The sequence below is a fragment of the Momordica charantia genome, assembly GCF_013281855.1.
Source record: "Momordica charantia cultivar OHB3-1 chromosome 3 unlocalized genomic scaffold, Mcharantia_2.0 BLBB01000003.1, whole genome shotgun sequence".
Taxonomy (NCBI): Eukaryota; Viridiplantae; Streptophyta; class Magnoliopsida; order Cucurbitales; family Cucurbitaceae; genus Momordica; species Momordica charantia.
Genome location: NW_028275161.1, coordinates 11,522,171 through 11,594,259, shown reverse-complemented (window position 1 = coordinate 11,594,259; position 72,089 = coordinate 11,522,171). Strand labels below are relative to the sequence as shown.

The window sequence follows — 72,089 nt, the reverse complement described above, 5'->3', positions numbered from 1 at the left end:
TGAGTTCGACAGTACTCACGACCGGCAGTTACCTTTATCTTTTTCATGTCGAACCTGTCGGGTTTGAGCAGATCGAACCCGTCCAGGTCGAACCAGGGCTTTTTACACTTAGCCTTGTTTACGGACAAGTCCGGTCTTCTCGGCAGGTTCGAGGTGGACTTGGAATACTTCTTTTAATTCTAAGCACCAATGAGCATCCTCCACGTGTCCACGGTATTTTTATCCCCAAACAAGCATGTGTTTTGTACTTTCCACTCTAGTTTCATTTTGATTTTCATATTTTAATTTTAATTTTTGTAAACACTGTAATTTGCAAACGTATACTTTGGTCTTTACATGTTTTATGTTATTTTTCTTACTGATAAATCTATTCAAGTTATTTTCTTTTGATAATTTTATAAGACAATTATTTTTTTGTTTCGAATTAGAGATTTGTTAAACATAAATTTGTATCTTTTTAAATTATTAGATGGTAAGACCGAGAAAGAAGAAAAAGAAGGCTTTATTATTTTTCTCGACAAAAGGTAGCAAGTTTTTCTTCCGCTTTGATTTTCTTTTCTTTCCAAATTAGTTGAAATTTTTGAAAAAAATTATTGGTCTTGATTATTATTTGTTTCCTTCCTCTTTGGAGAAGATTTTGAAAATTTTTGCAACATTCTCAGACTCTTGATTTATTTCAAGTTTAATCAAAGATTTTACTATTAGCGCTTTTGATTTCAATTAAAAGTGACTTTTCAAAATAAAATTTTACATAATTTATCAAAACGATTTTACTATTAGCGCTTTTGATTTCAATTAAAAGTGACTTTTCAAAATAAAATTTTACATAATTTTTCAGTTTTGATTTCTTTTTAATTTATGAACAGATATGAGAGATTGAACCTCAAACTTTGAGGTAAGGAATACATGTCAATTACCGTTGAGCTATGCTCACATTGACAATTATGAACTGTTTTTGTGTTTGTTTAGATCTATTTTTTATAAGATTTACCAATTTTTATATCCATAAACTGTGGCATGTTGATTGATTTTTATATGATAATTATACGTTAGCCGTTATTGGGTACAATTGAGGTGCCACGTTTTGTAAGCCGATGGAAATATGTGAGCTAGGTCAAAGAAAAGCCATTACAGTCTGAGCACACCGAGCCCAATCCCGAGAGCACTGGCTTTAGGGGTGACCAAAAATGGACCTCTCATAGGAAGGATAGGCAGCTGGCAGGGTGCTGACAAGTTATACCGAAATGACGATATGCCTCAGAGGATCACCGAGGTTACTGACATGCCCCCCATCCACGACACATAGAGGAAAAAAGATTTCAGTGGTCCCCACGGACTCTGGGCGTGACATACCACCTTTATGTATCCGCCTCACAAAAAAAAAACCTCTCTCTTTCCCTTCATATATAAGAAGAAAGAGAAATCCAAATCAAGGTAAGTCGTCTTCCCTTACACAACTCCTTATGGGAATTCAGCATAGGCCCTCAAGGTAAATCGCACCCTCAAGAAAATTGCCTTTCTACTCTATCTGCTCCATGTCCATTTGTTCTCAACTTGAGTTATAACTTAAGCATCATAGTGCATTCGACGGAACACCACACCAATATTAGATTTCTCTGTACAAGGAACAGAGACCTTGGAAATGAAGGCATTTGTGGAACCTATGTGACACTAACGCGACACCTTGCCTAGAAATCGACATCAACAATTAGCACTGTTTGTGAGGACAAGTTGACAGCCAACCGAATCTACCCTCTCCATCTCTCATGATTAGGAATGACGAACGAGCAAACACCAACTCTGTCAAAGAAACGGCTCCAGAAAAGCACACACCTATAGAGGGACTGCCCTAGAAAAGCCCCTAGCTCAAAGGGAGGAAGACTGGAGAGGCTCCCCTGTCGAAGAACTAGAGTTTGTTCCCCTCATGAATAAAGGCATAAAAGTAAGCATCGAGATCAAGCTAGGGCATGACCAGAAAGAAAGCCTCATGAATTTATTGAGGAGCAATGTAGATGTTGTCGCATGGTCACATGAGGACAAGCTATAAATCGATCCAAAAGTCATGGTACAAAGACTTAATGTCGATTTCGATTTCAAGCTTGTAAAATAGAAGCAATGCTCCGTGGATGCTGAGCGAAGTGCAACCATCACGACAGAATTTGAGAAACTATTAAAAGCCGACATAATACGTGAAGAACACTACCTTTGTAGCTTTCCAACGTTGTCCTTGTGAAAAAAGCTAACGGCAAATGATAGGTGTGCATCGAATTCACTAATCTGAATAAGACCTGCCTCAAAGACATCTTCCACAACTCTAGAATAGACTAGATGATTGATTCAATGACTGGCCACGAAATGTGGACCTTCATGAATGCATAGTTTTGCTACAACCAAATCAGAATGCATGTTTCAGATCAAGAGCAACCGCCTCCTTCATAACAGACGAAAGACTTTATTGTTACATGTAATGCCCTTAAATCCGAGGAACGTCGATGCCACCTATCAAAGGATGATGAATAGAATGTTTACCAAACGAATAGGCCTGAATATGGAGGTGTACGTACATGACATGCTCGTGAAAAGTAAAGAATCCGCCCACCACAAAACATACCTGAACGAGACCTTTGATGTGCTGAGAAGGTTCAACATGAAGTTGAAGCCCAATAACTGTGCCTTTGGCGTCACTTTGAGGAGGTTTTTTGGCTTCATTGTTCGTCAGTGCAGGATATAACTGAACATAGAAATGTGGAGAAATGTGAGTGGGGGTATCAGATCATTTGGTCCAAATTGTTCATAGGATGATCATATATGACTTGATCTTAATCCTGAGGGATTTATGAACTCTTGCCTGTGAAGGTATGTCCTTTGATTTACATGGTTGAGAATGATTTTCGTAACCAATTCAATAAGCTTACTATTTAGAGGACGTGACCAAAAGAGAGCTGGGAACATAATCTGATACACGACAACCCAAGCGTATTGGACTACTCGAGCAATAAGCCACTTGAATCCAATCGTATAGATGATTCAACTCGAAAGGCTAAAGGTTAGATGTATTACCTTTGCAGTGGTTACCTTGAGCAGATAGAATACTCACTATGCTCAAAGTCGGAAACACTCCACGAGTTTGATGACCAATCAAATAAGCATGCTAAACCTAAGTTCTACCACACAAAGGGATTCGGTATTTTGAGCGGGGGGGCGGGGGGGTCACACACGACAAAGGGTGAGAAAACTCTCAAGTTCTATTTCAATCAATATTCAAAAGTTTTTCTATACAAGAGGGGTGCAAGTCTATTTATAGGCTAAGGCCCATGGCCTTTACAAGAAAAATAACAAATTTAAAAACAAAAATTAAAAATGATAAATTCCTAAAGAATGGAAAGCTTGCCTAAAATTAAGAAAAGTTGCTAAAACTAAAAGGCAATAATCAAAATAAAATCCCTCAAAATATCTCAAAACAAAAAAGGAAAACAATTCCTAAATTATTATGGAGTCGGCGGTAAGGCAAATGGGTGTTTTGCGCCAAGGGTGGGCGCCCAAAGGGGTGGCAGCAACATCAAGCATGTGGGGCGCCCATGGGGGTTGTGGCGCACGCGATGGGGTGGCGTCAGGAGTGTTGGCACAAGTGTGCGTGCGGGTAGGGCGATGACATGTGTGTGAGGTAGGGCGCATGGGTAGCAGGCAGCGCGTGGCAGAGGGATACGCGGCTATAGGGCATGCGGCAGGGGGCGTGGGAGCGTGACATGGGCGTACGACATAGGCGACAGGCAGCGCAAGGGCGTTGGCGACGTGGACGACAGGCAACACGCGCATGGGCACTGACGGCAGACAAAGGCGTGCAGGCGCGCGGGCAGGCGATCATGTGCTGTGAGGTTAGCACAGCAGGGATGTGCATACGGCAGGGGCGCACACGCATTGGTGTGGCGCGAGCATGTGTATGGCAAGACATGTCCTTGCAATAGGTTTCTCAAGTGTTGCAATCTTGATGAGGCACTTGTGTTGGACCTTTGTACCTTCCTTTTCTTCCTTATGTATGGAGCTAATTTTGTGATGCACATATTTTCCCATGGCTCCTTGAAGCTTTTTGGTTGGAGTTCTCGTGATTGGTCCTGAAGGTATGGTTGGTGGCTTTATGATCGCATCATAATCTCACGAGATGGAATCCACTCCTTACCATTATATGGTAAGTACATGAGTGGTTCCCTTAATTGCTTATTTCCATACTTGAAAAATGGGGCTCCTGTTGGGTGTGTTGCCCTAAACTCGTAGTTTGTATTTATGTTAAAATAAATTTATATTCAATAAAGTTTTATTTAGTCAATTTGTTGTTGAATTCATAGCAATGCATTGTCTAAATCCAATAAACTAAACATCCAAGGTTATTGTCATGTAACCGAGACAGTATATATATCAGGTATATATGTGACATACCCTCGATATACAAGTGGATAATGTCTCGAGAATAACTTAAAGGGTCTATAGTATATGGATAAGGCTGGGTATCTTATACAATGAGTTTATATTAGACCGGACCACGAAATAGCCAATGTTTATATGTAACGCTGTTGACTAATAGATTGCTATTTCATAAGATGACCAAGCAACTCATTCTCAATCCTGAGTGAGTTATGGACTCTTGCCCATGAGAGCTCGTTCTTTGATCTGTATGGGTGAGAGTGGCGTGAATCGCCAACTCAACATTCCTACCATTTTGGGGACGAGACCGGGTGGGGAGCTGAGAACGTAACTTCATAAGATGGAATTCACTCCTCCTTGCCTTTAGGGGAGTAGATGAGTGTTATCTTAAATGCTGACTCTAGACTTGAACAAGGGGCCTCACTCTCTCATTGGCCCGAGAGGGACTTCCAGTTATTGGTCGGACTATAACCAGGTTGTTCATTAGAGGAGCAGTGATATTTAAGGAGTAAGATGTAACTCAGGGGTAAAATGGTAATTTGATCTAGCTTGAGTTATGAGCACTCGTGAATGATTGACTTGCCATTAATGATTGTATATCCGTGGACACAAAAATATTCTTTAATGAGAAGAGTACAATTGCGAGTCTTTAGTAGAGTGACCCATAGTTAACGAATGTTGATTAACTCAGTAAATGAGTTTGACCGATTAATCTCGCATCGTTGGAACTTCTGATCTGTAGGTCCATTAGGTCTCCTTACTAGCTCACAATGGGTAAAATGAGGATAAAAAATTATGATATAATTTGAAATGTTCAAATTACATAAGAGAATGTATATAATGTATATTGATACGCTATATGTAAATATATATTAATTCTGGATAAAGATTCAAAATTAATTATGAGAGAAATTATTTGAATGAGATTCAAATAAAAATTAATATGAGTAGGATTCATATTAAAACTATATGTAGGGTTAAAAATAATGTGCATAAGATGTACATTACAACCATAGGTTATATCAGAGAAATGCTTTAGAATATGATTCTATTTTGGTAATAAATAATTAAATGTTAATTATTTATTATTATATATATATATAATTAATTGTTAATTAGATTAATAATTAATTAATTAATAGTATCAATTAATTAATTATATATATTATTAATTATTAATATTAATTTAATTATATAATTAAAATAAAAACTACCCTGCAAAATTGAGGGAGGTGGGGCAGTTACATGACGTGGGGTATGTCAGTTTTGTTTTGGGCAGAAGTGTTATGGGAAAACAAAACGGTGATCCTAAGGAAAAAGCTTTCCCCAGCATTTTTCTGGAAAAAAAATCTCTCTCTCTCTCAATCAATTTCTTTTGCTCCCAAATTGTTGCTCGCACAAGCACATCCTCGCCGGAGGCATAGCGAGGAAGATCGGTGGTAGTGAACGAATTCATTGGAGAATATTTGAAGAAAGATTCTTCAAAAGTAAGTTATTTTCCCTTGTATTTCAATTTTTATGTTGTCGAATTTTGTTCTTCAAAAATTAAAGAACGCGTTCATCGTTTCCGCTGTGGGATTTACATATCATCAGTTCCACTCTTGCGTGTCCACAACGAATGTGAAAGCAAATGCAAATGTACAGTATACCTGCTGATTATAGTATAACAAGGTCGAAATCCACAAGGACTAAGTGTTAAATCTCAAGTTCGTGCTTCAGAATACCAATAATACAAAAATAAAATATTATCAAGTAGTATTTTACTAACTCTAAACAATTAAACATACAAGTGCATAAAATGGCTCCAAGAGAATAGGACACTGCCTAACAGATGCTGGAGCAAGAAAAAGCTTTAGCACAAGTAGTGAAATATGGGGAACAAAAATGAGATTAAGATGAGGGAGACTCCTTTAAGCTTTTGCTCATTCACAGAAGACGCTCTGACATAAAATCGATGCTGATGTTCAAACCGACGTGGTTCTCTTCCAAGACACCCAGTAATTAACATTTAATTACAACTCCCATTGCTAAATAACCAAGCATAAAATACAGTTTCTAAGCATGATTAGAGGACCTTATTCATAAGTATCAACAAATCTACTAAAGAAAAGTAGATAATCCACAAATAGAGCTAACCGTGCTACCTATACACCCTTTCGAGTAGTACAAGAGCAAGAAACTGATAAATGTGGCCAGCAAAAATCAGTAAGATGATAATATAATAGCAGTTCAATTTATCAGCAATTAAAATCAAGCTAGAGATCTTTGTTTGTGAACTACAACATAGAATCTCCCCAAAAAATTGGGTTTGGTTCACGAGAAAGGGGAGAAATACAATGGGTAAAAGAGACAAACAACCCATTTGGTGAAAAGCTTTGGGGAATCCTTTGAAACCTCCAACTCAGTGCGAAACTAGCGACTCAAGCTTCTTTCTGTCGCCTTTATCTTGAATGGGGCCAGCTTTCCTTGTCTTCAGCATGTTTTAGGAATAATTTCTCTTATTGGGATCTATTCCCCTAGGGGATTGATGATGAGACAACCCCCATCTTGTTGCTTTTATAGCTCCACCGATAATTAAGGCAAAACTCAGTGAAATGCGCGTAGTACGGACAAAAGTAAAAATCCCACGTAAAACTTGTTACTGCGCTGCCCAGGAATTTATGCAGAAAGTGATGCTCCAGCACGATATGCTCTAACCTTGTGACGCTCTGACATTTCTCCCCTAATTCTACTGCTCCTCAACAACTTCTCCAGATTCTACACAATTAATCCAAAATAGGAAAAAATAAGCAGGATTTGCATCAATTCTTCAACCCAAGGAATTAAAACATGGTAATTAACTTTTCCGCTCAATTCCTCACTTCTATAATCAATTTAGACACACAACCTCACAATTACACACAAAATTACCGAAATAATTACCAGAATTGAAGGGATGTAAATCCCGGAGCGGAAGCAGTAGAACGCGTTCTTGAATTTATTTTGAAATTTAAAATACAGAAAAATATAAAATAGGGAAGAATGTTGGATTTTACCTTTAAAGACTCTTCTTCGTGTAAACCCAATGAGGCGACACCACTTGATCTTCCTCGCTAAATCTCTCGGTCGAAAATCTAGATTGTGGGATCTAATTGCAAGGGATCGAGAGAGTAAGAGAGTTGAGAGATTTTTTTTTTTTTAGCATTCCCTTAGGGTTCAATTCTTTTAAATATAGGATATCTTCTACTGAATCTAGGGGAAATCCCAAAACCATCGGGACATCTTCTTCTTTTGAATTCTTAAAGGGAGTTCAAAATATAGAAAATAGGGATTTTCCCCATCCATAACATTAATCCCACCCTCAAAATACATAATATTAATTTTGAATCTTTATCCAAAATTAACATATATTTATATAATGTATCAATATACATTATATACATTTCCTTATATAATTTGAACATTTCAAATTATTTCATAATTCTTGATCCTTGTTTTACCTGTTGTGAGCTAGTAAAGGGACCTAATACAACAGATAAGAAGCTCTAACGATGTGAGATTAATTAGTCAAATTTATTAATCGAGTTAATCAACATTCGTTAACTACGAGTCACTCCACTAAAGACCCGCATCTGCACTCTTCTTACTGCAGAATATTTTCGTGTCCACGGATGTACGACCATTAACAGCAAGTCAATCCTTCACGAGTGCTCGTAATTCTAGCTGGGTTAAATTACCGTTTTACCCCCAAGTTATATCTTGCTCCTTAAATACTACTGCTTTTCTAATGAACAACCCGGTTATGGGCCGACCAATAACCGGAAGCCCCTCTCAGATCAGTGAGAGGGTGGTGTCCTTTGTTCAAGTCTTGGAGTCAGTATGTAAGAGAACACTCATCTAATTTTCTAAAGTTGGGAAGAAGTGAATTTCATCTTGCGTAGTTATGTTCCCAGCTCCCCACTTGTTTTCGTCCCCAAAATGGTAGGATTATTGAGTCGGAAACCCGGACCACTCTCACCCATGCAAAATAAAGGACGATCCCTTGTAGACAGTAATCCACAACTAGCTAGGATTAAGATCGAGTTACCTGGTCATCCTGTGAGATAACAATCTATTAGTCAACGGTGTTACATTTAAAGATTGACTATTTTGCAGTCTAGTTTCTTACACAAACTCATTATATAGGATACCCCCACTCCCATGTATTTACATGAACGACTTGGATCGAGTCGTCTGTAACATCTACAAAGCAAGCCGTATCCATAGTGTTGCCAGCATAAGGTACTCAACCTTATCTATATACTATAGACCCTTTATGTTATTCCGGGACATTATCCACATGTATATCGATGGTATATCAAATATATACCTAATATATATACTATTTCGATTACATGATAATAAATTTGGATGTTTAGTTTATTGGATTTGGACAATGCAATGATGTAAATTCAACAACAATTTGATTGAATATGAAAACATCGTTTTATTGAATATAAATTTGTTTTTACATAAATACAAACTAAAAGTTTAGGGTAACACACCCAATACCTAAGAGACAAAATACGTCTCCAAAAAGGCTTGTCCTTACCAAAATCCTCCAGCCTATGGAAAAAGAAAAAGCCACTGATAAAAGGCACCCATCTTTGGCAAATGCCCTAAAACAACCTCGAGGCAAATAACAGAAGGATATGTCCCTTAGCAGGCCTAGGGCAACCACTTCCGCCGAGTGCTTCGAGGACAACCTTGGGGCCCTCAGGCTAGAAAATTGAACCCTCTATTGACAGACGGGTAATCACAAAGCTAAAAGCTTGAGTGGAAAGTCTCTTTGGTATTGGGAAAGAAAACCCTGACTACTTTTGCTGAAGCACTAAGCCGAGCACAAAGATACATGCGTGTATGGAAACTGCTCCACTCAAATCGAGACTCCCATGGGGAAGGCAGACATAGTAAAAGAGAGGAAGAGAGGGGCTAGTGAAATCTACCATACTCGTATAGTGGAACAGACGTCCAAAATCAAGTTCTCAGAGAACGATGCCGTAAATCTACACGATCCATATAATGATATCTTGGTAGTCGCCTTAAAAATAGCGAATGTAAAGGTTCATCTAATCCTGGTAGATGGAGGAAGCTCAACAGACGTTCTCTCCTTAAATGAATATAATGCTATGGGACTGGGTGAAGGAAAGCTAAAAAGGAGTCCAACACTACTCGCTGGTTTTAGTGAAGAATATGTCATTTTCGAAGGAAGTCTAGAACTCCTTGTAACATTCGGGGAAGGATAAAAAAACATTACAAGGATTGTCGAATTCCTTATTCTGAACTATGCTTCATCCTACAACTCAATATTGGGTAAACCGACTATACACAAATTAAAGGCAATACCCTCTATATTCCATCAGGCTATGAAATTCCAATGCTCTGTGGGGTAAGAGAAGTCAAAGGAGAGCAACGAGTTTCACAGGAATGCTACTACACCACTCTAAAAGCATAAAGACTGAATTATTTCATACTTACACATGCATGACTTAATCTTTGAGACAAGCATATGACTACTAGAAGGACCAACCAGGTGGCATTCCTACACGACGTCGTGACCTGCCTGCCACCACAACGGCACGCTTCCCCTTCCTAAATAGCCAATGCTAGCAAATAAAAGGGGCGACGTGATGGGGGGCGACAGTGAGGTGCGAGCGTTATTCGTTCGGGCTTTTAACGAGCGGGTGGGCAACAACAACATGTGCGTCTGGGGTTTGACCCGCCAAGCACACGATGCCATGCCATAATCGAATGCTCTGCATCCGAGAGAGTGAGTAACCAACGCCATGGGCCGCCATGAGCCAAGTGCATTGCACGGTCGAAGTGGAACGCGACGCGGGCTTTGAGGTTCGTTGCGCACCCCGCAAAGGGTGCCAACAGAAAGGGATCGACCGACTAGACTCGACGCTTCCATTGCGCCAGGTAGACAATGCAAGAACCGATCCACATTGCAACCGCTCGAAGTATTACTACTTCAAGGCACGTTGAATCAATAAGGAGGAGCCGTGCTGACAGATCGATGCCCGAGCACCCAGCCTGCCGACCCAACCTACTGAATCACTATTCACGCACCGTACGTCAAACAATAGACCCGAGCGACGCTACACTCTTGGCGCCCCTCCGTCGAGCCGAGGCAAGTGGAGGGTGCGAAATCGTCGGGCAAAGCCGACCTGCAACGTTGTGTGCGGTCTTTCACTTCCTTCTGCGAGACGAACCCTTCTATTGACTGGGGAAATAAATGCTGGCGATCTTGTCTCACTCAAAGGAAGCGTGTCGCAACTATGCAAGCTATGTTATTTCTTATCATCAAAAGGCAACCAAGGAAACAGCCACATGCAATCATCGTCAAAGCAGCCCATCTCAAGTTCGACTCAACAGCCTGCGAGCGTCACCTCCACTCAATTGGAGGGCTCGAGTCTCCGTTCGATCCGACTGAAAGCGGTTGGGGCATGGACGACATCGACAACTGGCATCACGCATTCCAACGTCCATCTTGCAAGGGCTCTGCCAATTGTGCATCCCACCAACGATAGATGTTGACGCCCGAGACCCAAGCATCCACCACCCCGAACGGGATGGAAAGACTCACTTGGAGCTCAAAAACCGACCTCAGAGTGGATGCCCTTGGAATGGAGCGCAACATTGCAACATCCCACGCCCAATGAGGCTCATACCGAGCGCGCATGGCACCCAAGCCCACCCTATCGAGCACGGTCTGACGCTGCGCCGCCCACCATTCCGGGCCTTTGATCGTCGTGCCTACACCCCAAGCAAATGCGCATGACATCATGCATGTTGCTTGGGGCCAATGATAGCACTAAGTCGAGCACAAAGGTACATGCGTGTATGGAAACTGCTCCACTCAAATCGAGACTCCAATGGGGAACGCAGTCGGACATAGTACAAGAGAGGAAGAGAGGGGCTAGTGAAATCTACCATACTTGTATGGTGGAACAAACGTCCAAAATCAAGTTCTTAGAGAATGATGTCATAAATCTACACGATCCATATAATGATGTCTTGGTAATTGCCTTAAAAATAGTGAATGTAAAGGTTCATCGAATCTTGGTAGATGGAGGAAGCTCAGCAGACGTGCTCTCCTTAAATGTATATAATGCTATGGGACTAGGTGAAGGACCAAGTCCTAGGCTCACCAGTTATATAAGAAAGGAGAATGGAAGCTCGGATATAAAAGCCCACAAGACCAATGATAACACAGGGCTCGACCAACCAAGGCCCTAGCCCGAAGGACCAGGTGTCGGTGCCGACCTGCTATCAGCATCGACTAGGTTTCACCTCGCGAACAGTTGTCGGTCGCGGTCCAACAGATGGACCCTGTGCCCACTGAGCTGTTGTCGGTCGACGGTGCAGCAGATGGGCCCTACACCCGCTCATTGAAGATCAGTAATGGACCCACGTGTCTTTCTCCCAACATCTATCCATGATGATGCTACATTCGAAGTCCAGATAATTAGGTTTTTTAGAAGGGTTAGGATTCGACTTCTATAAAATAGAGGGTGAACCTCAAATTTAGAGGTTTGCAAAAAGCCTATTCTAAAACTACATCATTCTTCAACCTTCGATTCTAACTTAAGCATCATAGGATGTGAGGCTAACACCACACCGGTGTTCAGTTTTCTCTGTTTTTCAAGTAAATGCCGAGTCCCTTTCCTGTAATATTTGGTCAATCAACCCAACCAAATTTACACATCAACACATACACAATTTTTTTCAAAACGCTACAATTTTTTTTAAAATGCCCGTATAAGTTGTTGAACTAGGTTCAAATTAGTAATTTTAACTATATTTAATATCACTTGTTAATAATAAAATTATTGAGATTAATAAATTAAAGTACCAATGATGGATTTAAAAGTTTCAAAGTAAACAATATGTTTTATTAAAGAGATCTGTGATTTGCTTCTTTTTTGATGTCGATTATTTGCTTTGCGTTAAAACGGTGGAGGGACAAACCTCCGGTTATATCATTACTGTTATTTTTGCAAAGGGAAAAATGTTTCATTTATAGCAATAGCTTGAAATTCACGAGTTTAAAAGAGATTTCAAATAAAATATATGTAAATAGAAATAGTATTTTAAATATATGTTTTAGAGATTTTTCAATTTAATCCCTTATGCTTTAATATTTTTATATAAATGTTTAAATTATGTTATGTTTAACCTATCTGACGTAATATTTAGTAAATCAATAAATATTTAGAAGAGAAAAAATGTTATTACTTGAAACGTCTATCAATTTCTTAGAAATTTGAAGGAGAAATTACAAACTCTTCTCTCTTAAATGACCTTTTCCTCTTCTTCACTAACTATGATATACATAAGTTTACTATCAACCCATTGTAATATTTACCAACAATAAAAGATTAAATGGAAAAATGAAAACAAGTGAGAGACTAAGTTAAAACTTTGTAAACAATATGGAATAAATGGAAAAAATGCTCAAACATGAAATCTAAAACATGTATTTAACCATTTAAATATTGACGTGCGTTTGATCTTAATCCTCCTTTCTTTGTACTTTTAATATATTTACCTTTGCGAAATTAAAATAGCGTGCGTTAGGTAGCGTGAAATATCTTTGTTAAGGATCCCAGATTGAAAATAAAATAGACCTTACAAAGATTTATAATAGACATGAACTACTCCTCTCATTGCTAATTAATTTTGAGATGGTAATAACCTCTACATAGAAGAGAAAAGAGAGGTGGTATGAAGACTGAGAAATAATACCTCGAACCAAGACTGAGAAATAATACCTCGAACCTTGAGGAAACCTTGCTTTGAAATCTTACATAGACCCCGATCTTAACTAAAACCGAGCTATAGATATATTTTACTGACTTGAGCGTTAAAATATAATTTTTCATTTTTTCTCTATACAGGTGTTATGCACGTTCCATAATTCAATTCTTCCGTTCTCCCAGCATTCAATTTTTGTACATAAACATCGTGTTTTGCTTTGGTCAGAGGCAAAACTGCCGATGAATTTGACTTTCTGTCAGTCAGAAAGCATTGACTTTTTAAATTTTGACTGTTGAACCAATTTGTAATTGGCATTAACGTTTCGACTGCATGAACAACCGGACGGACGGGCCCCCTCCACCCAACAATAATTTTGAAAATTACAAATAAAAAACGAGAAAATTACAAAAATAGCAAAAATGAATATGTAATTTTATATATGGTATGAGTTTTAAAATTTTATAAAAGTGATATAAATTTAAAACTTATATAATTACATGAAAGCACCTAAAAGCAGAGCAAGCATAGTTCAACCATAATTGACGTATATCTCCAACTAAAAGGTTGTGAATTCGAATTCCGTTCCAACCAAAAGATCTTTTAAGTAATTGATATAGACTTTTTAAATTAAAGGTTCTGTTCCCTTCTTTTCTCCGCCTCTGTCAATCTCCATCCCATATACATGTTGTTGGACTAAAAAAAGAAACAAAAAATAATCGTTTGGACAATATATTATATTTGAGTAATTGTAACTAAGAAAATTGTAACAAGTTTTAATTACACTAATTTCATAGGTTTAAGAGATAATTAATTTTTCAAATTTTAAATTTGAGAATAGGATTATTTATAACCGATCTTGTAATTAATGATGGTTTTATTGTCCTTTTTCTTATCATTCCATTTATTACTTGTACTTACTTAGGTGTTAGTCGGGAATTTGAGGAGTTTAGAATTTTATTTTCATTATACTTCTTGCAATCACTAGAAAACTTTATTATTTCTACTTATTTTCTATTTTTTTAGTATACTATGTGAAAGAATTCGAACTCACGACTTTTTTGGTCGGAGATAGGTATCTTAATTACAAGTTGAGTTATGTTCAAATTGGCAATAGAAAATTTGGGCAGGTACGTTGAAACATGTTTTAATATATATTTTTTAAAATTTTAAGACTATTTGATTGAGATTTTATATTCTATTTTAAAAATTACTTTTGAAATATTAGTCAACTTAAAAAAACAGAACATAGACTGCTAAAACTAATTTTATAAAAAAAAAATTTAATTTGTATTTTCAATGTAATTCATTTTAATTCTAGAATGCAAAATTTTTTTAATTCTAATAAAATTAATGAAATAAATAAAGTGTATAAACTATTATTATAAGGGGATAAAGATTTCAAAAGTCAAAAAATTATTCTTAATTATCTCACATTTTAATTTAATAAATATATGATGTAAATTAATTAAATGGTTTGGTAGGAGTGTGATGAATTTGTTTCTTTATTTGTTTTTTAATTTTATTTAGTATAATAAAAGTAGGGTGGACCGGTCTTTAGAGAAGTTATTTGTGCTTTAAACAAATTGATTTATTTATGTTCAAGCTACATGATCTCTGGCATACAAGATCGAATCCAATAACAAAGTCACACAAGATAGCAACTAATCCGTCACGTCAGTACGTCAACAACATAGTACGATCAATTGTGTGTACATATTTAGAATCACGTGGTGTGCGATCTATAAGGATTTATGACAAACCAATTGGCCAAAGAGATGCAAAATTATAATTAATGTATACATTAGAGACAAACACACATTTAAATTTCAAGTAGTATAATTTTCCAACGTGACAGTAATCCACACCCAAAAAAAATAAAATAACTTCATCACATTAAAAGCATTATTTTTTTTAGAATTAAAGTGATGTGAAGGTGGCTGGATCTTGGTTCTGAATCCAGCCGAACTTTTCAATGAAAGGGTTCGCCAAGGACACCGGCGGGTAGCCATTAATGCAATCTTCCCACACGTTGCCGGCGCCGCCGCCGGAGTCTGCCACCACCTCCCACACGCAGCTGTTGCATTTAAACCCCGCGCCGAAGCTTATCATCAGAATTCTATCCCCCTTCTTCAGCCTCTTCTTGGCCTCCATGTACCCCAGCACGTACCACAGGCTGCTCGCGGACGTGTTCCCGAACCGGTGGAGCGTCATTCGAGCAGGTTCAAGGTCGTACTCCGTCAGGCTCAGGCTCTTTCCCACCCCATCTATCACTGCCTTCCCCCCGGTGTGCAGGCAGAAATGCTCTGCCCCGGCCCGGAAGTTCGCTGCTGGCTTTGGCCGACGCAGCTTCGACGACCCGGCTGAGGTGATTTTGTGTAGTATTGTGAGGAGTGCTAGCCGGAATATCTCCGTTATTGGAAGGATGTTGGGTGATATTTCTCTTAGGTTGTCTGTGAATGCTCGAGTTGCTGCCTTTGGGAGGTTCTTTCCTAGATAGATACCTTGGAGAAATAGAGGAGAATTAACGAAGAATTAGAGCAATAATTAGAGAAGGGAATATTTGAGATGGATATAATTATGATGTAAAGCTTAGTCTAGTTTAAAATTTTTAATGATTCTACTTCCCTTTAGTATATAAACATTTATAGTTTAACATTTGCATTGATTTAGTCCCCTATATATTTTTGGGGGTAAAATCTCATTAACGTCAAAAAAAAAAAAAAAAACTAAAATATATATATATATATATAAAACTATTTATTCTCATCACATTTTAACAAGATTTTTCAAGGAAGTACTAAATTGCTACGTATATACTCTAACGGGGATGACACAGTGGCAAGGACCTTCGATCTTATGGTATCACCTACTAAAAGATAGTGAATTTAAACCTTGCCCTTTATCGAGCAAAAAATTACTACGTAATGAAGTATTAAGCAATAAATCATTTCTTTGGTAAAGGTATAAGAAACAATGTAATTGTTCACCAACTGGGAATTATTGAGAAGAAAGTTATCAAATCCATAAAAGGTGTCAAATGAAGTAAGATTTCTACACGTAGAAATTTAAAACAAAAATTATTTAGCCACCCATTTTGGCAGCTCATGTGATGTCTCTCTATGAGTATTCAATCTATAAACAATTAATATTTCAAAAGAAAATTGTTAGAGACTTTATTAATTACTGGTTTTTCTTTCTTACCTAGGTTGCCTTGGTCATCTTCCTTCTGAACGCAACAACCAAAAGACTCGTCGAGAGCTCCATGGTGGGTTCTCACCAGACACTTGAGCTTGAACATGGCTTTGTTTTTCAAACTCCTTTTGTTTGTCAAAAGTACGGCGGCGCCGCCCGTTCGGAACAAACAGTTGGCCAGAATCATCGACCGCTCGTTACCCGAATACCAGTTCGGAGTTAACGACTCGGACGTCACAACAATGGCGTATGAATCCTTGTATGACTTGAACATTCGCCTCACCAAGTCCACGGAAATCAGGCTCGCACTGCACCCCATCCCGGTCAGATTGAACACTTTAACGTCTTCTCTCATCTTGTACCTATTATTTTCCAAGTTCGTTAAACCGATAAGATTCACCGTTCTGAGTAAAGAGCAAGTTTCGTAAGTTTAAAAACTATATTTAGAATCTGCCTCAAACAGTTATTAGGAGGCAGACAGATTTTGAACTTACATCCAACGATGGTTAAGAAACAACTGCGTTGAATAATTTTTGATGAGTCTTAATGAAGTACGAAATAACGTAAAACCTGTTAATGATCCTGGAGGCGAAAGAAGGAGAAGTGGTCATCAAAGAGATGTTGACAACAAGGATGTCTATTTCGGAGGGGGAAACGCCGGACTTGTCGAAGAGCTTTTGGAGGGAATCTTGGAAAAACTCTTCCATTTCAGAGATGGCGTCGAGTAGAGAAGGGCGGTGTTCCGTGGCAGAGAAGACGACGCCGGGCCCGTAGGTTTGCTCGCCGATGCCGGAGTTGACGACAGCTTTGAGGAGGAATTTGAACTCTTCAAGGCCAAGATTTTTGGAGCGCATCATAAGGTCTCTGCAGAGCTCAGTGCCCAGCATTCTGTCGTCGGTTGGTTTGAAGCATTGGTAGTCTAAAATATAGCATTGTTGGTCCCTCTTTGCATCAAAATGCTTCCATATTTTCACAAGCAAATAGAGTAATGGAAGAGCAAATAGTAAGACCAGAGGCTCCATGAGAGAAATGGAGAGAGGGAGAGAGTTTTTTGGAGCTGCAAAAATGGAGCAATAATGTTGAGAGGAAAACAGAGCGGCTCTTAATTTATAAGAACAGAGCACAGTAGGTTTGAAGGAGTAGAAAGTAGGAGTTTTGTTTGTGTACTTTTGGCTGGTTAAAAAACATTTTTTTAGTATACTTTAAAGTATACTAAAATTTTAGGGGTTCTTTATTTTGGAAGTTGGGCAATAAGTTCTATCTCATTGAAAACAATTTTCAAAATTTTGGTACAAGGTTTAGGACATGTTTGGAAGTAGTTTTCGATTCGGCTAGAATCACGTTACTCATACTAAAATTATTTTCGTTTTAAAATAAAACATGTTTGATAGTGATTCATTACTGAACTTTGAGTAATTTTCCGAGTGATTTTTGGTTAAAAAAAATAATAGGAACTATTTTAAAATGATTATTGTTTTAAATTTAACATAGTTTTCATTTTTTGAGATTCTTCTTTCTAAAATTATTGTCTCTCTAACTTTATTTATTACTAAATAATTTACCCTCTAATTGTTTCTCTCTAAAATTTTTATAATCTCTGAATTCTTAGTCTCTATCACTTTTTAAAATTTTTAGGTTATTTTTATCTATGGCTCTCTAAAATGTTTCTCTCTAAAATTATTGAGATTGGTTATTTAGTTGTATATATCATGTTTTTTCATCATAATTACTTTCAATAAATGGCATTAAATGATTTTCACATATATGTTATTAATTTGGTGATTCTAGATCACTTTTGAAACCAAATATTAATCCTTCCAAATCAATTTTTCTTTTTAATCAACACAGAAGATGGAAATAAAACAAGATGCAAAAAGGAGAAAACAACTAATAGACACCATAGAGCAGCTTTGGATACAAATTATCCACGATAGATGGATGGCGACGCCACCGCCAGAAGCGCCAAGATATGGGCTGCTGAATTTTCCTTGCGGTTCATGAAACTAAAGACGCTCATAATATTCTTTTAGTAAAGAGATACTTTCAGGGAAGAAATCAAAGCCACAACGTTCCATTCATCCACCGCATCGTTATTCAAGAGATTGAAAAACCCCAAACGAATCAGTTTTCAGTTTGAATGGATTCTCAAAGTGAGCTCTGATCTTTTCGCAATCCCAGCTGCAAGTTGGGGTTCAAAGGTCACACGCCTAATTATCAAATTGCATCGTCGGAGGGGATAGTAGGAAAGACCCTCCATTTTGGTACCCATGGATCAGAATAAATCCGGATGTGGTCTCTAGAGCCCACTCGCCAACGGAGCCCCGAGCCTAGCGAGTCACACCCTCACAGTAGGCTACGCCAAATGAAGGAGGCATTCGAACCTAGCTTGGCATCAAGAAAACCACTGGTCGGAAAATATTTATGCTTCAACACACGTGCAAGAAGAGAGGAGGGGTGATAGAGGAGATGGTAGCCCTGCTTGGCCAACAAAGCCCGGTTAAATGCACCAGATCTCAGAAATCCAAGCCCCCGAAACATTTAGGCAAGCACTTTCGTTTCTAACTTACCTAGTGTATTTTACGATCTGCCTCAATCTCGCCCCACCAGAAGCGGACCATTAGCATATGTATCTCATGGAGGAGGCTCGTTGGTAGCATAAAATAATTCATCGTGTAGCAGTATAGCCTCAATAACATATTTAATAAAGATATCATTACCTCCCACTGAGAACAACTTTCCTCTCCAACATTGAAGCTGCTTCCATATCCAATATCCTTAACAAAACGTAAATGGGTTCGCCTATTTTGCAATATAAAGGTCGATAGCTCGAGATATTGATGATGGCATTCTAGCCATCATATCCATAGTAGCAAACTGAAGGTGCGCACCTCTTCTGAAGTATTCTTACTAAAAGTCACTATAGACTTATAAAATTAATTGTCCGCCCCGAAGCCTATTCATAAAGTGACAATAAATCCATAACTGTCTAGCTTTCTGATCGAGACATCTTAAAAAATTAAAGGTTATCATCCGCAAAAAACAAATGGGAGATCGGAGGCCTCGTCCTGTACGAAGAGAGACTTGACAGCATGCCTCTAAACCCGACAATGACCACCATGCTAGAAAGACACTGTGTATATAACAAGAATAAATATTGGGAGAGTGGATCACCTTGTCGTAACTCGCGACTCTGGTGCACCAAGACCAAACGCTCCACATTTATTTAAAAAGAAAACGAAACCAACAAAATACACCGTGCGATCAAGTTTACCCACTCACCAACAAACCCCAACTTCAACATAATTTGCTCCAGAAACGCCCACTTGACCCGATCATATACTTTACTCATATCAAGCTTGAGCGTTGCCCAACCTGTTCGCTTAGAGGATTTCTTACGAAGTGAGTGAATTCACTCAGAGCAAGACTAACATTATCCACTACACACTGACCATAAATAAAAGCACTATTGTTCACTCAGAGCCAAGAAACAATAGAAATTTCATCTAATTCACCAAAGCTTTAAAAATTATTTTATAACTCACATTATAGAGGGACAGAGGCTGATAATCTGACACACGCTGAGGCTGTTTTATCTTCGGCAAGAGCAATGAGTGTCTCATTTAAGGGCTGTTGTACGGTCTAGAACTCTTGTGTGCAAGTGTACACAACCGTTGTAGCAAGTGATAAAAAGATCGTATCCACAGAGATTGATAACTAAACACTTCAACAATTACTAAAATCAAACAAATTAACAAAAATGTTTTAGATAAGGAAAATTGAAGGAACTCAACAAAATAGTGCAACGTGATTTGCTGAGTAAAAACAAGACGGAACCAAGCACAACCAAATCGATTAAAGAAAAGTGTGCAAACAAGAGGTTAACTACTAATATTTAAAAAAGTAAGGGGGAAGAGTTTATGTGACTTCTTATGGGCTCATGTAAACAATGCTACAACATTAATGATGTAATATACTGGCCAAACAGACATGGAATCTTCCCAAATTTCTCAGATTTTCTGTTATTATGTTTTAGGGCAAACATGACAGCATATCAGTACAGTTTATAGCCTTACTAGGTGAGTCTTATTCCTAAGTACCCATGTTCTAAATTCAAGTAGATCTAGCACAAGTTGAAGCCAAAAACTCCTTATTACAATTTCCCAAAAGCTAATAAAGAGGTATTCCAATATGTTGGCCAAACACATTGAAAAACAAACGTTAAAAACAACTTCAACTCAATATATATATTATCACCAATGCCAAAGCAAAGTTTACAGCCCAAGAATAAGTTCGCAACATCCTCCCCCTTACAATAAACTTAGCTACGCAATGTCATACAAGAAAATGGAAGAAGAAAATACAAAACCCGTGCAAAGAAGAAGAAAAGGAAGAAAAACTCAGCCCTTCACTCCCTTTGTTGTCTTATTCGGGTTCCTCTCCAAGTGTCTTCCTTCTTCTCTTATCCTGTTATCTCTAGGGTTTAATGAAGAATGAGAATTAATGGAGGCAACCTTGAAATGAAAGCATTTATACCATTTCTCAATTTTAAGGCAACCAAAATGGATAAAACGGGGCCTAGCTCAATTTAATGGTGAATCTACGTTTTACTATAGTAAATTTTCGGGTAAAAATTTGTAACTGTTAGCTCTGTTTTTTTCTATATTTTTTATTCCAATGCTGCAGCATCAACAATGCTGCATCAAAACATTCAAAATTAGGTCATTGTTCATAACTCTCAGCATTGTCTAATGAGCTAAAGATGTTAATAAATATAAAGCATTATTTGTACAAAATCAGTCTAGATTGGGTGTTAGTGTGGCTATTCTTAGCTAATTTATATGAAATACTTGCACAAATAACTCTCTTTTGGAGAGTTATCAGGGGCTACCGTGACACTTGGTCGTTCAACACTTTCAAACAACATTGAACCACATCAGGACGCACAATATCCCTTTTGACGGCGAATTCTGGTCAAAGGCCACATGTCCTTCGGACGGACATTTCGGCCGAAGAATAAGGGAACCTGAAACCAAAGAACTTGATGCTGGTGCGCTGTCCAGCCTAAAACACTCCGATGATCAAGTTAGTAATCGGAATAAGAAATAGGAAAAAGACACATTAAGTCTGAGTAACAGTTTTTTCACTTACCTAGTGAGGATGAGGGTCCTTCCTTTTATAGCCTCGGACGACCGACTAGGAAGGACGACGGTAAGAGGTGGTAGGGACGCGACGCACTGTACAAAGAGCATCGTGGAGCATGATCTACACAGTCGTAGGGTGGCACCACCTCTTGTAGCTCAGAGCTTGTCTCCTGTAGCTACGGGGCATGCCCGTTGTACCAGTGACGTGCGCCTCTTGCTACAGTTACATATGGTGTCTAGCTGTTTGTGGTCCATCATTCCCTCAAGAGTAGACATGTGTCCTACTTTGCAATACCAGCTTGCTGGAGCAACTGTATGTGGTACCGCGCTTCCAAGTCGGACACGCATCCTGCTTGGGTCTTTAACCCCCAACAGTCAGTCCTCTTTCGGGGCCAGGCCGTTTGTCAGCTAGTGGGCTGGGCCCAAAAGTGTTGAAGAGAGGCAGGGCACGTGTATCTTTATGAATTGGCAGATGGGACCCACGGAACCGACAGTTGCGACGATTAGCCATCAGTACGTATGGCTGCCTTTATGAGAGTACACGTGTCTGCTGCTGTTTTGCGGGCGATCACGCCCTTCAGACTATGCGTTAAGCGGTGGGGTCGGCGATCGCGATTCCCAACACCATTGGGATTCAAAGCGATGCTTTAGAGATCTTTAAATTCGTGATGATTACTCTTTTCCTGCATTCTTAACATTCTCTACGGTTGACCGTCCGAGTGAGAGCCTTATTTGGATCCTGCTGATTGAGGTTATGCTGAACGCACGCACTAAGCGTGGTAACAATTCTATAGATGCAAGCGCACACACCTGTCAGAGTAATATAAAATGGATAGAGTATCCAAGTATCGATCCTCAAGGACTTCTAAATAATTTCCAAACTCTAAAGTTTTAATGAATAGTGAACGTTGAAATGAGTGATTCTTGTAAAATGGGAAGTGGTCACAAATAATGGTTTTGGATTTGGGATTTGGTCTTATAATGGTAAAACCTAGCTCGAATTACTTCAAGTTAGCCAACAAAGAATCAAGGATACGCTAAGGACGATATGCATTTTACTTTAGGAACCAACGACTACGCTTTTCACTTGACTTAAGTCTAAGCAAGTTCAAAGTCCTAAGACATTCCCTAATATGTCTATTATGAGAGATATCTTAGTTTTAGGATGAAAATAGTCGCAACCTCGGGTTAAGGACCTATATCTAGGCTACTTAACCGGAACCCTTATGTCTAAAACGCTCATCTCCTCGGTTTAACCACTCAACAATGTAAATAAGCAACCTTTTCAGTATTGACTTGTTAAGACTTACAGTGGCCTTCTCTAAATCCTAACTTTTTGGGAAAACATGTTGAGCAATGAGTGGAAAGCAAAAACACTACTTCTTAGCAACCCTTTTTAGAAATAAAAGGCTAACTATCCATAACTGGGCTAGAGACGGGAATTTAGAAAGACATATTGAAGAAAATACAACAAGTAAAATGGTTGAAATTGAAATGCATGTGTGAAAAACAAAAGTTAACTAACGGAGAGTTTTGCTTGAGATTGAGAGCTTCGCCCTTCTCTTTCAAGCAAGGGGGAGTGTCACGTGCTCTTTCCTCCAAAAACACAATTCTCTTAACTAAAAATAAAGTAAAGGCAAAGTAAAGATAAGCTAAGTGCTGGATTTTTATAAATTTGAATAGGTAGAAAATAACTAAGTAACGACGGAAACAAAACAAAGCTCAATAAAGGAATGTAAAGTGCTCGAGATTTAAAAACTGAAAGCAACTAATGAAAGCAACTCAAAAGTACTTAGAAAGCAACAAAGAAACACTAAGAATGATCAAGAGAAGGAAGCAAGGCTTGATGAATTTGGTGGAGAAGCTGCTGGAATTTATAGCTGTGCAGAATTGGTTAGGTAGGTCCTAAAACGCTGGTGGATCACCCATTTCTAACTCCTTTGACTGACTAAATCGTGCTCAAACTGATAGTGGAACACTTCTTCTACACGTATGAATCGGTTGGAACCACCAAAACGCATTGGAAGACGCGTTTCATTAAGGGCAAAGTTGGAAGAAGACCAGGATTTCTGCAGCCTACCAGGCGCCTGGCGCCTCCAATGATAGTTTTTCCGTCTTTTTGCTTCTTTTGATTAATTTGCACTCCCAAATGGTCCTAAAATGTCATAAATACAATATAAGCCAACCACAAACCATTCATATATGAATTTGGCATGATTGGAACTCAAACGACTGAGAAAAAGTCTGGAACAAAGTTAAAACATAGTAAAAACAACATCTAAAACCTTCTTTTTACGCATGTAAACAAGCGTAATCACACCCCCAAACTTAACTTTTTGCTTGTCTTCAAGTAAAACTTAGCAACTTTAATCAGCTTTCTAACACATGGACAAGGTAAAGCAAAAGCAACCGAGATGTTCAATCATAAATTGTCTAAGGGAAAAGATGTCAAAGCCTACCATTCTATTGCCTTTGTAAGCTTAGTCACTATAAACCAAGTTTGAAATGATAAAAACTTTCTCTTTCAAAATCCTTTTTCCTTTCAAAAACAGAAAACATTTTCAAATACCCCTAAGTAATCTGCACACTCCCTTTTTACATTGTTTTACATCTGAAAGACCGGCTACTAGCCCCTGAGGTTTCCACACACTAACATCGGTTTCAACCACAGCTACTCGTAGAAAGACTTTGAAACTAACAGCTAGGTCATAAGACGACGACAATGAAAAACACGAAGTCACTTATCACCATCCTTACTGCTATTTTCAAAGTCAACACCCAACCTAAAACTAAATGGGTGTCTACAGTAGGACTCGGAAATCATAAATACATTTTCTTTAACTCTCATTGTTTTTACCACTCTTTTCTTTCTAACACAAGTATTTTCCCCACTCTTATTTTCTCTCAACAAGACTCTTTTTACTCTTTTGCAACTTTTGTCTTTTGTTTTTTAAGCTAACTGCTTTTCAACACTTTCTTTCTTTCCAACTGACTCTTTTTCAAAATAGCATGATTTTTCAAATATAAATAAGACTTTATCTTTCTGTAACAATGACTGACACAACGACTGTCCCCCCAAACTTAAGAGAGACAGTGTCCTCACTGGGAAAAGACTTTTGCATCTGATGAAAAAGGTTTAACAGTAAAAAGGACAAGAACTTCCTATATAGGGGCAAAGAAAAAGCTTAAAGTCTGTAAAGATCAAAAAGACATAAAAGAAAATGAGTTTATCACATAAACGAAGGAAATAGCTCAAAGCTTAGTCAGGCATAGAACAAAAAACTCAACAATCTCTTAGAATCATCATTGACATGAAATCACATGCACAACACAGATGATTCAAGTAGGCATGTGAAAAGCTAAACTAAGGTTAAGTAAAGGCATACTTTAAGTGAACAGAAGATAAACGATACTAATTTATACATGCTTCAACTGAGCACGAAACATAATCAATACAAAAAAACATGCGTAGTAAGGCTAGAATATGCAAACGACGTCATTAACCAAAAGAATAAAACACAAAAAATAGCAAAGAAGGAACCTCCCCTTCATGAAGTTGGAGGTTGTGGACTAGGATCAGTGTCGGTACTGGAAGATGGATGACCAAGGATAGCAGCTAGCGCTGGAGGCCATGAAGGTAAAACCGCAAAATCCAATGAAGCCCTCAAGTTGTAGATATGTTGCACGACTTCGCGAACCTGATCTCGCAGCTGTTGGTTCTCCTCTCGGAGACGACGGATCTCCGATGTAGGAGACATCCCAGTACCTTCCCTTCTTTGTAGCGCATGGGCGATAATTCTCCGAATATTCTTCTCTTCCACAACTGGGGCATCTCTCTTAATTTGATCCGCAGGGAGCTGCACACCTTGTCGCAAGCATAAAGAAGTGACCAAGCGTGGGTGATAAAACTTACCACGTGTCCGGTGGGCACACTCATAGATATTGGTATTTATCAATTCTCCATAATTCACATCTATGCCCTTTAGCATGGCATAAACCAGCAGTGCCCTATCCTGAGTGACATGCTCATCATGCTCCGTTGGCAGAATTCTGTTTTTGACTATATATAACCATCCTGCAGCAGCTAGTGAAACATCCTCGGGTTTTAGTCGTACCTTGCCATGAGTAGTCAAATCCCAAGTGGCAGAGGGCTTCCCAACACATTCTAGAGTCGGAGTCACTAACATCTTATTTCCCACAGCATCTCTGATATTCTCAATGTTGAAGGTGTAGTTGATTTGAGTGGCATCAAACCTTATTTCCTTCCCACGCACTATGGCTATATGTGACTGGGGATGGACAGCAGCGTAGAACTCTCTGACTAACTCCAAAGCCTCACATTGTATGGGCTGAATGAGTGGTCTCCATTCTTTATCTCTAGCGGTCTCCCTCCAATCGTCAGGCACATCTCCTAGATTGAGGTCGAATCCCAATTCTGTCATAATCTTACGGGATTTCATTAATGAAGTTCGAGTGGCTAAATTCGCCGCGTTCCATTGCGTCTCGACCTCCTCTCGCTCAGACAAGTCTAGTTCGATTGTATCAACTGGCCCAGGTGCCACTACCTTTCTCTTAGCTTCAGCTGCTTTAGCTTTCGCAGATCTCGTTTTAGGTTCATTCATGGGCACTGTCGGCTTCTTAGTCTGAACTGCACGACGTTTTGAACTCTTTTTCTCCCACCTCTTGTATTGGAACATTTCCCTTAACGTCTGGGTGTCCTCAGGATCTTCGTCTCTGGTAGGTTCTTGAGTACTATTCTCCCCAACCTTGGATTTACCTGTATCACACCCAAGCGGGGTAACTACATTAGAAGAAATAGCGTGAGCATCCCTTACCCCTGGTAGAGTGGCCATCGGTGTGACATACTCATCCGTTGCCAACGGAGTAGATCCAGTTGCCCCAGTAGGCAACGCTTGGTGACTAAAAAATGCTCCTTCTGTAGGTGTATCCAATGGGGAAGGTTCCTGAGTATCTTTTCTTACCACTTCGTTTTCGGTATCCTCCGTTTCTGGCATATTTGAACAATTGCCTCGTGAAACCAGTAGAAAATCATCATTACCATCTCCAAGTGTAATAATCAACGGAGATGAATAAAACTGCTCCTCATCCCTGTTCTCCATAGATGAACCCTTAGGCGTCAGACGCCTACTACTCCCATCTTCCTCAATTTCTGGGTCCGTCAGCACCTCCTTGCCCTTTTTCTTTTGCCCTATCGAGACCTCGGGCTCTAGCCTCTGGCTATAGCTCTTCTCTTGCTCTCCTCCATGCTCAACTCCTGTATCCGTTGGCATATTGGTTAGGATTGGCATCCTAGGAGGCTCTAAGGGTTTTAGTTGTCCCATGTTGAAGGTACTCAATATGTTAGGGTTCAATTGGGGTGCTTGAAGTCCTCTTTCTAGGAATGGAAGTTGAGGTGGTGGGGGAACCCTAGGTGAAATCATCCCATAATTTTGTGGAGGTACCCAATGACCCATTCCATAATAAGGTGGAAGGCTAGGAAATAGAGTAGATGGGTTGGGCATTCCATAAAGATGAACACTAGCTGGAATTTGCATTTGGGACAAGGGAAAATGATAGGAAGGAACCGGGTTAAACATAAAAGGTTGGTACATACCCAGATTGATCATTGGAGGAAGTTGTTGAGGATTTGCAGCCCTAAACTCACTGTTTTGAGGTATATTAAGGGTGGGTAGCTGCTGAAAATTTACATAACCATGTGGTCCCATCATAGGAGGTTGTGTAGGAGCGTGGGAACGAGAAGTAGGGAGTGAAGTGTGTTGAGAAGAAGAAGCCATAGAAATAAACAAAGGCTGGAAATGTCTTCTTCTTCTTGGTTGTGGCTTGAAATCGAAAAACAAGGGTGGTGAGGGAGTAGTTTTTCCGAAAAACAAAGGGGAGGAAGAGAGTTGTGGGTTTGTGTTGAGGTGTAAGGCTTAGGCAATGGGTCTATTTAAAGCTTTCCCCAAACTAAATCCTAAATGGAAAGGGATTGAGTTTTAAGTTCAAACTAGGTTTCCTAAACCTAAAAGGAAAAAATAAGTTTGAATTCCAAACAGGATTAGGGAAACAAAATTTGAAGTATTTTTGAGTTTAAGAAGAGATTTGAAACTTAAATCACAAAGGATTATGTTTGACCCAAAATAAAACCCATAAAATTCGAAAAATGAAACCCAAACCACGAAGGAAAAAGAGTTTTCGAAATGCTGGAAAAACAGGGCAGGCGTCTAGCGCCTGCATAATTTTTTTTTTCGCAAAGGGCAGGCGCCAGGCGCCTGCGTAATTTTATTTTATTTTTCAACGTTTTCAAGAACATTCTCTTAATAAGCAAAACTTTTTATGATTAAACAAAAAGAATGTAAGATACAAAAACTTCCTTCCTTTACTTTTGTTCTTTCAAAACGGATAAGAAGGAAAAACATTTTTCGCAAAAAATTTATTGTCCTGAAAGTTGAATAGAGGTTTTTCCTCTATCCACTGGTTCTCTAAAATATGGCTTAAGTCTCTGCCTATTTACTTTAAAAATACTTCCCTTAGAGTCAACTAGATCCACTGCCCCATATGGGTAAACTTTAAAAATTTTAAAGGGACCAGACCATCTAGACTTAAGTTTCCCAGGAAAAAGTTTCAACCTAGAATTGAATAACAGAACCAGATCACCTTCTTGAAGATTGTTCGGCCGAAGACGCCTATCATGCCACTGTTTAGTTTTTTCCTTAAACAGCTTAGCATTCTCATAAGAAAATTGCCTGTATTCTTCTAATTCCAACAATTGTAACGTCCTCGCTTCACTTGCAGCCGACAAATCAAAATTTAATTTCTTTGTAGCCCAAAATGCTTTATATTCTAGCTCAAGAGGCAAATGACATGCTTTTCCAAAGACTAGCCTATAGGGGGACATGCCGAGGGGAGTCTTAAATGCTGTCCTATATGCCCAAAGTGAATCATCAAGCTTCAAAGACCAATCCCTACGGTTAAGATTTATAGTTTTTTCTAAAATGTTTTTTATCTCCCTATTAGATATTTCGGCTAACCCATTCGACTGAGGATGATATGCTGTTGCAACCCTATGACGCACATTGTATTTAGCCAGAACTTTTGCATAGACCTATTCACAAAATGAGCCCCCCCATCGCTTATCAGACAACGAGGGGTTCTATAACGCGTAAAAATGTGCTTTTGTAGAAAACGAATGACAACTTTAGAATCATTGGTAGCAGTTGCAATGGCTTCTATCCATTTCGAAACATAATCTACTGCTAACAATATATAAAGCTTACCATTAGAAGATGGAAATGGACCCATAAAATCTATACCCCACACATCAAATATTTCAATCTCAAGGATCGGGGTTTGAGGCATTTCGTGGCGTTTAGATATATTACCTGTCCGTTGGCATTTGTCACACACCTGGGCAAACTTATGTGCATCTTTAAACAGAGTGGGCCAAAAGAACCCACTTTGCAAAACTTTGGCTGCGGTTTTGTGTCCTGCAAAATGTCCTCCATATGGAGACATATGACAAGGGTCTAATATCGCCTCGTGCTGTTCTTCTGCTACACACCTGCGTAAGATATTGTCAGGTCCTAGCTTATATAAAAAAGGTTCATCCCAACGATAAAATCGAACTTCATTTAGACATTTCTTTACCTGTTGCTTGTTAAACTCATAAGGAACTATTCGACTTACTAAATTATTTGCTATATCGGCATACCACGGAACTGAATCAACTCGCAAGAGTTGCTTGTCAATAAACTATTCACGTATAACAGTTCCATCATCACAGAGCGGGGATTCCAATCTAGACAGGTGATCAGCAACTTGGTTTTCAGTACCCTTCCTGTCCCTAACTTCAATATCAAACTCTTGAAGTAACAAAAATCCACCGTATCAAACGTGGTTTCGCATCTTTTTTAGCAAATAAATATTTTAAAGCAGAATGGTCAGTAAAAACAATGACTTTTATACCTATCAAGTAAGACCTAAACTTATCAAAGGCGAACACAACTGCTAACAGTTCCTTTTCAGTAGTAGTGTAATTGAGTTGTGCACCGGTCAGAGTCTTACTAGCATAATATACAGGATGCAAGATCTTGTTTTTACGTTGTCCTAACATAGTTCCTATTGCATAATCACTAGCATCACACATGAGCTCGAAAGGTAAATCCCAATTAGGTTCGATAATTATAGGGGCTGAACTTAAAGCAACTTTCAACATTTCAAATGATTTTAAACAGTCATCATAAAAAACAAATGGTCTATCATGTTCTAACAATTGACACAAAGGTTTAGAAATTTTAGCAAAGTCTTTTATAAAGCAGCGGTAAATCCCCCATGCCCTAAAAAACTTCTAATCCCTTTAACATTCATGGGAGGAGGTAGCTTTGAAATGATGTCTATCTTAGCGTGGTCTACCTCTATTCCTTGCTTGGAAATTTTGTGACCCAAAACAATACCCTCTTGTACCATGAAATGACACTTCTCCCAATTTAGGACTAGGTTTGTTTGTTCACATCTCTCCAATACTCTCTCTAAATTAACTAAACATGCGTCAAAAGAATTTCCAAAAACAGAAAAGTCATCCATAAAAACTTCTAGAATATTTTCTACCATGTCAGAGAAGATGGCCATCATACACCTCTGAAAAGTCGCGGGTGCATTGCATAATCCAAAGGGCATTCGCCTGAAAGCGAACGTACCATACGGACACGTAAATGTTGTCTTCTCCTGGTCTTCTGGAGCAATAGTAATTTGATTATAACCCGAATATCCATCTAAGAAACAATAGAAATCCTTACCTGCCAGACGGTCGAGCATCTGGTCAATAAACGGTAGAGGAAAATGGTCTTTCTTCGTTACCTTGTTGAGTTTGCGATAGTCAATGCAAACTCTCCACCCACTCACAGTTCGGGTTGAGATGAGCTCATTCTCCTCGTTGGCCACCACGGTTATACCCCGTTTCTTTGGTACACACTGTACTGGGCTTACCCAGCTGCTGTCGGATATTGGGTATATAGCACCGGCGTCAAGCCATTTAAGAATTTCTTTCCTTACAACCTCCTTCATCTTCGGGTTCAACCGTCTTTGACTCTCAATAGAGTTCTTAGCATCTTCTTCCAATAAGATTTTGTGCATGCAAAAGGCCGGGCTTATCCCTCGGATATCTGCTATCGTCCATCCAATGGCCTTTTTGTGCTTCTCCAAAATCTGCAATAAAGAATATTCATTAGTAGGTGATAAATTGGAAACTATAATAACTGGTAAAGTGTCGTTATCCCCTAGATACGCATATTTCAAATGCGACGGCAATGGCTTCTGCTCCAAAGTGGGTGGTTCCACTATGGACGGAAGTAACGACTTGCATTCGTCTTTTTGTATTTTTTCAACAGGATTAGTCACATCTTCCGGTCCTTCTGCTATCTTATCAAGCTCTTCTTCAATCTCTGTAACTAACAAGTCATAAAACTCATCAAACATAACAGGATTCAAGCTATTTATAACAGAGCACTCTTCAAAGTCTCCTGGTAATTTCATGGCGTCTAGAACGTTAAATTTAACTTCTTCATTATTTACCCTCATTGTAATTTCTCCCTTCCTCACATTAAAAACTGTATCCCCAGTGGCTAGAAATGGTCTTCCTAAAATAATGGGAACGTCTAAGTCTGCCTCGCAATCTAGAATGATAAAGTCTGCAGGGAAAATGAATTTGTCCACCTGGACTAAAACATCTTCTATCTTTCCCTCAGGTCTTATGATAGATTTATCTGCTAGTTGGAGGGTAACCGTAGTAGGTCTAGCTTCTCCTATGCCTAAAGATTTGAAAACTGATAAAGGCATAAGATTAATGCTAGCGCCTAGATCACATAATGCCCTACCTAAGTTTTTCCCTCCTATGGAACATGGAATGGTAAAACTGCCAGGATCGTTACATTTCATGGGTAGCGAGCTGCCTACAGCTTCACTACTACATTTTGTCATGGCTACCAGTTCATGCTCTCCTATCTTTTTCTTCCTAGAAACTATATCTTTCAAAAACTTAGCATAATTTGGCATCTGTTCTAGAGCATCTACTAATGGTATATTTATATGCAATTGTTTTAAAATATCTAAAAATTTTCTAAACTGGGAATCATTATTTTTCTTAACTAATCTTTGTGGAAACGAGGGAGTAGGGGTAAAAGAAGGTTGTACCTGTGGAGGAACACTCGGGGTGTCCTCATTACCTTTTCTAATATTTTCTTTTTCTGGTGTTGTTGGATTCTCTGGTATCTTTACAGTTGGTTTAGTGGACGGAATTTGTACATCTGTTGTTGGCATTGTTGGTCCATCATATGCCAGTCCACTCCTAAGGGTGACAACTTTCCACTGTTCTTTCCCTTCTCGTTTTGGTAATTCAGTATGGCCTGGAAAAGAACCTTGTGGTCTATTCTTCAATTCATTGGCGAGCTGTCCCGATTGGGTCTCAAAATTCCTCATTGATGCCGCTTGGGATTGTATCACTGTGTCGGTTCGGGCCATGTACTCCTTCATCATATTCTCAAGATTTGAGTTGTTATTTTGAACTGGTGGAGTCTGTGTTCTCTGATTGTACTGCTGTTGCGGTGGCGGGATGTATTGCTGTGTAGGTGGAACATAGGGCTGCTTGTTCTGCTGGCTCTGCCCTTGATTAAAACCGCTCGAACCTCCTTGACCTCCCCATGAGAAATTAGGGTGGTGCCTCCAACCTGGGTTGTAGGTGTTCGAATATGGGTTAAAGTTCCTATTGTTCCCATGTCCTACATAAAAAACGGAAGCAGGGTTATGTGGAAAATTATCATAAATATGGTTTTCACTGCAAAATGAACAAATGAGATCGTTGACTTGGCAAACAGGGGCAGGAGTGCAATAATCCGACTGCACAGGTTGTATCGGCGTGGCTAATGGATTTTTTATTCCCAACGCCATCTCTTTCAGCCTCTGGTTCATTGTAACCATCTCTTTTTGCATCGAGGTCGCAATGTCCAGAGCCAAAACTCCAGCTGGATCTTGCTTCTTTGGTGCTGCCCTAGATCTTTGCGAACACCATAGTTCGTTGTGTGAAGCTAAGTCATTTAGGATGTCGACTATCTCGTTGAATGTCTTCTTTGTAAAGGCTCCGTTGGCAGCATTGTTTAGCATCATCTTAGTAGGATGATCTAAACCTCTAAAGAAATGTTATATCTGGATGCATGCCGGCAAGCCATGGTTCGGACATTTCCTGATTAGTTCTTTAAATCTTTCTCACGCCTCGTGAATAGGTTCACGATCATACTGTCTAAAGGAGATGATCTCCTCTCTGATATCAGCGTGGCGACTAGGTGGGAAGAATTTTGTTAAGAACTTCTCCACTAATGACCCCCATGTGGTGATGGATCCCGGTGAAAATGCATTGAGCCATGCTCTAGCTTGGTCCTTCAAAGAAAATGGAAAAAGTGTTAGTCTAAAAGCATCATCTATTATACCAGGTAATCGAAATGCATTTGCAATTTGAATGAATGATTTCAGATGATCATGTGGATCCTCATGTTCCTGCCCTCCAAAATGTCCAATTGTCTGCAACATTTGGAACATCATTGGTTTAAGCTCAAAGTTTGCGTGGGCTGGAATAGGGTTGACTATCCCTGAATCAAAGTTCTGAAAAGCCGTGGCGGCATATTCTCGCATTGCCACGTCTCTTTGTCCGCCATCTGAATATGGTTGAATTCATTATTTCTTGCGTGATCCCTCATATTACCGATAACAGCAGGTGGATCAACCGGATCACGAGGTGGAATATCTGCCATTGATGTGCTCGTACTCTCTACCTCACTTTCAGGACTGATTTCACCTTCCTCTATTTTTGCTTTTGTAGTTGTTTTCGAAGTCTTTGCTCCTTTCGAGTTTTTCGAAGGGTCCGCTCAATCTCAGGGTCAAGGGGTAGAAGAAAAGATCTTGTGCTCATGCACTTTAACTTACCCTTGTGAGATAAACGACCAAAAATATAGAACAAAAACGGTGGATGGAAATTACACCCAACAACAATTCACAAAAATAAAAACTAAAAGAATTTGAAAATAATTTTAAAACTAAAGTCCCCGGCAACGGCGCCAAAAACTTGACTGAGGTTATGCTGAACGCACGCACTAAGTGTGGTAACAATTCTATAGATGCAAGCGCACACCTGTTAGAGTAATATAAAATGGATGGAGTATCCAAGTATCGATCCTCAAGGACTTCTAAATAATTTCCAAACTCTAAAGTTTTAATGAATAGTGAACGTTGAAATGAGTGATTCTTGTAAAATGGGAAGTGGTCACAAATCATGGTTTTGGATTTGGGATTTGGTCTTATAATGGTAAAACCTAGCCCGGATTACTTCAAGTTAGCCAACAAAGAATCAAGGATACGCTAAGGACAATATGCATTTTACTTTACGAACCAACGACTACGCTTTTCACTTGACTTATGTCTAAGCAAGTTCAAAGTCCTAAGACATTCCCTAATATGTCTATTGTGAGAGATATCTTAGTTTTAGGATGGAAATAGTCGCAACCTCGGGTTAAGGTCCCATGTCTAGGCTACTTAACCGGAACCCTTATGTCTAAAATGCTCCTCTCCTCGGTTTAACCACTCAACAATGTAAATAAGCAACCTTTTCAGTATTGACTTGTTAAGACTTACAGTGGCCTTCTCTAAATCCTAACTTTTTGGGAAAACATGTTGAGCAATGAGTGGAAAGCAAAAACACTACTTCTTAGCAACCCTTTTTAGAAATAAAAGACTAACTATCCATAACCGGGCTAGAGACGGGAATTTAGAAAGACATATTGAAGAAAATACAGCAAGTAAAATGGTTGAAATTGAAATGCATGTGTGAAAAACAAAAGTTAACTAACGGAGAGTTTTGCTCGGGATTGAAAGCTTCGCCCTTCTCTTTCAAGCAAGGGGGAGTGTCACGTGCTCTTTTCTCCAAAAACACAATTCTCTTAACTAAAAATAAAGTAAAGGCAAAGTAAAGATAAGCTAAGTGCTGGATTTTTATAAATTTGAATAGGTAGAAAATAACTAAGTAACAACGGAAACAAAACAAAGCTCAATAAAGGAATGTAAAGTGCTCGGGATTTAAAAACTAAAAGCAACTAATGAAAGCAACTCAAAAGTACTTAGAAAGCAACAAAGAAACACTAAGAATGATCAAGAGAAGGAAGCAAGGCTTGATGAATTTGGTGGAGAAGCTGCTGGAATTTATAGCTGTGCAGAATTGGTTAGGTAGGTCCTAAAACGCTGGTGGATCACCCATTTCCAACTCTTTTGACTGACTAAATCGTGCTCAAACTGATAGTGGAACACTTCTTCTACACGTATGCATCGGTTGGAACCACCAAAACGCATTGGAAGACGCGTTTCATTAAGGGCAAAGTTGGAAGAAAACCAGATTTTCTGCAGCCTACCAGGCGCCTGGCGCCTCCAATGATAGTTTTTCCGTCTTTTTGCTTCTTTTGATTAATTTGCACTCCCAAATGGTCCTAAAATGTCATAAATACAATATAAGCCAACCACAAACCATCATATATGAATTTTGCATGAATTGGAACTCAAACGACTGAGAAAAAGTCCGAAACAAAGTTAAAACATAATAAAAACGGCATCTAAAACCTTCTTTTTACGCATGTAAACAAGCGTAATCACAATACAAGTTTCCAATACAAGTAAATCATATTTACCTTCGTTGGCTTTCTTCTTTTCGGCTAAGTACTTTGGGCAGTTGCGCTTCCAATGCCCGTCCATGTTGCAGTGGAAACACTTTCCTTTCTCTGCAACCTTGACCTTGCCTTTCTGGGTAGCAGCAGCTGAGTCAGGTTTAGACCCCTTACCAGCAGCCTTCTTCTTCTTAAAAGTCTTACTTCCAGAAGAAGAGGGCGCATACCTGGTTCTAGAGGACGATCCTCTGTTGAACCTCTTTGAGGTGGCAACATTTGCCTCCCCTTCTTGTCGCTTACATTTCATAAGAGACTGGTAGGTCTGAAGCTCGTTTAGGAGCGTGGTAAGAGTGTACTCCAGCTTATTCATAACCACATTGCTGCGGAATGGAAGGAAACTCTTCGGAAGAGATTCCAGAATAAAGCTAACCTGACTCTACTCGTCTATGACGGTCCCGTTCGACTCAGCCACGTTGAAGTGGACCATCAGGTTGAGAACGTGTTCTCGCATTGAGGAGCCCTCCTTCATGCGGGAGTTGTAAATGAACTTAAGGGCTTCATGTCGAGCCTGTGAGGACGGTTGTCCAAACATGCTCTGCAGCGAGTCCATGATCTCCTTAGCGGTGACCTTGTCCTCGTGCTTCTTGGCATGCACATCAGATATGCTCGCCAAGATGTAGACCTTGGCCTTGTCATTTGCCTTGATCCACCTGTCATAGGCATTGCGCACCGCCACAGTGGCGTTAGGCACAGGAGTTTGAGGACAATCCTCTTGCAAGACGAACCTAAGATCATCTATCACGAGAATAGTGTTTAGGTTTGACTTCCATTGTTTGTAATTTTCGCCATTAAGTCTTTGCGCGGCTAAGAGTGCAATAATAGAAGTAGACATGCTGAAAGTAAAAACAAATCTATATTAGTTTCATGCATTAGCCTTTTAAACCCAATCAAAATTTTAGCAAAAATAATTAAGCACCCCTGCAAAATTGTTTTGCAAGGACGCTTCAGTGATTTAGAGCAACAGCCACCGTAGAGCGGACAAGTACTCCTTCACTGAATTGAGACATTCTCAACTAAATTTTACACCAGAATAACTCTTATTCCTATAAATTTTAGTCATCGTTTATTTGGTCAGGAAATTGCTAACTAACTTAACAACTCCTCGTAAGTGTGACCCAACATTTTCGGACCTCAGAGGTCCACCCCAATAATCTTGCCGTAAGGAAGGAAAATATTGGAGCAAAACCTAAGAGACTCCTATCCATTTCTAGAGTTCGCCTTGATTTTGATTTCCATACAATGAACCCTCCTTAGGGATGGTCGCTCCAGGACGACACGCAGGTCATGTATGAAACCTCACGGTACAAACCAATGGCAGAGACCACAGGATGTGTTGTCACACGTCCTTCTCCCACTTACTATGAACACTATCTCCATTCACCTCGATATTGAACCATGCAAACACCTTCCGTAGGGAGGCCGCGCCCAGGGCGACACGAGGCCGAGCATGGAACTCACAGCGTGAATTTAAAGGGGAACGTGAGAGAGAGAGTAAAGTATGTTATATATACTTTGTATATCAAATATATACGCTGTATATTACATATTCTCTTTTACTCCCACTTAGTATTCTAAGACTAGGGTATATTACTTAGATAAATCCCGGCTAAGTGAAATTAACTAAGTGAATTTTTAGTCGGTCCAATATAACTATTATATCGGAAGTTGTACAATATTGTTTTAGTTCGTTAAACACTTTAATAAACCAACGACATTATTGCTTGTATATAAAATATTGACTAATTCAACCCCTAGGTCGGTTCCCAGGTAGAGGTGTTCCCTTACGGTCAGCTTAAATACCTCAACATAGACAGAACCTTCCTTGGACGGGGTTCCCTTATAGCCAACATTTTATATTTAGTCTTTTATTATTTCATTTTAAACCTAGTTAAAACAAAATAAAAGACTACCCCCTAATCATATTAGAAGATATAACCTAAGGTCTAATTAATTTTAAACCCATTTAATATTAATTAACTTAGACCTTATGTTTGCATGCAACTCTTTATTATAGATTTTAATTTCTATCTACCACATTTTATAACTCTTATAAAATTTAAGAAATTAAAACTATAAACATGCATTGAAAGCATACATTAATATAACAATTATATTATCCAAAATAATATCATGCTCAATGCAACTTTATTTTCATCTAATTAATACAACACTTATATTAATTATGAAAATATAACATGCATTATAACATTTATAACTATATGATGCATGACCATACATACATACTATATATCGAACGTACATATTATGCATGTAACCTATGGTGGGATTTTAAAACTATATGGCATACAATATGCTATATGATTTTAATTAAAAATATACATTCATAATGCATAAAATAATTAAATAGCAAAGTTGGAACGGTTTTTGGCACCCTAAGAAAACGAAATAATAAAAAATAAGAAAATCGACTGCATCCGCCCTCGAACCGCGAATCGGAGCCTCGGAACCGCGTCGAAAACACCCGGGACAGCGCCTCGGCGCCTAAGGGCAGCGCCACGGCGCTACTGCAGCAAAATGCTGCAGCAGCAGCGCCGCGGCCCTCTGGCATGGCGCCCTGGCGCTGCACAGCGCCGCGACACTACAGTGCAGCGCCATGGCGCTGTGTGCTGTCCCGCAGCGCCATGGCGCTGTCTGTGCAGTCTGCTTCGTCTTATTTGCTGTTTTCTGCAACTTTTCCCCCAATCCGACGCCACGAACGACTTTCGAGCGACCCGGACTTACAGAAACAATGCAGAAACTTAATGCCCAAAACACCGGGCCCTTACATGATCAAATCACTAAGTAAAACACTATCTAGGTGCCAAAAACCGGAAATTTTCGAACCCTCAAACCCATATTTCGAAAATATGAAATCACCCACCAAACTTAACGATTTTGATCCCCAAAAATCAGAACTGCAACTTGACTCTGATACCAATTGAAGGGATGTGAATCCTGGAGCGGAAACAGATTTTTGTTGCTGATTTTCGGGATACAAAACCGAATTTTAAAGAAGAAAAATACAGAGAAAACTTTACCTTTGAAGAACGTTTCTTCAACTAGTTATCCTCGAACACCACCACTATTTCTTCCTCGCTATCCTCTTGAGACTCGGGATCGTGCTGGTGGGAGCAATCCTTTGGAACAAGAGGGAGAGATTGAGAGCCCTTTGAGAGAAAATGATGGGAGAGTTCCTTTTTTTTTTCACTGTTGTGTTCTGTTTTCTTCAACCATTGAAAAAGAATAACAATGACGTGGGGTAACTCCCCACGTCACAGCAACCCCCCACTCCCCTGCAATTTTGCAGGGGAGTTAATATTAATATTAATATTAATATATATATATATATATATATATATATATTTATAATATAGAATAATAATTAAAATATATATATAATAATTAACATATATATAAAATTAATTAATCAAATTAATTAATATAAATAATTATTAATCCAATTAATAATTAATAAATATATATATATATATATATAAATAATTAACACTTAATTATTTATTATAAAAATAGAATCATATTCTAAAGCATTACTCTCGTATAAGCTATAGTTTTAATGTACATCTTATGTACACTATTTTTAACCTATAGTTTTAATATGAATCTTATTCATATTAATTTTATTTGAATCTCATTCAAATAATATCTCTCATAATATATAGTTCTAATTCATAATTAACTACATATTATAATGTATCAATATACATATAATCCCTTAAATAATTTGAACAATTCAAATTCATCCAAAAAATTGATCCTCGTTTTACCCGTTATGAGCTTGCAAGGGGACCTAATGGACCTACAGATCCGAAGCTCCAAGGATGCAAGATTAATCGGTCAAACTCATTGACCGAGTTAATCTAGATTCGTTAACTACGGGTCATTCCACTAAAGACCCGCAGTTGCACTCTTCTCACTGCAGAATGTTTTCGTGTCCATGGATTTATGACCATTAATGACGAGTTAATCCTTCACGAGTGTTCGTAACTCAAGTTGGGTCAAATTACCGTTTTACCCCTGAGTTACATCTTACTCCTTAAACACCACTGCTCCTCTAATGAACAACCCGGTTATGGTCCAACCAATAACCGGAAGTCCTTCTCGGCCAATGAGAGGGTGGGGCCCCTTGTTCAAGTCCCGGAGTCAGCATTTAAGGGAACATTCATCTATCCCCTAAAGTCGGGGAGGAGTGAATTCCATCTTGTGAAGTTATGTTCCCAGCTCCCCACTCGGTCTCGTCCCCAAAATGGTAGGAATGTTGAGTCGGCGACTCGGGCCACTCTCACCCATAAAGATCAAAGGACGAGCCCTCACGAGCAGGAGTCCATAACTCACTCAGGATTGAGAATGAGTTGCCTGGTCATCCTAAGAAATATCAATCTATTAGTTAACGGTGTTACACCTAAAGATTGCCTATTTCGCGATCCGGTCTTATACAAACTCATTGTACAGGATACCCCACTCGCATGTCTCCACACGAACGACCTGGATCGAGTCGTCTGTAACCTTTACAGAGTTGGTCGTATCCATAGTGTTGCCAGAATAAGGTACCCAGCCTTATCCATATACTATAGACCCTTTAGGTTATTCACGGGATATCATCCAATCATATATCAGGGGTATATCAAATATATACCCCGTATATCAACTATATACCCATTATATATACTGTCCCGATTACATCAAAAATAACCTTGGATGCTTAGTTTATTGGATTTTGGACAATGCAAAGCTATGATTCAACAACAAATTTATTGAATAAAACTTTATTAAATAGACATTTGTTTTTACAAAATACAAACTACGAGTTTAGGGCAACTTCCACTTGAACTAAACTCGAGTGGGGTGTACATTATCATAAAGCAAAGGGAAAGTACAATAAACTAGGGCATACACTATACCCAATTACATTACATCAAAGGTATGTATGCAGCAGCACCATGGCGCCATGCCAGGGCGTTGCCCTTAGGCGCCGAGGCGCTGTCCCGGGTGTTTTTCGACGAGGCTCCGGTTCGCGGTTCGAGGGCGGATGCAGTCGGTTTTCTTATTTTGCATTGTTTCGTTTTCTTAGGGTGCCAAAAACCGTTCCAACTTTGCTATTTAATTATTTTATGCATTATGAATGTATATTTTTAATTAAAATCATATAGCATATTGTATGCCATATAGTTTTAATATCCCACCATAGGTTACATGCATAATATGTATGTTTGATATATAGTATGTATGTATGGTCATGCATCATATAGTTATAAATGTTATAATGCATGTTATATTTTCATAATTTGTAATGCCCCAAGTCCCTCAGGTTAGTTAGTCTCGAATCACGAGATTTTTCATTTAATTTTAAATTGATTGTTAATTAAATTTATCTATATTTATCGGGCTCTAAGAAAAAAATCCAATTAAATTAATAATTACCGAACTCTGTATGTTGGGTCTTGTTTTAAAATTCCCCTCCTTTCTCTTGGGCTTGGATGGTTGGGCCTCCACTGAGGTAATGTGGCTTTTAAAACAAAACAAAAGGAAAAGAAAACCCTAGCCCCAAGCTCCTTTTCTTTCTTCTTCTTTTTCTTCTACCCTAGCCGTTTCCCGACTTCCTCTTCGTTCCCAATCCCGCCGCGCCTCCTCTCGTTTTCCGGCAGCTTCTCCGACGCCTCGACGCAGCACCGGTGCTGTTAGCCACTCCGAACGGAACGACGACCCTTAGCAGCGGCGGACGAAGACACCACGAGCGGCGGCCGGCGACTCCCGGTGCTCCAGCGGCGGCGTTTCGTAATAGGTACAGCGGCGGCGCGGCCCTCCTCGAAGCGGTGCACGACGGACTGCTACAGCGGGGGACGGCAGCGCGACTCCCCGACGTTCCGACGGCCGCACGGCGCGCCTCGACAATCTGCCACGAACCAGCGCCGCCTCCCCCTCGCGGCGGCGAACGGCGAACGGCGGTACAGCAGCGGAACAGCGGCAGAATTGTACGTTACAGCGGTGTTTAGGACGTTTGGCGGTGACCCACATCCGTTCGAAGCTCGTTTTAGGCTACCCATACCTTGGCGAGCTAGATCTAGGTGACCCACATCTATACGAAGTCGGTCTTGGTGGTAATGCGTCATTCGAACCCTTTTAGAGTTAATTTCGAAGGATAAATAGCGTACGTAACGTGCTGTATTTTCTGTTTTGGCGTGCTTAGGGTGAGGTCTACGCAAAACTTAAGGGCACGGTTGTGGGTAAGTAGACAAGGGGTGTGTGCGTGTGTTAATGTATGCTCGATGGTCTCTAACGTGCTGATTTTGTAGCATTTAATGTTAATTTTGTGACGTCGTTGTGCTAAATAATTTTTATGGTGTTAGTCGATATACTTGGAATGGTGTTGGATATTTGTCGATGAAAATGGTGAGTTTTCTGCTTTGATGAACTGTGAGTATTGCTGTGGTAATGTTTGTTGCCTGGATATGCATGTTTTGTTCGGCGTGTTTAGTGAGCTATTATCCTTAATAATACTTGTTAAATAATGATGTTAGTATTGAGCATGATTTGGGTTATTATTTCGTTATTAGGAAGTTGTTAAAGTTGTGAAAGCATGCTGAACTGTACTTGTGAGTTGAAAGATGCAGGGTTAGTGGTAAAAGAAAGTATATGGTAAGACTCTGGTGAAAGTTGGATTTTTGGCAGGAATGAAAGAGTGGGTGTCAGGGCCTCGGGTGTAAATGGTCGGGGGCTGATACGTCACTAATGGAGTATCGAGGCCTCGGGTATAAATGGTCGAGGGTCGATACGAGGAGTTATTTGGAGGGAAGACTATTGGGGCCTTGGGTACAAATGGTCAAGGGCCAATAGATGGTGAAGTCATCGGGGCCTCGGGTATAAATCGTCTAGGGCCGATGCAGCAGGGTCGGGGCTCTGAGTATAAATGTTCAGGGGCCGACTCTACTCGGAAGGATAACAGTGGAAGGTTGGGATAGCTGTGATGAACGTAGAGGTATTTGAGATGTTAGGGGGTCGAAAGGTTGCTTGTTAACATGTTTTCCTAGTTGTGGTCGTCACTAAATTTTATGGAATGAGTTATGTTTGAATGCATAATGTGTTGAGAAGCATGACTATGAATGTTTCATGATATAGTTGAGCATGATGTGTGCGTGTGTTGGCGAAGGCTACTTACGAAGTATATTTTATATACTCACCCCCCCTCTAAATTGTTTGTTTCAGGTGAAGGACTCGTGGGCGACCATGGTGATGGGACGAAGGAGACATGACGAGCGGGGACCATAGGCTGCTTAGCCACTCTTGCTTAGTTTAAGTGATTGGTTAAGGCCTTATGTTATGGTCAATAAACTTTTGTCGTTTTTGAATAATTGGGAGGTTCCCCCTTTGTTGTTAATTTCATTTCGAGAATAGGTGACTATCTTAGCTCTGTTCCATTTATTGAGTTTTGCCTAGTTTGATTAATAAACTTGTCTTGTGGGGTGGTCCACGAATGTTGTTGAATGCTACTCTGTGAGATTGATTTCGTGTTAAATTGATGAGAATTGGGACTTGATATATATATTTGTTTGCATAAGGGGTTGGCATGCCGTATTTGGGGTTAAGTTTAAGTAGTTGGGTAGTTAACCTGACCTAGAAGCGTGTGAGAAATTCTGGGTCGTTACATAATTAATATAAGTGTTGTATTAATTAGATGAAAATAAAGTTGCATTGAGCATGACAATGGTGTTGGGCATACTATACCCAATTACATTTCAACCTAGGATGTTAGTTTATTGGATTTTGGTTAATGCAATTCTAAGAGAAACATCAATAACAACTTTATTGAATGAATATTTGTTTTATGTTTACAAACCACGAGTTTATGGCATAAAATCCAACAAACTCCCACTTGAACTAAACTCTAGTGGGGTGTACAAAAGCTAAAAGCAACAGTGAGTTGTACAATAAAGTACAAATACAATAAACTAGGGCATACACTATACCCTTTACAAGTTTCCCACTTGCCCCAGACTATATTGTACATATCTCGTAGGCCTAGACTATCTAGATGCCCTCGAACACTTTAGCCGTAAGAGCCTATGTAAACAGATCAGCAATCTTATGCTTCGAAGAGATATTCGTGACGATCACGTCCCCTAATTCTACTATTTCTCGTATCAAGTGATACTTCTACTCGATGTGTTTGCCTCTTTTGTGACTTTGAGGTTCTTTAGAATTTGCCACAGCACCACTGTCATCACAATAAAGTGTGATGGGCAAAGTCATGTTTGGAACAACTTCCAAATTGGTTAAGAACTTTCTAACCCACACTGCCTCTTTTGCTGCTTCACAAGCAGCGATATATTCGACCTCCATTATTGAGTATGGGATGCATCCTTGTTTGATGCTCTACCATATTACAGCTCCTCCATTAAGAGTGAACACTAATCCCGAAGTAGATTTCCTCGAATTCTTAGCACTTTGGAAATCAGAGTCAGTGTATCCTGTAAGGATCAAATCCTTAGCGCCATACACAAGCATATAGTTCCTCGTTCTCCTAAGATACTTGAGGATTCTCTTAATGGCAGTCTAGTGATCATGTGCTGGATTGGATTGATACGTACTGACAATCCTTGCTGCATAGTAGATGTTAGGCCTAGTACACAACATGACATACATCAGGCTGCCTACTACTGAAGCATAGGGAATGCGTCTCATATCCTTAATTTTTTGAGCTGTCTAAGGACATTGTTCCTTATACAGAGAGATTCCATGTTTGAATGGTAGTAAACCTTTATTGGAATTCTGAATCGAATATCTAACAAACATTTTGTCGATATAAGTTGTCTGAGACAGGGCTAGCATTCTATTCTTTCGATTCTTTATGATTTGAATCCCTAAAACATACTGAGCGTCTCCCAAATCTTTCATTTGAAATTCAGTTGCTAGTCACTTCTTAATGTCAGTTAGGAAACCTACATCATTCCCAATGAGTAGGATATCATCCACATACAACACCAAGAAAGCTACAGTATTGTTGATGATCTTTTTGTATACACAAGGCTCATCAACAATATGGCCAAAACGATAAGACTTGATTGTGGTATCAAATCTTATATTCCAAGATCGAGATGCTTGTTTTAATCCAGATCATTTAAGCTTGCAAACCTTTTGCTCTTGACCTTGCTTAATGAACCCTTCTGGTTGAGACATATAAATATTCTATTCAAGATTGCCATTCAGAAAGCAATGTTGACACCATTTGCCAAATTTCATAGCCATAAAATGTGGCAATGGACAAGAGTATTCTTATAGACTTTAGCATGGCAATCGAGGGGAAGGTTTCCTCAGAGTCCATCCCTTCCCTTTGGGTGTAACACTCTTTGCCACAAGTCTAGCCTTAAAGGTCCGTACCTTTCCTTTGACATCTCGTTTTCTTTTGTAGATCCACTTACAACCTATAGGTTTGACCCCATCAGGTTGATCTACAAGGTCCCAGACAGAATTGAAGTACATAGACTCCATTTCAAGGTCTATAGCTTTGATCTATTTGTCCTTATCAACATCTTCCATTGCCTTTTTGTATGTCAATGGATCCTCAACGCCATCCTCATGTATGTCGACCTGGGTTTCTGTTAAATCCACGTAACGATCAGACTGTGACACAATCCTCCCACTACGTCGTGACACTCTAAATTCAACAACTCTTGTTGATGTATTTGTAGCTTCATTGGAAATCTCATTTAACACAACCTTGCTTTGTGGTTTATGATCTCTAATGTGGTCTTCTTCCAAGAATGTAGCGTTCGTCGATACAAACACTTTGTTTTCTTGTGGATCGAAGAAGAGTCCACCTCTTGTTTCCTTGGGATAACCTACAAATAGGCACACTTTTGAACGAGATTCCAGTTTCTTCGGGTTTGTCATTGACACGTGCTGGACATCCCCAAATTCTGAAGTGACGTAAACTAGATTTGCGTCCCCTCCATAGTTCAAAAGGTGTTTTATAAACACTTTTTTATGGAACTGTGCTCAAAATGTATACTGCAGTCTCTACTGCATAACCTCAAAACGAGGCAGGCAATTGAGCATAGCTCATCATAGATTGAACCATGTCTAATAAGGTTCTATTTCTCCTTTCTGATACACCATTCGGTTGAGGTGTACCAGATGCTGAGAGCTGGGACGTAATTCCATGTTCTATCATATAGTCCTGGAATCTTAAGTCCATATACTCTCCACCCCGATTAGATCGAAGTGTTTTTATCGTCTTACCTAATTGGTTCTCAACTTCAGTGTTGTACTCCTTAAACTTTTCAAGGGCTTCAAACTTAAGTTGCATTAGGTAGAGATATTCATACCTTGAATAATCATCTATGAAAGGGATGAAATAATCATACCCTCCACTGGCTTTAAGATTCATCGAACCACAAAGGTCTGAATGTACCAGCTTCAAAGGTTCTTTGGCTCTATAACCTTTTCTAGTAAAAGGTCTTTTAGTCATCTTGCTGTCAAGACAAGATTCACATGGAGGTAAAGAGTCATCTTCTAACTCGCTTAGAAGTTCACTCTTGACCAGTCTCCCAATCCTATTGAGATTTATGTAACATAATCTTAAGTGCCAAAGATATGTATGTTCTTTTGGAGAAGTTCTTTGCCTTTTGTGTTGGGTTTTATCATTTTTTAAACAACTCTGTATTTAAAATTGCTGTAGTTATGGTTGATCTTAACACATATAAGTTGTTTTCTAGTTTTGCAGAACAAATGTTAACACCATTTCGTGAAATGAACACTTCATTTAATGAAAAGAAAATAGCATAACATTGTTCCAGTATAAAAGAAATTGAAATTAAGTTCCTCTTTATTTTAGGAACTACATACACATTATCTAATAATATATATGTATTCTTGTCTAAAAACAACTTTAAGTCTCCCACTGTGACTGCTGATACGACATCTCCCGTTCCGACTTTGTGAGTCATCTCCCCAGCATCAGGCTGCCTCCATGAATTAATTCCCTAAAAAAAGAACAAACATGGTTAGTGGCACCTGATCCAGTATCCAAGCAGAATCATCATTCTCCACCAAGGAAGTTTCAAGAACAAGTAAATCATATTTACCTTCTTCAGCTTTCTTCTTTTCGGCCAAGTATTTCGGGCAGTTTCTTTTCCAGTGCCCATAATGCAGTGGAAAGGTTTTCCTTTGTCTGCAACTTTGGCATTGCCCTTCTTGGTAGCAGCAGTAGCAGTAGGGTCAGCTTTCACCCCCTTACCACTGTTCTTCTTCTTCTTAAAAGTCTTACTTCCAGAAGAAGAAAATACATATTTGGTTCTTGTGGTCGAACCTCGATGTAACCGTTTTGAGGTGACGACGTTTGCCTTCCCTTCCTGTCCCTTATTTTTCATAATAGACTAAAAAATTTGTAGCTCATTTAAGAGCATGGTAAGGTTGTACTCTATCTTGTTCATCACTACATTGCTGCGAAACATAGGAAACTCTTCGGAAGAGATTCCAAGATAAAGCTGACCTGACTCCCTTCGTTTATGACAGCGCCGTTCACTTCAGCCACATTAAAGTGGACCATCAGATTGAGAACATGTTCTCACTTTGATGTTCCCTCTTTCATGCGGGAATTGTAAATTAACTTGAGGGCATCGTGTCAGGCTTGAATGGACGACTATCCAAACATGTCCTGCAACGAGTCTATGATCTCCCTTGTAGTGACCATGCTTTCATGCTTATTGGCTAGCACATCAGATATGCTTGCCACGATATAAACCTTAGCCTTGTCATTAGCCTGGATCCATCTGTCATAGGCATCCCGATTGGCTCAGGCAACATTAGATGTGGGAGCCTGAAGACACTCCTCAGTTAAGACGAACCTAAGATCATCTACCATGAGTATTGTGTTAAGGTTCATTTTCCATTGTGTGTAATTTTCGCCATTGAGTTTTTCGGCGGCAAGCAGGGCAATAGATTTAGACATGCTGAAATATAAACAAATATATATAAGACACTTGCACTATCCATTAAAACCCAATCAATTTTAGCAAAAAAGCAATAATGCACCATATAATCAAGATTATTTTTGCAACGTGCTTCAGTGATTTAGAGCAACAGCTACCGTAGGACAGTCAACTACTCCTTCACTGAATTGAGATATTGTCAACTAAATATTACACCAGAATAACTCTTATTCCTATAATAGTTAGTCACCGTTTGTCTGGTCAAGAAGTTATTAACTAACTCAACAACTTCCCGTAAGTGTGACCCGCCATTTTCAGACCCCAGAGGTCCGCCACAATAAGCCTGTTGTAGGGAAGGACAAATATTGGTGCAAAACCTAAGAGACCTTATCCATTTCTGGAGTTTGCCCTGATTTTGATTCTATACAACAGACCCTTCGTAGGGGTGGCCGCTCTAAGACGACACGTAGGTCGTGTATGAAACCTCACGTTGCAAACCAATGGAGGAGACCATAGGATATGTTGTCACACGTCCCTCTCCCATGTACTATAAATATTTTCTCTATTCACTTTGGTATTGAACCATACAAACACCTTCCGTAGGGAGGCCGTGTCCAGGACGGCACGAGACCGAGCATGAAACTATTGATGTCAACTTATACGGAGAACGTGAGGGAAATAATGTATATATATATACCACATATATCTCATATACTTGGTATATTTTATATATACACCTAATCCCCCCACTTTGTATTTTACAACTAGGGTTTATTACTTAGGTAAAATTCGGCTAAATGAAATTATCTAAGTTTATTAGTTTGCCCAATATAACTATATTGGATTCGTTTAACACTAATGTTTTAGTTCATTAAACACTTTAAAGAACTAACCACATTATTACATGCTATAAAATATTAACTAATTCAACCCTCAGGTCGGTTCCCAGGTAGAGGTATTCCCTTACGGTCAGTATAAGTACCTCAACCTAGATAGAACATTTTTTAGACATGGTTCCCTTATAGGCAGTATTTTATATTTACCTTTTATTTCGTCGTTTTAAACCTATTTAAAACCGAAAATAAAAAGTATATAACCTATGGTCAAATCAATTTCAAACCCTTTAAAATGAATTATTAAAGACCTAGGGTTTGCATGCAATTCTGGATTATAGACTTTAATTTCTATTCACCAAACTTATAACACATAAATTTAAAGAAATTGAAACTATAATCATGCATCAATGACATACATAAATATAACATTTATATTTACTAAAGTAATGTCATGCTCAGTGCAACTTTCTTTTCATCTAATTAATACAACACTTATATTACTTAATGATGCTATCATACATTATAACTATTATATATATATGATGCATGAACATACTTAACCTATGGTGGGATTTTAAATTATATGGCATACTTTATGCAACATATACAACTAATTAAGTATAAATTCAAAATGCATAATAATTAAATAGCAAAATAGACCAGTTTTGGCTTCCCATAAGAAATGAAACAAAAAATAATTTCTTAAAAAAAAAACCCAACGCATGGCGCTGTCCCACGGCGCCCCCACTTCTGCAGGCCCGAGCTCTCGAGTTTCTGCAACGATGCAGCACCTAGGCGCCACTGTCCGGTGTTTAAGCGCAGCTGCCAAGCGCCTCTGGTACTGTTTTATAGCAACTCCTTGTCACGAACGACACGAACTTACAGACTCGATTTACAGGATTGAACGCCCAAAACAATAGGGTTTTACATTGATCGAATCAAAGGAAAATCTTTAAATCTAAAGCCAAAAATCGAAAACATCTATTTACAAACCACATACATGAAATGTATAGAAACACCCACCATTCTTTTCCTTGTTATTGAAAACAAGATTGAAAGCAAGTGCCTAGGCTCTCATACCAATTGAAGGGATCAGACCCCACAGCAGAAGCGTGCGAACGCGTGTACTTCGATCTCGTTTTAGAATTACAACAAAGAAAAGACAAGCATGAGTAAGAAGGAAGTGAGTGATACATACCTTTGAAGACACCTCTTCCATGTAGACACCAACGCTACCACAAAGTCTTCATCGCTATCCTCTGGATATTAAGAACACGGTTTGTGGGAACCGTCTTATAATTGTGAAGGAGGTCGAGAGATCAAGTGAGAGATTTCTCGTTTGGAGTTTCAGAAACTCAACAACCGTGTGACTGGGATCAAAGGAAGGGGAGAACCTCCCTTTTTATAAGAGAGGAAAAATGGTGGGGAAGTCACAACTTCCCCACTCACCACTTTTGGTGGGAAGTGGGGAAGTTTTCCTCCCATTTCTTTCCCTTTTTTTTCTTTTCTTTTTTTCTTTTATTTTAATTAAAATAATAATTAATTAAATCTAATTTAATTAATTATAAAAAATAATTAATTAAATTAAATTCAATCTAATTTAATTTAACTAAATTAATATATCTCATTAATTTGATTAATTATAAAAAATAATTAATTAAATTCAATTCAATCTAATTTAATTTAACTAAATTAATATATCTCATTAATTTAATTAAATTAAACTTAAATTAATCAACTATATTAGAATCAAATTCTAATATCCATCTCTCTCAAAATTTTGAATCGAATTCAAAATTAACTTTATATTATAATGTATCAACATACATTATATTAATTGTATCTCATACAATTAACCTTAATTCCCTTTAACTAATTTGAACAATTCAAATTCTTTTCAATGCTAAATGTTCTTAACTATCCTTTACGAGCTAGCAAGGAGACCTAATGGACCTATAGATCGGAAGATCCAACGATACGAGATTAATTGATTAAACTCATTAATCATATTAATCAACATTTGATAACTGTCAGTCATTCCACTAAAGACCCACAGTTGCACTCTTCTTACTGTAGAATATTTTGCGTCCATGGATTTTGACCATTAACAGTAAGTCAATCCTTCACGAGTGTTTGTAACCACAGCTGGGTCAAATTACCATTTTACCCCTGTGTTACATCTTGTACCTTAAGTACCAGTGATCCTCTAATGAACAACCCGGTTATGGTCCAACCAATAATCAAAAGTCCCTCTCGGGCCAGTGAGAGGGTGGGGCCCCTTGTTCAAGTCCCGAAGTCAGCAGTTAAGAGAACACTCATCTACTTACCCTAAAGTCGGGAATGAGTGAATTCCATCTTGTGTAGTTATGTTCCCAGCTCCCCACTCGGTCTCGTCCCCAAAATGGTAGGAATATTGAGTCAGCAATTCAGGCCACTCTCACCGATACAAATCAAAGGATGAGCCCTTACAGGCAGGAGTCCATAACTCACTCAGGATTAAGATCGAGTTACCCGGTCATCCTATTGAAATATTAATCTATTAACTATCTGTGTTACAACTAAAGATTAATTATTTCATGGTCGATCTTATACAAACTCATTGTATAGTATACCTCCACACGAACGACCTGGATCAAGTCATTTGTAACTATTACAAAGTGGGCCGTATCCACATTGTTACCAGGATAAGGTACCCAACATTATCCATATACTTTAGACTCTTTTTGTTACTATTGAAACATTATCCACCTGTATATCGAATATATACTGTATATATATACACTGTATATCAAATACAATATGCTGTATATTAAATATATACTATATATCTGTTATATACTGGTCCAGTTACATGACATAACCTAGGATGTTAGTTTATTGCATTTTGGTTAATGCAATTCTAAGAGAAACATCAATAACAACTTTATTGAATGAATATTTTTTTTATGTTTACAAACCACGAGTTTAGGGCATAAAACCCAACACATGTGCACTAATTATATGCATTATTCTTGTGGTATATTTCCCCCATCTTTTTGGCTTGATAGCGCACGCGCCTCTCGATGGTTCCACGCGTTAGGCCACGCGCCTCCAACGGGTGTGTCGTTTGGGGGCTGATTCGTGCATGACCATTCGACGCCCCCTAGAGGGGATACGCGCCCCTAAGGCGACATTAATCTGTCTGCAGGACGCTTTTTTTTCCGAAACGTTCATTTAAACTTAACAGTTAACGCTTTTAATGCGACTCATGGCTTCCCTCCTCTGGTGGGTGGCGCCTCTATTATAAAAGTGGATGTCTTCCTCTCCACCCGGTTGCGTCATGCACTTTCTGATATGGAGAGCTTCGCCCATAGCCAAGTAGATCAGGCCAACTTCTTTTATAGGGCCAAGGCCACCCATGACAATGGAAAAGGCCGAGTTGGAGATAGAGATCAAGATTTTCCACTCCAACAAGAATGCCCTTCACGAACGAGTGGCCACCTTGGAGCATGCCCTAATCCTTAGGCCGGAAGGGCGCAGGAGGAATAGACGACGTCAGTGTCAGTCTGGTCGGAGGGGGAATTTCAAGGTGGAGTGAGGCCCTACCCCATCTACTGAGGCGGTTATTCAAACGGGGGATAGCCCGTGCGTCTCTAGTTGCCTTTGACGTTTGGATTTTGTTGTAAGGTAGTGTCGGGAAGTTTTGTTGTTTGATGTTGTTTCGCACATGCTCCTAATAGAAGTTGTATTAGGCTGCTTCTTATATTTAATGAAATGGTGCTTTTTTTTGTTTATTTTGATTTGCTTTGCTCGACCTAGGTTCTAGGGAGTTTTGGTTATATGGACTTTCACGCCCGACCAAGGTTGCAAGGATGAGCGGGACCCAAGTCATACGGTACCACGTAAATTCAAAATAACAGTAAGGGAAAAAGGTTTCCACTTCATTTAATTATAAGAGAGATCACATACATGATAGACGGCTTTCGGTCCTTTTAAGGATAATAGACATGGAGATGCTCACCATTCCATGGGTCATGAAACAGCTTTCGCTTCATATCTTCCAGCATGTAGGTTCTTGGTCGGATGATGTTAATCACTCGTAGGGGCCCTCCCAGTTGGGGTCGAGTGCTCCATCTTTTCGATTCTTTGTGTTCAACATTACCTTTTTCAAGACTAGGGCTCCAACCTCGAACCTGCGCTGTTTCCCCCGTGAATTATAATACCTAGCTACTCGGCTTTGATGTTGGGCAATGTGGAGGCGGGCAGATTCCTTGTGTTCCTCCAAGAAATCTAGGGAATTCATGATTCCTTCGTCATTGAGCTCTCTACCGACAGGTACCACTACCTCCATACCAAAGGACAGTGAATATGGAGTTTCGCCCATTGTGGTCCTGTAGGCCCATAGAACACTAAAAATTCCTCGCCCTATAGCGCTTTGAGTCTTTCGAGCCTTGTTTTAAGGATCTTCTTGATGATTTTGTTCACCGCCTCGTTTTGCTCGTTAGTCTGGGGATGTACCGGGGTCGAGCTGAGGTGCTTGATCCTTAAATCTGAGAAGAATCTTTTTAAATTCTCATTATCAAACTGCTTATTATTGTCTAAGATGAAGGTGTTTCGGATGCCAAATCAACAAACAATGAACTTCCAGACAAAGGCCGTTATTTTTTTATCGGTGATGGTGGCAAGGGGCTCGGCTTCCCCCCATTTTGTGAAGTAGTTGACTGCAACGACCGCTAATTTGGTCTGCCCCCTTCTTATAGGTACCAGGCTGATCAGTCAATCCCCCACTGTGTAAAGGGCCAGAGAGCGGTCAGGGTGGTCCGTTGCTCGGCCGATCATCATATTATGACGGTCATCCGCTGACACCTATCACAGCGTTGTGCGAACTTTTTGGAGTCCTTGCCCATGGTGGGCCAATAATACCCCTAGCATAAGATTTTGTTTGCGAGTGCTCGGCCCGCCAGGTGGTCCCTATAGTCACCCTCGTGGACCTCGCTTATGATATCTCCAGCTTCCACCAGACTTACACACCTGCTCATTTGTACAGGATCGCAATCCTAAGGAGATAATTAATAGGCGGCTCGTCTCCCGAGTCGGCGGGCGTCCGTTTGACTTTCATGTAGCTCCCCCATTTCCAAATGTTTGATGATAAGGGTTTTCCAATCCTCAGCGTCGGGTTGGTCAATATCCATCATTTTTGACATGGCGAGGCTCGACTCGTTCATGATCCCGACCAACACAGTCTGGGGCAGGTCGGTCTAGTAAGATAATGCTAGGCGGGCTAAGGCATTCGCGTTGGCGTTCTTCGAACGAGGGACCTGCTCGATCGAACTCATTTCGAAGGAGTTTAGAAGTGTTCGTACCCTTTCGAGGTACGAGGCCATCCGATTGTCATCGGCTTGATATTCGTGGTTAACTTGGTTGACTACCAATTGGGAGTCACTGACAACACTGAGGTGACAGGTCCACATTGATTTGGCTAGGCAGAGCCCAACTATCAGCGCCTCATATTCAGCCTCGTTATTTGAGGTCTGAAATTTGAAGTGAAGGGCGTACTTGTGGAGGCTCCCTTCTGGACTCGTCAGCAGGATCCCAACTCCGAGACCCGGCTCGTTTGTGGAGTCATCAGTATATAAGGTCCAATATTTCGACTTGGTTTCTACACCTTCTTCAACCTGCGTTGGGGTTAGCTCGGCAACGAAGTCGTATGTTGTACTCGATGGATGTTCTAGGGAGTATTGGATGTCGTACTCGTTTAGTCATACGACCCACTACATAATTCTTCCCGATGCTTCGGACTTTTGGAGTATTTGTTGAAGCGAGTGGTCAGTCAGGACTAGAACCTGGTGGGCTTTGAAGTAGGGTCACAGCTTCCGCACCGAGGTGACCAGCACTAAGGCCACCTTTTCGATTTGAGCGTAACATGTTTCTGCCCATACTAGGGCCTTGATGGTGTAGTAACGGGAAACTGTTTTCCACCCTATTCCTTTATAAGGGTCAAACTGACCTTGTCTTCTGAGACGGCCAGGTAAAGGTATAGGCTCTCATTTGGATTCGGTTTAGCTAGTAGGGGGGCCGACGCAAGGTACTGCCTTAACTCCACGAAGGCCTTCTCGCATTCGTCCGTCCATTCGTACTTTGATCCTCTCCTTAGTACCTTTAAAAATAGTAGACACTTATCGGTCGACCTGGAGACGAACCTATTCAGGGTGGCGACTTTTCGGCTCAGGTTCTGGAGCTGCTTGAGGATGGCTGGTGACTTCATATCTACGACGACTAGAATCTTTTTATTGGGTGTGTTGCCCTAAACTCGTAGTTTGTATTTTGTAAAAACAAATGTATATTCAATAAGTTTGTTGTTGAATTCATAGAATTGCATTGTCCAAAATCCAATAAACTAAACATCTGATGTTATTTTAGTGTAACCGGGACAGTATATGTATTGGGTATATATTTGATATACCCCTGATATACGAGGTATATATTTGATATACCCTGATATACAAGTGGATAATGTCCCGTGAATATCCTAAAGGGTCTATAGTATATGGCTAAGGCTGGGTACCTTATCCCGACAACACTATGGATACGACCCACTCTGTAAAGGTTACAGACGACTCGATCCAGGTCATTCGTGTGGAGACATGCGAGTGGGGATATCCTATACAATAAGTTTGTATAAGACCGGACCACGAAATAGCCAATCTTTAGATGTAACACCGTTAACTAATAGATTGCTGTTTCTTAGGATGACCAGACAACTCATTCTCGATCCTGAGTGAGTTATGGACTCCTGCCCGTGAGGGCTCGTCCTTTGATCTGTATGGGTGAGAGTGGCTCGAGATGCCGACTCAATATTCCTACCATTTTGGGGACGAGACCGAGTCGGGAGCTAGGAACATAACTTCACAAGATGGAATTCACTCCTCTTCGACTTTAGGGGAGTAGATGAGTGTTCCCTTAAATGCTGACTCCGGGACTTGAACAAGGGGCCCCACCCTCTCATTGGCCCTAGAGGGACTTCCGGTTATTGGTCGGACCATAACCAGGTTGTTCATTAGAGGAGCAGTGGTATTTAAGGAGTAAGATGTAACTCAGGGGTAAAACGGTAATTTGACCCAACTTGAGTTACGAGTACCCATGAAGGATTGACTCGTCATTAATGGTCGTATATCCATGGACACGAAAACATTATGCAGTGAGAAGAGTGCAACTGTGGGTCTTTAGTGGAGTGACTCGTGGTTAACGAATGTTGATTAACTCGGTCAATGAGTTTGATCGATTAATCTCGTATCGTTGGAGCTTCGGATCTGTAGGTCCATTAGGGCCCCTTGCTAGCTCATAACGGGTAAAACGAGGATCAATTTTTTGGAAGAATTTGAACTGTTCAAATTTCTTAAGGGATTATATGTATATTGATACATTATAATATATAGTTGATTCTAAATTAAAACTATATATTATGAGAGAAATTATTTGAATGAGATTCAAATAAAATTAATATGAATAAGATTCATATTAAGACTATAGGTTAAAAATAATGTGCATAAGATATACATTAGAACTATAAGTTATACGAAAGAAATGCAATAGAATATGATTCTATTTATGTGATAAATAATTAAGGCTTAATTATTTATTTGATATATATATACATTTTAATTAATTATTAATTAGATTAATAATTAATTAACATTTATTAATTAATTAATTAATTAATTATATATATATTATATATATTAATTATTAATATTAATATTAATAATAATATTAATATTAACACTCCCCTGCTTATTAGTTCTTTTGCACAAGTGTTCTGCAACTGGAAAAAGGCCCCAACGAAGAACTTTCATTTTTTCTCTTAATCAAGCTCTCTCCCTCAACTCTCCCTCACATTGCAAACGAAACGCTCCCACAAGCGTTTTCTCGAAACCCAAGAGGATAGCAAGGAAGACTCGGTGGTGCTGTTCGGGTGGAAACCGTTGAAGAAAAGTTCTTAAAGGTAATGGTTTTCCTCTGTATTTTCTTCTTGCACTTTGTGATTTTGTTTCCCAAATTTTACGAACAACGGTCCGCTTCCGCTCCATGAATCACATCCCTTCACTTTTCAGGATCCTTTAATTCCTCGTTGGTGCACTATGAAACCGAGGAATTTGTCGTCCATGGTTCGCTTCTTCTGCCTCATCGGCTTGACCCCCAGGTCGACATTCAACCTATGCACGGTGACTGACAGATCGATGCGAGGCATGTCCTCGTGGGACTAGGTGAAAATGTCTGCATTACTCTTAAGGAATCCGATCAGACGTTCTTTGTCATCGCTCGGCAACATCGCACCTACATTAGTGGCTTTTCTAGGCCCCTAGATGAGGACAACTTCCAACTCTTCTACTGACGGAATGCTCTTTTCCTACTCAGCAACCATGTTGGCGACGTCTCTTCGAGTGGAAGCTTTCCCACAGGAGAGCCTGGTTCGGGCCCATCGCCCTAAATGTTGATGGCGCGTCGCCCTTGGCTCTTTCATGGTTTTGGCATAGCACTCCCGCGAGGCCCACTATCGTCCATGGTGCCCATCCTGTTGGGAGTGGGAAATTTCATCACCTGGTGATAGGTGAATGGAACAGCTCTGAAATGATGTATAGTTGGTCTACCGAATATGGGATTGTACGTCGAGGCTCCGTCGACCACTACGAACTATTCGACCCGAGTGATAGCCTCTTTTCCCTCTTCTAAGGTCAGGGGTAGTTTGATACTGCCTTCGAGATAAACTCTTTCCCTTGAAAAATTGATCAACGGGGATGGACACCTTTTGACCTTCGTTGAGTCCCACCCGAGCGTGCCTAGCACCTCTAGGGGAATGACGTTAACCGAGCTGCCTCCATCCACCAGGACTCGATGTGTGGGCACATGATCAATAAGGATTCCGGAGAATCCCCGACACTGTTCGGCATCGTTGTACCGTGTCTGGCGTCGTATGACGTGGCATGGTCCATGGGGTCCGCCGATCCATTGTATTTGTTGATGCGAGGCCTTTGAACCCCATTGGCAGTTCCACAGCCACGATGCTGACCGTGAATGGTTATTGAGCAATCTTCGATGGTTCGTACTGAGTGGTCGGCCCACTCCCTGTGCTCCGAGCTCGGCTCTCACTCGGTTGAAGATTTCCTCCTTTACCAGGCCTAGCTTTTCTTGTCTAATCCCAGCTTGAGATCCACTCGACCTACTTGATGTTTCGATACTAGTTGGACTGTCCATGTTGGAGCTAGTCGCCTCGTGCTTAGGACGATTTCTGTTGAGCTCATCACGAATGTATTTCGACCTTTCAAGGAGCCCGAGAGATGCTAGGGGGTCCTCATTTCCGAGCCCTCCATAGGTCGGGCATGAGGCTCCCCTTCAATTGCTCCCCCTTCGACTCCACTTCCATTGGGAAGGGGAAGGTTCCGTGGGTTCGGTCTCAGAACAACTTCGACCAGCCTCCCTATCTGGGAAGCCATTTAGGCGTTAGTTGCGTGCATCTCGCTACAGAACCCCGAACTTTTGCGGTGGGGGTGCCCCACCCTTCGTTTGCCAAGATGGATGATTGAGCGGAGGCATTGACGACGTCCCAGGTTCCCCTTGCTTTCTGCTGCGCAGGGGGAGTCGAGGTAAGCTTGTCAACGGATTTGTCGCACCAACGCTCCTCATCAATCGTATTCTCATAGGATGATTCCTTGTCGGAAGTCATTCTAGTGATGTCTTAATGCGGAGAACTAGTTTTTGTTTTGGCTTAAAAAACGTTGTCCCCACAAACGATGCCAACTGTTGACAGTAAATTATGGTCGAAGGCTACATGTCCCTCTGACGGACAGATCAGCCGAAGAACAAGGGAACCTAAAACCAAAGAACTCGACGTCAGTGTCGTGTTTCGCCTAAAGCACTCTGACGATCAAGTAAGTAATTAGATCAAAAATAGGATAAAGACACCTTAAGTGTGAGTGATAGTTTTTGCACTTATTTGGTCAGGATGAGGGTCCTTCCTTTTATAGCCTTGGACGACCAACTAGGAAGGACGACGGTTAGATGTCGCATGGACGCGACACGCTGTACAGAGAGAATCGTGGAGCATGCTCCCGACACCCGTCGGGTGGCATCACATCCTGTAGCTCAGAGCTTGTCTCCTGCAGTCGTGGGGCGTGCCCGCCGTACCAGTAATGTGCGCCTCCTACTATGCTTACATATGGTGTCTCGCTGTTCGTGGTCAATCATTCCCTCATGAGTGGACATGTGTCTTGCTCGGCAATACCAACTTGCGGAGAGCAACCGTTTGTGGTCCCGTGCTTCCAAGTCGGACACGTGTCCTGCTCAGGTCTTTTACCCCCAACAATTAGCATGGAAAGAAATAAGTTGTATATAAACACACACAGACGCGCACACTACTGCTCGGTCTTTTACACCCAAAATATTAGAAATCTTGATTTTCAAGTTTTTAGTTATTTTGATTTTAACCTTCCAAATTTTCAGATATATTAATGGTAAATTATTAGTATATCAACATTCTTATAAAATATATTGTTATAACTGATTTATCTTGATGTACTACTAAATAGGTATCAATTATAATTGTTGGCTGAATGTTATTTGATGGTAAATTGGACTATTATGTACCATCTGGACCTCCGAATTTTATTGTTTTTGGCTAAATTGAAATTTGGTTGCTAATTTTGCAAATAGCTATTAGTTTTTTGCTATTTTTGCAAGTGCCCAATAAATAATGATTGGGGTGAGCAAAAGGACCCGAAAATTGATCCGACCCACTAAAACTGACTGAACCGACGTTGGTCAGTCAATTCGTTAGTTTGTCGGTTCGATTGTCGGTTATGATTTTTTAGAATCAACAAGTCAATCGGGCAGCGGTCATACAGCTCCAAATTTCGACTGATTGATTGACAATAATATACATATTAATTTTTTTTAGTTTTATTTTCATGTTTTGAAAAATTAGGTTTGATTAGTCTAAAATTTCCCATGAATAATGGAGAGCACTACATGGAAAAGAATTTGAACTTGAAGGTAAACAATAATGAAAAACAGTATATACGAAGAGAAATTGAATAGAAATAATTAAAAAAGATGTGAGTAAATTAAAAAACGGAATTGAAAAAAAAATAGCATTTTCGGTTTTACAACAAATCGACTGACGTGATCGGTTCGATCGGTGCCAATTCCTCCAGGTAAATCGTCGAATCCGACGGTGGCAATTTTCGACACCGGGATTGGCCAAAAACCGACTCGACCGACCGGTGCTCTACTGTAAATAACGGACATTCAAATGTCTGAAATTCTAGATATATTAAATCATAACTAGATATATTATTCAAATGCCTTTGCAAAAATATATTTAATTGCAGTATCATTTATCATTTAACTAGAGTTTACTAGATGTCTCTTCACTATTAATTAAATAGTAAATATCAAACTTATGTGATAAACAACTATGCGATGGTGAGACTTTGTTTTAATAACTTTGATGTGATGAGTTGCATTTAGTTCAAAACTATAAATTTGGATTAGGTTTGAAGGCTTCAATGTCGCTAAAAAAAGCTAATATTATTTTACAATGTAATATATCAGACATATTATTTTACAATGTAATATATCAGTAATATATCAGACATTATGATAGTATATTATATGTATATACACATACATATTACACAGAGACTCATATCAGTAATATTTGAGATGTATATCACATACATATATCAATAGTCATATATATTACAGATATATTATAGATACATATCATTCGGATAAAATTATCATTTTAAAATTGGACTTCTTTTTAAGTGCTATATTTAAAAAAACTAAATGGGATGCTCCTATTTATATTTATATTGTTTTCTTCAACATGCTCAATAAGAGAGACTTTATCTCGATATAGTTTAGAGTATGAATTACTTGTTACAACTCAAATGTGGGAGGAAGGCACGTGCACCCACCCTAATTATTTTATAAAAATAATTTTGCAAGAATAAACTTTCCTCTTCATAATGTTTTAAAATTATATCTAATAATTCATTTTTTCTTAATTGAAAAGTAAGATATTTAGAGCCGCAATCAAATAATTTTAAATGATGAATTAATGATTAGTAAAATATTTAGAAGTCTGTAATAATTAATAGTGATATCTTCTTTATTTATTTTCATGTTCATGTTGGTCGCTAATTTTGTTTCCAATTAGGCATGGAGTGAGATTTTATATGAAACAAAATAAAATTTTGTTAAACATAAAATGTATACTTTTAGCGACACATAGAAATTGTCGCAGAACGCCGAAAAACGTTGCTATAGGTTTTAGAGTTTGAATACAATATAGAGTTCAAGTACACTCTTTCGATAGGATTCCTCCGATCAATCTTCCAAACAGACACGTTCAATCTTTCTCTCCATCCCCAATTTTGCAAGAAGACGTGCAACTTGATTTCCTTCCCTCTCGGTAAAGTCGAAACAGGTAAGAGTTTAACGCTCTATGAAACACAGTAGTTAATTACACTTGATTTGAATGTAATATATATATATATATATATATATATATATATCAATTACATTTTACATAAATTGAATGCGACATCTATATTTATACGTATTCCTTACCTATTAAATGATTAAAAGTAAGCCGATGCTCATGATCAGTTATAAGGACAATAACTTTCTTTTGATAATCTTTTAAGCAAATAAATGTGAAGGTTAGCTCAGGGTAACTAATATTATAGTAATACTTAAAGAAAGATATTTATTGTCGTACCACCTTCTATTAAAGCTCTTGTTAAATTGCTCATCAATGTAACAGTTATTCAAAGAAAGATGACTTTTTCTTTCGTCCGACAAATTGAGGGTATGAGAATTTGAACCTCCGATCTTAAGAAAAACAGTAGATGTCAGTCATCGATGAGCTAAGCAAGCTGATGACTTGGTGGTTCTTTGCTTAGTTATTCTAATTAAATGACGATTGAGTTTTATTAGATAGACGTTAAATTCTAGAAAAGGGAAGTAAATTTGTATTGGAGCCAGATCGACCTCGAGACTAGTAGTGAGTAAACGGTTGAATTATATGAGGGCATAAGTAGGTGGTGTTTTATTCTAAGGCAAAATTATAGAGTATGATGAAAGTGTCAAAATTGCAAAAAATGTGCCTGTAGGACGTAAAATTATAGGCTTCTAAGGAAACATCTTAAAGTAACATACAACCAACCTTTTCAATAAATTCGAGACCTAAATTCATGTGTGCATAATCTGAAAATAAATAATATTAAATTCATACAAAAATAAATGGAGATAAGTTTGCTTGCGGTGTAAAAAATTTTATTTATTATTATTATTATTATTTTAGTATGCAATGTGTTGGAGAGTATAAATCCGATCTGCCATCTAGATCAACCAGAGTAAGTCAGAATACCTAACCATAATCGTATAGACTAAGTACGATCCCTGACATGTACTAAAATGTCGATAAATGTAGCTCAGGAAGATTGTAGACCATCTCCGAGCTAAAATACCTTTCCAATCTATCGACCATAACTCAATCATTTTACTATAAAAGGAGCCTCACTCATCAATGTGAGGTATGTTATTACATTTGAGATTGACTTACTTAGCTCAAATCCAAATTGACTTGAACTTTGAAGTGTTTGTCCTTTTGTTTACACCTTATCTTATAGCTCTCACTCTTTCTAGCTCCGTCAGGTGAGAAGGTTCCAACTTGTTTGAGGTTACCAGAATTAAGCATAAACATTTGACGTCGTTTGTGGAAATTTTGACTACCATAAAGTCACTCCCTACCCTAGTTCTGACTCATACTGCTTCTCAATAATCCACACCCATAGTCGTAGAACTAAGCATCCTACTCCTGAAGACCACCCACCTATCAAAAATTCGATCGGCCTAGGGAGTTCGAGAAACGTCTCAAATGTCCCTACTACTACGGGACTCCATACCCAACATACCTCCAACACAAAGAAGAATCTTACCCCATTCGAAAATAAATCGTGCTACTCCCGGAGGACAGGAATGACTTGGCAGACAGAACGGACCAGACGAATTTGCTGAACCACTAGCCACCCAATAGATCTTGAGGTGCTAGCAATGCATGCTGAAATGGAGGAGATGTAGACGTGAATGAAAGCTATGGAACGGACCTATCACAACATCGAATGAATCAAGGTATCTATACTCTCAAATTACCATGATCAACACCATGTGGAAGAATCCTGTTGGCCTTGTGTTTATGGAAGAAGAAGTCAATAATGTCGGAGGTAATGACAGGCTCAACCTTGGCACAATACAGGATGACTTTAACCTACCAAGGGACTAATCACGACAAGTGGATTATGTCAAGGTCAACCTTCCTCTCAAGAATAACCAAACACGTCGTACCCACCTGTAAGGTTTGACTTTTTGTTGCAAAAGCTTACTGTCGGGGCATGTTTGACTATAAAAACAAACCTTTTTTCTTCATATTTATTTAAAAGGGTTTAAATATTCTTAAAATGGGATAGAAAGATAATATTTCTTGATAATTTCTAATATAGGATTTTTTTAGAAACATTGAGATAAAACGTGGTCAAACTTGGCAAAAGCTCATAGAATTCCCATGTTGCAGGAACTATGCGCCTGGTGTATTTTTTGACATCTTTCTCAAAACATGTGTTCCACTTATGAGAGGAATGGGAGTCATCTCACATGTAATTTGTTGGAACAAAATCAGTTCAGTCAAGGTAAAAAATGAGTAGTTCGAAGAATCTCAACCCTTTTCTCCTATTTTGGTGAGGAGTTCAAAACAACTTGGAGCCCTATATAAGGAGAGCCTCCCCCAGTAGTTCAAACATTCATTCTCGTTCATTCTCGATCCTTTGAAGAGCTTTTAGCATCCATTATACCTCAGTTCCAGTTTAGATTTTATGGTAGTTCTTTTCATTTTGTAATTCTCGTAGTTTCGAAAACTCTAGTCTTATTATATTTCATTCTTATTTTAATTCAAGTTCTTTTAGTTGTCCTTTGGTTATTTCATTCCTTTAATGTTCTTTAGCGAGTTTAAACTCCCTCCAAGCTCGAAAGACAAGAAGGTTAAGCTAGAACTCATTGTACCTTGTTATTATTTGAATTAAATCAATGAAAATTATTTCTCTTATATTTTCGACGGTTTTATTTTTTTTAATTATGCACTAATTTAGTTTTCAACCTCTATGTGGAATGTCTTAGCGAAAATTATTTAATTTTAATACGGCAGGAAAAAGCCCATAATGCACCTAACACAATTCTAGGTTGTTTTCTAAAATTTTTTCTTTAAATCGTTTCTTAGGTTGGCCACTCGGAAATTGATCTATGTACTGAAACCTAATACTGAGAAGGTTATGTTAGGTAAAATATTAGGAAACCAATATGGGATGTAACTTAGACATAAGCGCATAAAATACGGTCTTAGACATAAGCCCCCTAACCCATAAAAGTAAATGAGTCGATAATTAAATTCTAGGATGGTAATTACACATAGAAATATGATAGTAGGTTACCTTAGGCTCTGCAGCAACCAAAAGCGGTTCGTGAAAGAGTAGAACTCAGATTTCAAGAATTAGCCAAGTAGAGCCTAGAACTTTTTTCGTCAAGTGTGTATTTTCTGTATTTTCACTCAAAACTAAGGCAGGAAGCAAAATCGGGCTGAATTTTTTAAAAGAAGCTTGATATTTGCAACTCAAAATCACAACTATATCACCAATTTTTATCCATAAAACTCAATTGCATTTTGAACCATTTCACTTCATTAATTCATTTTGAAAGCACAAGTCCCGGAGGATTTGACCTTGGAATTACTTCTTTGTATTACTTACGATCGCATACACTTGCAAGTGTCTCTTGTCTTTTGAGGTAGAAAATATTCCAAACATCGCCCTAGGCATAGTCAAGACTCGCCTAGAGGTCCACATTATAACAAGGATCTATGGAATGTCCTCCATAACCCAGCCAGGCGATCGACCTCTCGCATCCAAAGGTAGAATCCTCACCTAGAGGATCTCAGGAAGACGCTTAATGATAAAGTAAAGGCTAGAAACTAGGATGTAAATAACCCACAAGGTTGCGACATGCGTTTCGACTTTGATCGGATGAAGGATAAGTTTGAGGCGAAGATGGAAGAGCTAAAGAGAAAATACGAAAGTATGGTTACCCATATAACTGAGGATGACGAACCAGGGGAATCCCTGTTTGTTCAAGAGATCCTCAGTGCCCCCATCCTAAGCAAGTTCAAGACACCCACCTTCAAGATCTATGACGAGTCAATGGATCATGTTGAGGTCTTCGAAAGACTCATGAACTTCCAGGCCATAAACGACACCCACAAGTGCCAAGCTTTCATATAGTTGGATGTCTAAGCACGGTTATGGTATCGACAATTGCAACCAAGGTCCATCTCAAGCTACGAATACTTGAGAAAGATGTTCATCAAGATTTTTTCAATTCAACATCATTCCAAGAGACCGACAATCCATCTACTAACAATCTGGTAACTGGAAAGAGAATTTCTAAAAGATTATGTTAGCCGCTTCAAGGAAGAACATATCAAGATGTCACATTTCTCAGATGACACAACAATGTCTTCCTTTATTTCTATCTTAAATGACAAGGGTTTGATTTGAAAATTAGGCTAGAAACCCGCAAAGACCTTCAATGAGACATTAAACAGGGGCAAAAAGTCTATAAATGTTAATGAAATGTTGAAACCGTGAGATATCAAGTATGAGAAAAGTGACAAGTCAACTCCATCGACGAAACCAAGGAAAAATACCTCACCTTCAAATAGAGGTACACCAACGGAAAAGCTAAAGCTTGTGCCATTACTCAACCCTAATAAGTAAATTAGCATTAGCATGTAGCTAGGAGCCATTGAACGAGACAAGTTCATCCACTTCTGAGGGGCAAATGCCGACATATTTGCCTTGTCTCATGAAGAACATGTCAGGCATTGACGCTCGCATAATGGTTCATTGACTCAATATTAATCTCTACTTTTGACATATTAAAAAAAAAAACTTCTAACCTGTAAATAGCAAGAGGTATGCAATAATTATAGAAGAGGTGAGAAAATTGCTTAAAGTTGAATATAGAAGAGACATTAACTACCCCTACTGCCTATCTAATATAGTTTTACTTGAAAAAAGCTAATGTAAAATGGAGAATGTTTACGACTTTACAAGCTTGAACAAAGCATGTCCAAATGACAACCTTGCTATCTCATTCATAGATCAACTTATAGATTCAACAACTGGTCACAAGCTACTAGCATTTATGAACACTTATTTCGGATATAATAAAACAAAGATGAACCAGTCTGATCCAAACCATGCATCCTTCATCACTGATCAAGGGTTATATTGCTATAAAGTCATGCCCTTCGAAGTGAAGAGCACAGGTGCAAACTATCAATGCATGGTCAAAAAAATGTTCACCAAACAACTAGGTCGAAACATGGAAGTCTATGCAGATGATATACTTGTTAAAAGCAAGAAGATAATTTCATACTACACTACCGACCTTATAGAAGGGTTTGACGTTCTGCGACAGTACCAAATGAAACTCAATTTGACCAAGTGCGCCTTTGGGGTATCATTTGGGAAGTTCCTCGACTTATTAACAAGTACGGAATCGAGGCGAAACCAGAGAAGAGCTGTTGTGCTAGATATGAAACCCGCAAGAAACTTGAACCAACTTCAATGTCTTAATGGTAAGATAGCCTTTATCTATTTTGCGTCTCACTCAACAGACAAATATCTTCCCTTCTTAAAGGTATTAAGGAAGAAAGATCAGTTTGAACGAACACCAAAATGTCAAACAACCTTTGAACAATTGAAGGACTACTTAGCTCAACATGACTCCTATCCAAACCTATGCAAGGTGGTAAGCTGATTTTGTACTTGGTTGGATCTAAAAGAGGAACGAGCTTGACTCTAATGAAAGCTATGATATATGCTGAGATATATGGTACCCTTACATTGAAAAACTCATTATGGCTCTAGCCACGTCAGCTCGGGACCACCACCTATACTTCCAATCTCACCTAATCACAGTAGTGACCAACTTCCCTTTTAGGCAGACAAGATGCATTTTGAGTATGCCATATGATTTAACTTCCAAGCTTTAAATAACAAAGCAGAGTATGAAGCCCTCCTTGTTGGCCTTCACATGGCTTAAAGGTTTGGAGTTTCTCACCTCATAATTTACAATGATTCACAGCTCATTGTGAATCAGATCACTAAAGAAAGGATACTAAAATGGAGAAGTATTTGAGAAAAGTTAAGGTGCACGTCATTGGATTCAAAGAGTATGTCATACGGCCAAATTTCCAGGGAAGAAAATTTGAATTTTGTGCTCTGGCCAAGTTGTCATCCGCCTGCGAGATCGAATTGGCTAGGTCGGTTCCTGTAGAGATCTTGAATTTCCCATTCATTCTCGAAAAATATTAGATGGATGTTGAGATCCAGTCCCCCTCCTGGATAGATCCCATCAAGGCATTTATTCAAGGTAATTTGTTGTCACCGAAAGGCCGCTCATTACAAACTCTGAGATGGGAAGTTATACAATCACATGTTTTTTCTCTCATTTCTCAGGTGCCTCGATGGAAAAGAAGTGCATTATGTCATGAGAGAAGTCCATGAATGAGTTTGTGGTAATCATCAGGGGCCTAGTCTGTGGCAATGAAGATAGTTTGTTGGTAGGGTACTACTAGCCAACTATAGATTAGGACACCAAATATTTTGCTCAGAAGTGCGATAGGTGCTACAGATTTGCTAGTTCACTCAATCCTCCCCCAAGCTACTTACATTCATTTCCATGAAGGCGTTCGTGATAATCACTCGAGGGGTTAATGTTGGAGAATAAAAACTCGATCTACCACGTGGACCAACCAAAGTAGGTCGGAATACCTAACCATAATCGTTAAACTAAGTACGATTCCCGACTTGTACTAAAAGGTTGAGCAATGCAGCTCAGGAAAATTATAAACTGTATCCTAGTTAACATGCCTTTTCAATCTACCGACCTAACTACCTGTAACCACATAACTACTTCCTCGAACATTTATAACAAAATGGTCCCCACTCATTCGCCTATAAAAGGACCCCACTCTTCAGTGTCAAGTATGTCATTATATCTGAGACCTACTCGTTCAACTCGAAGCCAAATTGACTTGAGCTTTGGAGTGTTTGTTCTTTTAGTGGAGGTCTTATCTTGTATATGTAGTTCACTCATCCTAGCTCGACCAGGTGAAAAGGGTCTGACCTTTTCAAAGTTACCAAAATTCAACATAAACACAATGTTTTTAATTTGTGTATATGTATATATATATTTTTTCTTCCGAGTGGATAATGCCATTATTATTGTCTAAAGTTAGTTGCGTACCTTGATAATATTTAAAGAGTAGATATACATTATTTTAATACAAAAGAATAATACATAATTATTCCCCCTTGGTTGCTTACTTGATACGTTAATTTTAGGGACAATTGCAAATATGTCAAAACATTTACTAAAATTAGCAAAATAGCAACCACACACGTTTTTTTTCAAATATAACATATTTTTTAAAGAAAACCAGAGGTCCGATTTTAAAATGACAACTTTACCTAAATGATATATATCTGTAATATATTTGTTAGGGGTGTTTACAGTTCGGTTCGGTTTGAAGGCCGAACCGAAACCGAAACTGATTTAAAAAAAAAATCAAAACTGAGCCCCAACCGAACCGTCGGTTCAGTTTAATTCGGTTCGATTCCTGCGGTTTGGGCCCTGGGTCTGCTATTGCTGGCTTGTGCTTCTAGGCTTATGGGCTTGGGTTTCCAATTTGTTTATAATCTAGCTGAGCTTGGGGTTACCAATTTGTTTCTGGTTTAGCTCGTTTTTCCCCCAAATATTTTCTTATTAACAACCTATTAAAATTTAACAAAACAATAAATAAAATGATCGTCCTTAATATTTTACTTAAAAAAGATCAATCATAGATAACCCAAATTCTTTAGAACCCCATCGAAGAAACTCATTGACATTTTCCATCAGTATAAATAACATTTTTACCGAAATTCTCATTCCTCTACCAATAGTTTTAATTTTCATACAAGAGTTTGTTAAGAATGTGACGTAGACACATGAATGACGGACTTTTACCTTACTTGGTAGCGGTAGTCCGACGAAGGTAGCGGTATGGGTGGATGGTGCCAAGTGGAGAAAGAAAAGTTTGGAAAAGAATGGAAGAGGAAAAAGAAAAGTTTGGAAAAGAATGGAAGAGGAAGAGAATGGAAGATGAAAGGAGGAAGAGAATGAACAAGTTTCAAAACCCTAATTCATATTTTTATATTGTAAAAATATAAAATTAATAAAATATTATTAATTTTATATAAAATAAAGAAACAGAAAAAAAAAAACAACACAATTCCAAATTGGAATGTGTGAAATATTGTTTAAACTTAAATTGTGAAAAGGATTGAAGTGAACAAACTAAAAAAAATAATAATAATAGCAAGGTGGGCTAGCTATTATTGGATAGTGTGCACTGCTGCCAGCCCACCAAACCTGCTGCTGCTGGCCCTACCGCCACAAACTGCAATGCAGGTTTGTATTTTTTTTTATGTTATTGATATTAACATATATAGATATTATATATATTAAATAAAATTATAGGTAATCGGTTTGGTTCGGTTTCTTAGGCGGCTTTGCTTTTGAAAGCCGAAACCGAACTGATTATTTCGGTTATACTTTTATGCCGAACCGCCAAACCAAAAATTCGTTTGGTTTCGGTTCGGTTTTGTCGGTTTCTTCGGTTTCGTTGTGCACCCATAATATTTGTAATATATCTATAATATATTTGACTACTGATATATGTATATGATATACATCTGTATACATCGATATATTACTAATATGAGCGTCTGATATACTTGCAAGATGTATGTGATATATATCTGATACGCAACTAATATGAGTGTCTGTGCAATATGTATATGATATACATCTAATATACTATTGATATGAGTGTTTGATAGACTACTGATATACTATTGATATGAGTATCTGATATACTACTAATATAAGTAAAAAAAATTTCTACATTTGAAAATTTTAAAATTTTAAAAATGAGTGACATATTTGAAATACATAAAGATTTTTGCTACCCACTAAATTTCCCTAAATTTTATTATTATTTTCTTTGGATGAAAAATTAATTTATACCCCTCAACAGACCGAGCCTTCTCACAGCTTAACTAAGGCTATGAAGACTACTCCATATGTCAACTCGCACTGCAATAAAAAAATATGATAGTTTTTTTTATTTATTAAAAGTGACTTTGTAATAATTATTTTAAATACTTTTTCTATAAATCTATAAAAAAAAAAGGGGGCAACTTGAGATATGACAAAAAAAAAAGTTAGGAAAATAAGTAAAATAGCAATAAGGTTTGTATAGCACTTTTTTTGCAAAAAAATGGAGGCCGACTATCTAAATTACAAATTAGATACCCTGCAGCCCAAACAAACCAAAAACACAAGCCTAGAAAACCCCTAAATTTCTATTTACCTCTGATTTCTGATTGATTGCCCATTCATCTTCTCCCTTCGATTTCTCATTCTTTATAGTAACTTCGAAATCACCATTGACATTCACATTCACGTTCCTTTCAAATTTTCTTTCTCATTTTTAGTAAATATCAAATTTCTTTCTCATTTTCGATGCATGCCAATACTTACTGATTTTCTAATTGATTACCCATTCATCTTCTTCCTCTCCCCTTCAATTTCTCCTTCACAGTAAGTTCTAAATTAGTTCACATTCCTTTCAAGTTTTCTTTCTCATTTTCTATGCATGCTCTTTCGTGGTAACTTCTCTTTCACCATTTTAACCAGTTCAAAATTCTATTTCGATTTCTCACCCTTCAATTACAGTTTTCGTTGTAACTTCCCGTTGATATACTATTATACAACTGATAATAGTATGGAAAATATGGGAAGAAACAAAAAATATGGAACGAAGATTAAAAAAAATACAAGACAAAGGGTCAAACCAAGTAAAATAGTGATTTACTATTATACAATTGATATATAACTGATATAGAACTGATTGACTTCTGATATACTGTTGATTTACTTCTGATATACTAATGTTGACAGATATACTCCTGATATATGTTTGATATATATATGATATTAAATTGATTTACTTCTGATATAACTATGATATCTCTACTATAGGTGATATAGAACTGATTGACTTCGATATACTATTGATTTTTACTTCTGATATACTAATGCTGATAGATATACTCTAGATATATATGTGACATATGTTTAATATATATATGAGATAAAATTGATTTACTTCTTATATAATTATGATATCTTCTACTATAGGTGATATAGAACTTATTGACTTCTGATATACTATTGATTGACTTCTGATATACTAATGTTGATAGATATACTACTAATATATATGTGATATATGTTTGATATATAAACGATATGTTATTGATTTACTTGTAATATACTAATGTTGACAGATATACTCCTGATATGTATGTGATATATGCTTGATATATATGATATGAAATTGATTTACTTATAATATAACTGTGATATCTACAAATTATTTCGAACATATTACCTCTAATATGTTTTTTGATATACTACTAATATATGAAATAATTTTTTTCAGATAAAAGCAATGGTACAATCACGAAAAATAAAATTAAAAAACATTGTCGAAAATGTTGATGTCATTCGTCCCAAAAGACAACATAAACCAACGCCAAAACTGTTGTCTATGGAAAAACAGAAAGCTTCAAAGATATGATCTCCGAAGACACGACAATCACCAAGAACGAAGATTGATGGCCCAAGTTTTGACCTAACGATTACACAAGAATGAAACTCATGCTTTTATAGACTGTTGGAACTTATGCTTCTTTTTTTATAGACTTTTAAGAATGACATTATTAGTCTACTTTTGGTTTATGCTACTGGTTAGTTATGATGTTTAAACATTTAAGTTTTTTGTTGAATAACTTTGCTGCTTATTTGATGTTAATGATGTTTAAACCTTTTAAGAATGACATTGCTGCTGACCTCGTTTTTTATCTTTAAAACTTTAAATCAAACTTAATTGTACTAGTGATATATGTACTATGTATACTTGATATATCACTGATATATTACTGATATATCGATGTACTATTGATATAACTATGATATACAGACTCATGTAATGATCTAAATTATGCCATCAACCTTGACTTACGGAAGCAAAATCATATAAGCAAACTTCATTGGGTACACACATTGGGTTGTAATAAAAAAACTACTTCATTGTGAAATTCAAATCATAAAAGCAATGTTTCGATATACATCTTTGATATACTGCAAATGTTGAATTTTTAGTATCTACTTATACATCATTGTTCAACAGGTCCAAATTTACAAGTTCTACGATTGTGTCCAACACGTTGACAACGTCCGCATCTTGTGTGCTTTCTCACCTCACCAATTGAAGGAATCTTTTCTTTTCAAGGCCTTCCTGGTGGACGTTTAAACATAGGGGGTAATGCAGTAACATCGATCACTACAGATCCCTAGTCAGAATGGTTACCAACAGGACGAATTGAACCATTATAAGTATGTGACAATTTCATAGAAAAATAATACTCTGACACAAATGAGTAAAGATTCTACTCAAAATAATTTAAACAACTAATATACCCCTCAAAATTTTAAAAATAATCAATGTACTACTAAAATTAAAAAACATGATGTAAGCAACTGATACATTATATATTGATTATATCATTTACATATATTGAGTATATTGAGTATATCAGTAATTAATATCAATGATATCAATTCATAGCAAAATCCCAAAAACTAATCGATAACTAAAAAATCCAAACAATTACCAATTCATGGATCATTGAATATTACAATTCATCTCTTAAATCTCTATCAATTCCTCTGTCAAATATCTAACAATTTCATCAC

At 38.6% G+C, this 72,089-nt stretch overlaps 1 protein-coding gene and 1 non-coding gene across 2 annotated transcripts; one reads left to right on the top strand and one right to left on the bottom strand.

Moving 5' to 3' along the window:
- Positions 1-14,973: 14,973 nt before the first annotated feature.
- Positions 14,974-17,484, bottom strand: LOC111023122 (3-ketoacyl-CoA synthase 12-like). The gene is made up of 3 exons (XM_022300477.2): positions 16,963-17,484; positions 16,402-16,754; positions 14,974-15,701 (listed from the first exon to the last, which is right to left on the bottom strand). Exons 1-3 carry the CDS (start codon positions 17,412-17,414, stop codon positions 15,118-15,120), a joined length of 1,389 nt encoding a protein of 462 aa, XP_022156169.2. The 5' UTR covers positions 17,415-17,484; the 3' UTR covers positions 14,974-15,117.
- A 15,261-nt stretch (positions 17,485-32,745) lies between these two features.
- On the top strand, positions 32,746-32,852 carry LOC148212382 (small nucleolar RNA R71). The gene has a single exon (XR_015789991.1). It is a non-coding gene; the product is annotated as a small nucleolar RNA R71 (small nucleolar RNA).
- Positions 32,853-72,089: the final 39,237 nt, after the last annotated feature.

Coding starts and splice junctions, on each gene's coding strand:
- LOC111023122 (XM_022300477.2), bottom strand. CDS start 17,414: ATGGAGCCTCTGGTCTTACTATTTGCTCTTCCATTACTCTATTTGCTT. Junction 16,755..16,962: donor GCCTCCAGGATCATTAACAG/GTTTTACGTTAT, acceptor GGAAAATAATAG/GTACAAGATGAGAGAAGACG. Junction 15,702..16,401: donor AGATGACCAAGGCAACCTAG/GTAAGAAAGAAA, acceptor TATTTCTCCAAG/GTATCTATCTAGGAAAGAAC.